Below are 72089 nucleotides of genomic sequence, written 5' to 3'. Positions count from 1 at the left end.
AGGCGAAGGGAAGGACATTTTAATTGTCAGAGCAAAACAATCTAGTTTTTAAAATAATTTTAATGACATAAATTCAGGTAAGTGGCAAAAACAAGGTGCCATCCCTCTGCACTCTCACCTTGCCCTGTCATAATGCACCTTCCATACTTCCTGTGTGTTCACCGGATTTGCTTAGAAAATCGTTTCTTGCACAGATGTACAATTCGAGATTAGCAGCCCGATATCTGTCAGCCCATCTCCCCACAATTTGGTGCCCTGAAATCACTCGACAATTGGCAGTGAGATCCAACGTCGTTGATGCGTTTGCTTTAGCTCAGAGCAAGACTCCGATTCCACACAGTTGGGATAAATTGTGTGTGTGTGTTTTTTTAAGAGAGTTATCAGTACCCGAGGCATCCAAATTGAGTCTCTCGCGGGAATGCATCTATCTGAGTTAGCTTTGCAAATGAAGTAAGCGCCCTCTGGATTATAAGGACTCGCTGACATTTTTGCTTTAGCATGTGCAAATATTAAATTACTACTGCGAAATGTATCCTAGTTTTCTCGATTATGAATCCCAACCCCAACCGAAAAAAAACTCACATGCAGTTTATGGAGAATGTAATCATCTAAAGGTTAGGATGCTGAGCAGAATCTAAATATTAGCTGCTGGGCCCGAGCTCGAGGCTCCTTTCCATTATTGTTCATATTCACTAATTTTCCTTGAACGCATTGGACCAAGGCATTCAGAAGCAACAAGTAAAAGCAAATTGAACCCAGCACTACATTTAAACATTTGGAAACACGTACTTCTGCAGCGCGGGAGTGTTAAAGTTGCTGCCTTACCCACTCAATTACTTGGTGCTTCCGAATACAAAAACAGTTCACTTGCTCAAAAGTTTCAAATTCAAACCGTTTCTTCATTTGTTTGACCTTCAATATTTCCTCTGTAAGTCCTAACTCCACTGACTTTTTTTTTAATCTAACGGGCATTTTATTTTTGCATTGTCACATTCAATATGACCAGATGTTTTTAACGAACGCTGCGATGATTTGACCACAGAAATCAAAGGCAGCTCCCACACTGACTGTAAATGCAGGGATTGGCTTTGGCCAGGAAAGGTCGTCAGTTGGTGAATGGGCCAGTCTCAATCATTAACAGTAGCCCCTAAATCTAACGCTGGTCAAAGAGAAAACAAAGTAAAGGAAATAGTGGACTTCATAACTTAAAATCACATTTTTTTTAATGTTTGCCACCTCGGTTAGCTCAATTGGCATCTATTTGCAATGCACACAGGAAAATTCTAAATATTCACAGTACAGACAACTGTGGCAGCTTGTCACATATGTGCGTTTAACTACCAGAGTGCAATCCTTTAAATATTAGAGCTCAAGGTCTAAATAGCAGATTTTTTTTTCTTCTGGAGTGTGGGAATGAAATAGTGCCGGATAAATAAAGCCAATTGGTTTCAACTAATTAAAGCAGGTTCTCACGTCTCGACACCATCGCTACAAACGCGAAGTACTGTAGACAATATATTGCAAGTAGTTGGAAATAATTGGAATTTTGGGCGAGAGCTTTTGTTCTTCGCCAGCAGTGCTGGAAAATTGAATGTTGATTTGGGACATGTTGAACATGTTGGGAAGTCGATAGAAATGCATATGGTTTGTCAGAAGAGGTAAATAAAATACATTATTGGCCATATAGTTTGAAATAAGACGGCTCAGTATTAATTGGTGTCAAGACAGTTCAGGATATTAATTGGTAACAAGACATGTAGATAATCTGCACTAACAGTGAGGCAGAAAGGTGTGGGGTAAACTGCAACTGGACACTGCCTTACATGGGGGTAGCGAGGTGTGCTTTCAAAAGATAGCAAATTACGTGGATAAGGAGCACTTTAAGAACTGGAAAGTTCTGCGTCAGATGACCGTGTTATCCACTTCATATTCTCATTAACTGAATCTAATTCACAAAATAAGTGAACGCCATCTTCAGTTAGGAGTTACACTCGGCATGGAACCTGTCCGGACAGGCATGGAACTGGTCAGAAAACAAAAAAAAATGCTGGGGATCACAGCGGGTCAAGCAGCACCCTTGCAGAGAGATCAGGCTGTGAGATCCAGCATTTTTTTTCAGATCCCAGCACCTGCAGTAATTTGCTCCTACATTGAACTGGTCAGTCCTGGCGGGAGATTTGAGAGTAAATTGGTGGCGTTGCTTTATCGTTACCATTTTAGCTTTTAGCTGCCTCTATAGAAGACTCAAGCATGAAATTTAAGTGTCTGCACAATAAGAGTTTGGAATGAAAGCTCAACTCTATTCAAAGGCCTCGAATTGATTAAAGACTGATTCTTAACTAGCAGTAGCCGCTGAGCAACGTCTGACTGATAATAGGGTACAAAAAAAGCACAAAAACTTATGAATCAATAATGCACACCTTGTCATTTTCAGCTGAAATACTACGTGAGAATCCAACATCAACCCACAGTAACACAGCTCCTTATAGGCTGCCTCTGCGCACCGTATGTATAGATTGGTGGGACTCTAGAATGAAACAAAAGCAGCTTTTGGAAAATATAATTGCCTTTAGATTGTAACTGTTCCAAGAGCAATAAGCAACATTCCCAGAGTCGAATGAAAGCAAACGCATTTTGCAGCAAAGCCGCCGCCACAGAAACGCGGTCCCTTGACTGAAAAGGGCACATTGAACAACTTCAAAGAGTGGGGAATAACTGCTTCCTACATGGAAAATGGACTTTGAGACCCGCTGAAACTCCACAAATTCACTTACATGGTGCTCTGACAAACAGCTATTTCATTCTATTGCTCTGCATTACGCGAATGGGCCCTGGTATCAAAAGGAAACCCGTATCACTTGTTTTAACTTCGATTTAACAATTCTTACCTGGAAAGATGCACTAAGAAATTTGCCCCTTTTTTTTCAATCAGCTACTTTTGTTTCATTCCAGATGTCATGAAAACACCCTCATTTTTGCTTTCGATCGGTCCGACTCAGCATTATTTTAGAGGAAATGGACCGTGGCCCCCGTGTTAACGAGCGAAGCCATTTACCTTCTCTGGCTGAGAGGTGTTTGAAGGGCATTGGTGCGTGAATGTCTCCTCCGTGCATGGTAATCCCGGGCCCTGCCGACTGGGAGAGGCCGCTGCTCTGGGACTGCCAGTGATGTCCACTCATGTAGCCGGCTCCAGGGCCACTGTATACTCCATAACCCGGCACTTGGTTGGACGAAGGGTAAGGGCCCACAGCGCATGCAGGAACAAAACTGCTCACAGCTGGCAAGCCAGACGGAGGCTGGAATACAACAAACACGGAGTTTGTTTTCACTGTTTAGTTGCTATCAGAGCGAGAGGCACACAGAGAGAATAGGAAGACATCACTCATTATGTGAAAACATGTGGGGAGGGGAGAAGGGGTGGGTGTAGGTCAGTACCTGAGGGTATTTCAGATCCGGGTCTATCGCCTGCTTCTCAATCCCGTTGACACTTTGAGCTGATGAGAAAGCAGCTCGATTGACGTTGTTCCAGTCTTCCATCTTGGTCTGATAGACGGAAGTCTCCGTTCCACCGTGAACGGCTAAAATGCGCGTTAAAAAAAACAAGAACAAATTAAAAACTATCATTGCGCGTGAACACCCTGTCACATTTCGCGTACCCTGTACCAGACAGATCCGAATTGTATTTTCAGTCCTTGGTGCAGTGGAAATGTCGCTGTAACATTGACTTGGATGTCTCTCCAAATGCATTTTAACCACAATCTTCCTCTCTCCCAGTCTTTAATAGCATAATTCATGTCATGCATGCGTGTTCATGCATAAAACTATGCTTTTTTTTAAAAAAAAAGACAATTTATCTGTACGACTTGTGTTGTTTAGATTGTCAGAAGCCGTTCAAATGCAGTGGGTTGGTATAAATGAAGGCAGACCTATTATATATCAGTCTGCTCAGCAAAACAGCAAATCCTGTACAGGGCTGGCTCTGCAGCACTGTCAACATTGAAGAGTATTATCTCGGACGAGTTCCACAATCTATCAACATTCAACGTTGCTTCTAGACTTTTATTTTAATGCACATTTTTTCTCGTCTTCCACGGGAGAGAAAAAAAACACTAACAAGGGATTGCAATGAGTTTAAACTTCAGCTAAAAAAAAGGTTCTTGTTTTTGTTTGGGAAGACAAGTCAGGAGGAAGGTTCATTGAGGCAGGGACACGGGGCTCAGATAAAGTGGGAAGTATAGGCCGCAAGGGCGCTTCCTACACAGAGAGGGTCAGATGAGGAAACAGAGGGGGGGGGGAAGCTTTGTTGTTTAATGTTAGTCGGAGGAATGTCACCCACCATTATACTCGGAGAAGTGGCTCAATTTAATTTTAAGCTATTGACAGGTTACAGGAGAGGCCTAGAGGATGGATTTACTGGGAATAAATATCAGACGCTGTGTTGTGGCCTGTTCCTCTTGGCCAGTCGTCCTGTGATAACAAGATTCATCCATTAATGTGCTTTGGCAAATATCTGCTGTAATCATAGATCTGTCATTTGCTGCTTTTTATTACAATTGTAGGTTTATTGGTGCATTTTCGAATAACAGAAGAGAAGCAAGGTCACAAATCAATCCTGGATATGCTATCAAAATGTTTACGTTTTGTGTGTGTGTGTGTCCATTTGTAATTTTTTAAACACAATGCGGCCCCAATCTTTCTTTGTTTCTGCCCGGTTTCAGGCCGTTGGAAACCAAGAGAGAGGGGCGGGGGTGGGGGGGTGTTGGAAGCAGCACTCACCTGCCTGCTCGACGATGCTTCTGAGCCCGAGGATGTTGGTGACGGAGTGAGCGGACGGCCAGGTCCTGTGGATGCCAACGTGGCCGGGCACCGGGACGCCGGCGGAGCTGCCCACCTTGGTAGCGGCCGGGGACATGTGCCCGGGGTAGGAGTACTGATAGAGAGGGTTGTAAGGCAGAGCGGCCTGGGGGGTGAGTTGCTTGTGGGCTTCGTAGTGACCGGAGGCTGAGGACAAGTTGCCGATCTTGTTGCGAAGGATCCTGCTGATGGAACTGACCGAGGGGACGTTGTACTTGTCACAGACCGCGTCCGCCAGCAGCCGGTCCCGGATCTCCCAGGCGAAGATGCCCGGGTCCCCCTGCTTGTATTCCCTGATGTACTTCACCACGGTCGGGGTGGTGACCCTGGGCTTGCTGCCTCCTATCGCTCCCGGCAGGATGGAGCCCGTCTCGTTGTACCGGGCCAGGATCTTGCTCACGCAGCCGTGGGAGACCCGCAGCTGGCGGCTGATATCACACGGCCGAATGCCCAGCTGAGCCAGTTCCACTATCCGCAGGCGGATGGCGTTGGGCAGGGGTCGCCCGTTCACGAAGACGCCCCCCAGCTGGTTGACCTCTCCGTACGTCTGATCTGCCGGGGGCAGGAAGGTAGGAACGGGAAGAGACAACACATTTAGTCATATTTAACTCAACAGCCTGCGGCGCGGAGAGTTCCTCCGGCAAGTTTTGAAGCAAATGATAAAACCCCAGCTTGCGACGCAAGTCCACGCGGGTGGGGGCTTATAATTAACTATAAAGTGGTGCACTTTGGGCTCTAGTATTTCCATATTATCAACACCCATCCAATTATGTCAGATTTCCCCTCTTCCCTTACTATGAGCATTTACAACGCTGCAAAAACACACACACTACCTTATTTTTCAGAAACAAGTCCTATCCGTTTGTAATTCAGATTGTTGCCATTAATCTCAGCTCTCCCCTCTCCCCCTTTCAATATTTAGCCAATATCGCAACCTTTGTAATCAAATAAACGGGCTAGTTTTGCCCTTTCTCCCCACTTCCCATGTGTAAAAACGTCCCCCCACCCCCGAAGTCGAATCATTTAGCGGCGAGAATTCTCTCGCCCCAGTCCTGATCCTTCGCGTGTACAGAGCAAGTTCCCTGCTCTGTTATCAAACTCGCGCCACTGAACCATGCGAATAGGAGTTCGCTGCTTACCCATCGCCCAACGAAGCGAGAAGTATTCCGCAATCTTTCCTTTTTTGAGTTTGCAGGTGGGGGTGGGGGGGGGGGTGGAGGGGAAGGAAGGGTGACAGAGAGAGAGAGAGAAAATAACAATCCTCCTTTTGCAATGGCTGATAGCTTTTTTTCCCCCCTTTTCTTGGTATCGTCTGACCTGGGAAATGGAGTTGAGCTAAGAGGCTGTAGCCGTGCTCTCTCTCTCTCTCTCTCACACACACACACACACACACACAGACGGATAGACACAAACACACAAAAAACACACGCACAATGCTTTTCCGTCAATGGAGCAGTCGAGTGGAGAGGGAACAATATTCAGACGGGGTTGCAAGCTAGACACAAGGTGATCTTCACCCGATTAGGGCAAATTTGTATATCCTAGAGGCTGTAGTTAGTCCAGATCAATTTTACGCGTTTTTCCACGTCAGTCTGGATGGTCACGCTGCGCAGTTCTCATTAGCCTGTCGCTGGCTCTCTCCTCTCCCCATTGGTTGGCCTGCAACAGAAATGATTCATTCCGCTCTCAGACTTTCCGCCTTTTTGGCAACTCCTCAATGTCAGGAGGGAGGGCAGCAGTTACTGCATTGCTAGAAATTGCGATTGCAATTCACGACAGCATAAAACACCCGGGTATATCGATGCTGACAGTAGCGCAGCCCCCAATCACCACCCTGTTCGAAGAAATAACATTTTTTTGCCAGCTAATACAGGCTTTTGTTTAAGTACACGCAAAAGTCTTACTCAGTTCCCCCCATCCTCCCGAAACACTTACCTCACTTCGATTGGGTCCACTCTAACTCCCATCGAAAATTTAGTCTGAACGTTGGAAAGTTACACATTATAAACCCTGAAGTTAGCAGGAACGTTCAGCGACTTTTTAATGATGTAATACTTAAACAAAGTATGAAAGCTGTATAATTACACAAATATGGAAATACGTATCATGGTAATCAGTCTGCTTTGGCTGTCGGATGCTAGAGTTGGCATTATATGATCTAAGTACATATCCATCAATTAAACCGTGAGCCACCGCTTGTGAAAGTAGCATTGAACTGTACGATTACTTCGCTGGGTCCACTTTTGCCTGTCATTTATATAAATAATTTGGATGAGAATTTGTAGGAGGGCATGGTAAGTACTTTTGCAGATGGCACCAAAATTGACGGTACAGTGGACAGCGAAGAAGATTGCAAAGAGGTCTTGATCAATTGGGCCAATGGGCTGAGGAGTGGCAGATGAAGTTTAATTTGGGTAAATGGGAGGTATTGCATTTTGATAACACAAACAAGGACATGACTTTAATGATAGGGCCCTGGGTAGTATTTGTAGAGCACTAGGGGTTCAGGTACGTAGTTCTTTGAAAATTGCATTTCAAGTGGACAGGAGGGTTAAGAAGACATTTAGCATGCTTGTCTTCATTGTTCAGACCTTTGAGTACAGAAGTTGGGACACCATGTTGTGTGATTATGCAGGACGTTGCTGAGGACACTTCAGGAGTACTGTGTGCAATTCTGGCCACTCTGATGTAGGAAAGGTATTATTAAACTAAGGAGAAAGTGAGGACTGCAGATGCTGGAGATCAGAGCTGAAAATGTGTTGCTGGAAAAGCGCACCAGGTCAAGCAGCATCCAAGGAGCAGGAGAATCTTAGCCCGCTTGGCACACTTTCCTCATTCTTGAAGAAGGGTTCATGCCCGAAACGTCGATTCTCCTGCTCCTTGGATGCTGTCTGACCTGCTGCACTTTTCCAGCAACACATTTTCAGCTATTACTAAACTAAGAAGAGTTCAGGAAAGATTTAGCAGGATGTTGACGGGGGTGGACGTTTTGAGATATAAAAATAAACTGGTAAGTCTGGGACTGTTTTCCGCTGCAGCGTAAGAGGCTGAGAGGTGACATTTTTGAGGTTTATAAAATACTGAAGTGTATAGATAAGGAGAGTCTTTTCCCTCGGGTGGAGGAATGCAAAACTAAGGGGGCATTTTTTGAGGTGATCGGGAAAGATTTAAAAAGGACATGAGCGGCAATATTTTGGTACGGACCTTGATTCGTGTGTGGGATAAACTGTCAGCGGAAGTGATGGATGCAGGTACAGTTGCAACGTTTAAAAGACATTTGTATAAATTCACAATAGAAAAAGGTTTGGAGGGATATGGGCCAAGTACAGGCGGGTGGGACGAGTCTAGTTTGGTAAGGTTGAACCGACAGGTCTGTTTCTGCGCTGTATGATTCCGTGTTTGTTCATGGCTCTAAAAAGAGGCAGAATCAGTTCAATATTATTTTGCAGGACGAGAAGAAAAATTAGTATCATCAAAGTTGGATTTCGAAGAGTTCCACTTTGCGGATTGCATCTATTTATAATAAAATGATTGATCGCATTTTACTTCAAACTTAAAACAAAAACTTCCATGGTGATTCTTTTATTTTCTTCTATTTTGAGAAATGTATACATTGATCTGAGCATTGTTTCCCCCAAAGCACGACATTAATGGGCTTTAGGGAGAACCTACACTTTCTATTCAGGGACAAAATGAAACATTTAAACGATATTGGCCGAGATGTGCATTGTCACCACCACTGGCCCCACTCCTAAGCTTCCTGTAACATGGCAATCAGGCTTCACAAGGAGTCTGTGAAACAAGGGAGTCTGTGAAATTATCCGAAATTAACTGTGGAATTTGACCAGAAGATCAACTGCCCGGCAGTAATGAAATAATTTCAACAGCGTCCATGCAAAACAATGCTTCAGTCACCAATGCATTGCTTTTCCCAAAGGAAAAGCTGGAAGATTTTTGGAGGTTACAAGGTGAGACTGTTCCCATTACATGCTTGCAATTACGATATAATCAGGTTACAAACAATGCAATATTCTTCAGAATACATCCATCTGCATGTTAACTATTTTACAATTACTATTCTTACAACAACCGGCTGGGGAATGGTTGGGGTGGAATATCCACGGTATAGTTTCATAGAGGGGGAAAGGATTGGTGCAGGTTGTCTTCCTTCCTCGTATACACTGTCATCAATGGAGAATTGCAGTGAGGGTCTGACCGAAAGTTTCACACTGAATTCTTACAAGGAATTTCACCAGTTTTCAAAGTATTCCGGGTGCAAATACTTTCTGTCTCTCTCTCTCTCTCTTTCTCTCCTCTTCCTCCTCCTCTCTCTCTCTCTCTCTCACACACACACAATCTCTTCTATTTTTCTTCTATTTTGAGAAATGTATATATTGATCTGAGCATTGTTTCCCCCAAAGCACGATATTAATGGGCTTTAGGGAGAACTAACAGTCGAAACTTTCTATTCAGGGACAAAATCTCTCTCTCTCTCTCCTCTCTCTATCCTAATCACTGAAAGCACTTTTTGAGGGCAACTTTAGTCGCTTAAGTGATAACGATATCGGCAGCAAAGCGCAATCTGCCGACCGTATGTCTGCCTGGGGGGCGCACCTCGTTAATCTGCTCATCCTTTACACAGTTGAAATAATAATATATTCGTTGTCCCACAGGTCACACGAAAACTGTCAGTGCTCCTTGGAAGCTACAGTTTATGACTTCAGGGCGTGCCTCCCTTGTTTCTCCTGTAGAGAACACACATGTGAGAGATCAGCTCGGGTCAAACTTGCAACCTCCCCCAACCAAACAAGCCCCTTTCCTAATCAAAGGAGTTTGGAGGAATTGGGGGCAGGGAAGAGGGTGGGAAGTGACCAGATAAATAAGAAGAGACAGGGGGTGCTGGTGATGGGGTGCAGGGAAGCCATGGAGTAGTGGAGTTTTTGGGAAAAATAACAAAATTTAGCAGCAATTAGCCCCGGCTCCCATTCGAAATCCCATAGCTTTGAACAATAGGGATTAGCACCTTCTCCCTCCATCCTCACTCCGCCTTCCAGTTAAATAACACACGTAAATCGATTTGAACATAAATCTCCATTGCTAACACCAAGGATCAGAAATCGCTCGGACAGCAAGCGCAGAGATTAATCGTTTGACTGTCCCAAATGATTCGGGACAGTCTGTGTCAGTGGATCACTAAAGATCACTCACCAACACTAAACAGTGACAGCAAACCACTTCCCCCTTTAACATGAGTTCAATGACATCGGGCTGTTAAGCAATTAGAATGAATGATTTGGAGATGCCGGTGTTGGACTACCACCCGATGAAGGAGCTTCCAATTAAACCTGTTGGACTCTAACCTGGTGTTTTGTGATTTTTAAATTAGAATGAAAGCCGCTTAGTTATTAGCAACGGGCCAATCGATTTGTGATCCATTCCAAGGTGACACACCTGCCTTTTCTCGGTGAGAAAATCACACCAAGTATATTTGCCGCAGGGATTCGTTTTAGTGTCTGGGCACAAATTAAAATGAGCGGCTAAGGTTAATTCAATGAACGTGGATCGAAGCCTTGAATAACTGTTGGGGGGGAAAAGTGACTCCTTCGTTCCCAAATTGCAAACAGCCTTCCAAAGACTGGTACCCGAAAAGCTTGCAACAGGGGTATATTTGGGGGTATTATGTATTGGCTGCTGTCAGTTCAGTAAAATCGCACGCATATATTCTGTCCGCTGTTTATGTGTATTGCTGGGGTTTTGTTTTATTAACAGGAACCGTCAGGCTCGTTTGAAGAGTCAAAATAAATCAGAGCTCTATTTGATGTCTGCTCACCTCTCGGGGACTGCTGTGTTAAAGCAAAAATGCATAGACGTGTGAACAAGCCAAAACAAAAATAAGGTACAGTCCTCAACCGCCCGTGTCCGGTACAATTTCTTAGTCAACTTTAAATCGAGAAGAATAAAGTGTACCAGGAAGGAACATGGGCAAACCTCCCCCCTACCCTGGGTTCTATCAATTAGATTCTGGATGCACTGTACCTAATCTATGTTGACCCAGTGCAGTCCTATAACCAACAGCTACCTTTCCTAAATAATCTCTCCAAGGTGGTGTTCAAAGTTCCAATTGATCCAACCTCAACTGCTCTTTCTTTTGGAATAAATTCAACGTTTCTTTTTTTTTGAATGAGTTGGAAAAGGTAGGTGTTTTTGTAAAATAAAAGGAGGAAGTGATGTGCTAGCCCAAGTTGAGCTCGGCAGGTTTCACGGATTTTTGCAATTTTTCATGAGCTAAGAAAAAGCTGACACATCAAAAACTGCAGGATTGCAAACTGGTTCACTGGAAGGTGACCCACAAAAGGTGACATCGAAATAAAAACAAAACTTGCCTTTGTGTAGCACCTGTTATAAACCAACAAAGTGTTTGTGAAGTGTAGTTATTGTTGCCATTAAGACAAAACCCGGATGACATCAATATTCTGATATTGTGTATGTAAGAGGGTGGTTGATTCAGGGATAAGTATTGACCAGGGATATATCCCCTCCTCTTCAGCTTTTACATCCACAGGAACAGTTAAAACTTCGAATCCCTGCAGTGTGGAAGCAGGTTATTCGCCCTAACTGAGTCCACACTGACCCTCCAAAGAGCATCCCACCCAGATCCAGCCCACTATCCTATCCCTGCAACCCTGCATTTCCCATGAGTAATCCACCTAGCCTGCACACCCCTGGACACTATGGGTAATGTTGCAAGACCTGTTGCACTCTAACCTGCGCATCTTTGGACTGTCAGAGGAAACCGGGGCACCCAGAGGAAACCCACGCAGGCAAGGGGGGACTGTGCAAACTCCACACACATAGTTGCCCGAGGATGGAATTAAACCCATGGTCCCTGGCGATGCGAGGCTAGCCACTGAGCCACCGTGACGCCCTATTTGGTTCAATATTTCACCCGAAACAGGGCACATCTGATATTACAGCGCTTCCCATCTTCAATCAGATATACCTCAAGTACTGCACTGGACGGTCGATCATAATATTTCTCTGCTTCAGCCCAGGACTGGGAATTCTATCTGGAGCTCTGTGACTGGAAAGTAACAGGTGTAAAGGTTTTAAAGGGAAATCTTAAAGTCTTTACTATACTGTGCAGATAGGTCGAGTATTTTAATAAGCCGGGAGCGAATAAGTGGATATGCACTATCTGAACCAGGGTGGAGGGCACTGAATGGCCCTCCCTTGTTTCTGTTAATCTTTCTTCCTGAAGCACAAAGGTTGTGGAGTTTAGAGAGTGAATCCTAAAAAAAAGTTACGACAGGGAGAAAGCTGTAGGGAATGGCGTTAGGTTTAGACACACTGGAGACTAAAAGGGTAAACGGGTCGATACTCCATTCATTAGAGGTTAGAGGAATGAGAGGTGATTTAATTGAAACCTACAGGATGCTTAAAGGGCCTGATTGGATCAATGCTGAGAGGATTCTGTCCCCATGGGAGAGTCCGGGACCAAAGGGCATAGTCTCAGAATAAAGGGGCGCAAATTTAAGACTGAGATGAGGAGGAATATCTTCTCTCCAAGGGTTGTCAGTCTTTGGAACTCATTGCTACAGGGAGCTGCGGGGGCAGAGTCCATGTATATGTTGAAAGCTGAGAGAGATCGATTCTTGATCAGGAGGGGACTCAATGGTGATGGGAAAAGGGCAGGAAAATGGAATGCCGAATCGGTCATGATCCTGTTGAATGGTGGAGTTGATTCAAGGAGCCGAATTCCTACTCCAATTGTTCCAATTGCTTATGGAGACCAGGAGTGGGAGTTTGCAGCAATCACAGGACAGTACAGACCAGGAGGAGGTCACGCAGATGGGGAGGGTCGAGTTTATCATGGAATTTGGAAACAAGGATAATTGTTCAAAAATCGAATTTCTAGATAACACTCAATCAGAAAATGAAAACAACAGAAGCACCCAAAAGTCAGCTATGCAGCCGGGAGACAGCGTATTATAAAAGAAAATGCAATTCAAGTGAAAATCCCAAACTCTGTCTGACCCCGCGAGACCCCTTACCTCATTATGAGTTTGAATAGAAGGGTGTCTCCCCCTGGTGGAGATCGCGGGCAGGGTGGTGTTTGGATGGGGGTGTGTTTCGAGGGGGGGGGGGAGCGCAGTTATTGTCGAGGACTGGGAATGAGCGGCGAGGTCTTAAGTAACGCTGGCTGTTCGATGACAAATGCATTGCTGGGGGGGGGGGGGGGGGGAAGTCTGCACTGCGAAAAAAATAAGCCCCGTTTTGCAAAAATGCCGCCGACCCACGGGCTTCCCTGAGTGAGAGGAAGCCGCTTTCCCATCAAGGTAAGGTTGCCGCGTCTGTGTACGGATCAGTTCAGAAAACACGAACGTGCCGTGACTGAGTGCGGAACAAAACCTCCGAATGCTCCTGCTCTTGGCTACAAGTTGCAACGCATTCAGAAGTTTTAAAAAAAAAGTTCAGTTTTACGTTTCGTGAGAGTTAAATGTTCTTTAAAGCTGTCGGAGCAGCATTCGACGTGCTGCAAGGAAGCGAGCTCACTGTAGCTCGTGAAAAACAGCATTAAGCTTGCAAAGTTATTGTTAAATAAGTCAGTGCAAAGCATTGAAAGTGCAGGGACTGAATGCTTGTTGGTCTTACTATAACATCAACCATCATTTCTTTTTGCATTGACTACAAGAGATGTATCGAGCAAGGTCACTGTTAGTGTAAGACGTTGCATGCGAGGGGATTAAAAACAACCCAACTGTATGCAACCGGCGGGCGCTAGTGTTCAGCTTTTGCTGTATATTGTATGTGTGTCAGAACTACACTGTGCATGGCTTGCCTTGTATTGCAGTCTGTAACATAATAACTTATTCCTAATGAAGGGCTTTTGCCCCGAAACGTCGATTTTCCTGCTCCTCGGATGCTGCCTGACCTGCTGTGCTTTTCCAGCACCACTCTGACCTAAACATAGTAACTCAGTCCAGAGTGTGGTGCTGGAAAAGCACAGCAGGTCAGGAAGCATCCGAAAAGCAGGAGAAGCGAACTTTCGGGCAAGAGTCTTTCATCAGGGATTATACCCCGGTATTGAGACATCGAGAGGCGAGATTACAAATCTGAACCAAAATTGACCGACTTACTTTACTGATTCCCCCCCATTAAATTCCAATCCTGAAACTGATCTCCTTGTCCCGGTCGAAGGAATGAAACCAAAATAACTCGCGCATGGCACTGAATGTTGTCAGGATTACTTTAAGGCAATTTTCACTGAGATGGGCCGCGTTTCCCATTGCAGTTGGAGTGAGATTGTGAGTTCGAAATTGATTGTCACGAACAGAAATAGCTGGGGGAACTCTCAATAGACAGTAAGCAGAGTAAACATTTCGGGTCCACTCACGCTCCTTTCGAACTTATTTCTGGCAACACGCACTTGCAAACAGGATCCAATCTCTTTCAGTGGATAATGCATGGGTTTTTTATGGGTCCCATAATGCTTATTTAAAGAGACCATTTTGGATGAACGAACGGTTAATGCGTGTATATTTCTGAGCCTTGTTTCCCTTTTAATCGACTAAAGCGAACAATTCCCCGGGTTATAGTAATGCCATTAAAAAGGGCTCGTGTCGTGTTTCGGAGGTGTAAACTAATACAACTGAACGGCCACATTTTAAAATAAAGCCATTAATATCATTAAATATTACTGCGGAACCAATTTTCTGCAGTTTCTAGCTATCCCAACGCGCTTTAAGTTGTGATTACGGTAAAAGAAAAATAAAACGCATTTTGAAAATGCATGATTCACACGATTTCTGTTAATTGTCAGAAATGTTTTAGGGCAGTAATATTTTGGATTTCATATCTTAAACCAAAACTCTTATTTTGGTTTCGAGGGTCCAGAAAGGACCAGAATATTGACAAATACATTCTAAATGGCAACAATGTGATTTAATTCCCCCCAGAAAATGTCCAGTAACTTTAAAATAAACCGTGTTTCTGGGAGCGTTGAGTAGAAAATACTTCTACACCTTCTGATATTTGTAAACGAGTGAGTTCCCAGGCAGTTGGAAAATACACAATTATGCACATTAAAGGAACTAAATCATTGCACGCTGAGATGGGGATTGCGATTGTGAAGGCTTTTTGTCTCTCTCACACACATACACACGCACACACACACTGCTGTTGGCAAGTGTTAATTCCTGTCTTCACCCTGTCTGCATTAGGAACTGTCATGAAAGGGCGTTGGGACGTGTATGTTAACCAGTGATTAATGCACCCCGGGTTTAGTTTCAGCACAGGGCCACATTGAGTACATAAACTGCAGCCGGCACTGCATCAATCACTCGCCAAGGCTGAGTCTAGATGGCTTGCTGTGTCCTCGGTTCTCCGGGCAGACTAGCGCAAGCAGGGACTGACCGGATCAAACTGCAGTCAGCCTATTTAAATTCGCAAAGGCGGATTTAGCAATTCGTCTTCTACCCTGTCCGCAAGTGTATTTGAATTTAATTCACTCTCCCCTTCTCCCAACGCCGTGCTGGCGGAGGAAATCTGTAAGCAGCAAAACCAATGTCACAAAACAGGCCCGTCTGACACGATAAATCTTCTCATTGTCTCTCGGTTGAACCAAGAATGGACACGGGTCTCTCGGATCATTTCCACAAGAACTATTTCCCTCAGCCAGATTTCTTCAGCATCGATATATTTTTCAGGGATTGAAGACAGCGGATGCGTCTCTCGAAACACGTTTAAGATAATCTTTTGCAATAATTTCCCCAGCGGGATTGGCAGTTCTTTAGAAAGAATCTAAAATGAGGTGCAGATATTTTTGAAAAAAAAGTAAAATAAGACAAAATCTGAAACACGTCTCGAATTTTGAGGTCAGCTGTGAATTTTGGGGAACTTCTATTTAATATTGTGCAAAGTAATAATGTGATGTGGCTGTTCCAGTATTTCCAACGGTGCTCGCTGTTACTGGAATCCTTTCCACTTGATTCCAGACCCACTCTTAACTAATGCATCAAATGTAGACAATTTGAAAACACAATTTCAAAATAATTTGCAATCACCGGGTCTGCCACTTTAAATACCTTCGATTATATGCTTCACATTATGCTTGGCATGAGTCGGAGAAATGGTTGAAACTATAGCTGTATTGCAGTAAAAGCTATTTGCCCAGGCGGCTTGAGTGACTATTGTAGTTGCAGGGATTGTTTGTAGAGGCTTGCCCAGATTAGGATAAATAGCTATCCTTAAAAGCCCCCCTAAGTACTACCTCACGGAACTGTCTCCACGTCTAATCACTTCCTTCACCGCTTGCAGAGTATCCAAGCAGCTGTCCAGCAACAACAGTATCGCTTCGTTATCTCAGACTCGGATGGGAATAATGCTTGTCCAGTCACACGAACCATTTGTCCCCGCGATGGTTCGATTCTTTCCTCTCCTGTGTGCAGAGTAACATTCTCTGACATATATGGTTTTCATTTTCCTTTCACGCTCCCTCTGCATTAACTGCTTCTGCCGTGTTCCTTTTGTGAGAGAGTAGAAAGAAGGCCGTGCCGCCGGTTTTGATTTACTGTGTCAGTTTGTGATCTCATTGCCCAGTATGGAAAATATTAGAGTGGGTCCAGATTGCGTGCAATAGTCAGATCAAGAAGCAACATGGGGTAAAAATAAAACGGGTCTTTATAAAATTATAGAAGCGAGTGATACAATAACTGACTGTATGCACCTTCTGCTTTCTGGCAATTGTATTTTGAACAGAATTGATGTTTGTTTAACTCGTTACTGTGTCGTCTCAGTGTTTCTTTTTCCAGGCAATGTTGATTATTTCATTCTCTCTTTTGTTATGGGGGTAAATCCGCGTTAGAAAACGGTTTAGAATGAATGCAGCTTTAGACATGCCATTAACAGGTGAGCATGTATGCATGGGTTCCACTGAACTTCGCTTTCTTAAACCGTGGAAATGAAAAGAAAAATCTCTTAAACAGTGGCTTTAAATCCCTTCAAGCAGTGCATCTGCAAGTGAAATGCGGGCCTTTCTTTGTATTTGGCGAACGTTAGTATGGTTGGCCGTCCCGTTTTGTCTGCAGAATTTTAATTCCCATGATCTTCCTCAATCCGATGATATGAGCATTCCCCCGCGTGCCTGGCGTTTGTTCAAGGGGAAATATAATGAAGTCTACAGCGATGATTAAGTACATGACATCCCATTAGAAGCGGCAGGCAGTTGAGAGGTTTCCTTTCGCTTTCTGAGCACGGAAAGCTTTCCACTTCACCCAACTGGCCTCTTCACATTTTACATATTTCGAGGGCAAGGGCCCTCCACAATAACATGGTCACTTCTCCCGTGGCACCTTGTCTGACGCCACTTGTACAGCAGGCACGGTCGGAGACACAGCAGCTGACAGCAGCGGCTCAAATCCGTATAGTTGCTGTTCTGGCCTGTGAGTATTGAAAAGCATGGCTGTTCCACTGAGCCACCAGTTTGAATCTCAGCAAGACTTTGGGAATAAGTGCACCGCAGCCTAGGTTGTGGGTCACAGAGCTCGGTAATCTTGTACCCTGCCACAATCATTTCAAAAGAGTTGAATTTAATTAGCTATTATTCTTTTTTTAAAATTAATCTGATCCGTTTGAGTGTGGAAAACAGCCTATAACTGTTATGATAGCATTTTAGTTATATTTTCAGAATGCTATGTCAAAATCATTTATTCACAGACACAATGTTGCAGAAAACAAAATGATTTTCACGGAAAAAAAAGAGATGTTTCTTATTACTGGCAACACAGTATAAAGAACATAATATTTCCTCCACAAATAACTGACGACTTCATATCTTGAAGTTTTCAACAAATTGGAATGAATTTTCATTTTTCTTAATAGTGGCATCCTCCTGGTGTTTTACGTACAGTGAAGAAAGAGGCTATTCAGCCATCAACTCTGCACTAACTCTCCAAAGAGCATTCCACTCTCCCCAGCTCTGCATGGGGTGTTTACAATCGCCAGCCCACCTAACCTTCACATCTCTGGACTGTGGGGGCAACCCACACAGACAATAGACAATTGGTGCATGAGTAGGCCATTCTGCCCTTTGAGCCTGCACCACCATTCAATATGATCATGGCTGATCATCCTTAATCAGTATCCTGTTCCTGCTTTATCTCCATAACCCTTGATTCCACTATCCTTGAGAGCTCTATCCAACTTTTTCTTAAATGAATCCAGAGTCTGGGCCTCCACTGCCCTCTGGGGCAGAGCATTCCACACAGCCACCACTCTCTGGGTGAAGAAGTTTCTCCTCATCTCTGTCCTAAATGGTCTACTCCATATTTTTAAGCTGTGTCCTCTGGTTCGGCACTCACCCATCAACAGAAGTATGTTTCCTGCCTCCAGAGTGTCTAATCCTTTAGTAATCTTATATGTCTCAATCAGATCCCCTCTCAGTCTTCTAAACTCAAGGGTATACAAGCCTAGTCGCTCCAGTCTTTCAGTGTAAGATAGTCCCGCCATTCCAGGAATTGACCTTGTGAACCTACGCTGCACTCCCTCAATAGCCAGAATGTCTTTCCTCAAATTTGGAGACCAGAACTGCACACAATACTCCAGGTGTGGTCTCACCAGGGCCCTGTACAGCTGCAGAAGAACCTCTTTGCTTCTATACTCAATCCCTCTTGTTATGAAGGCCAGCGTGCTATTAGCCTTCTTCACTAGCTGCTGTACTTGCATGCTTGCCTTCATTGACTGGTATACAAGAACACCCAGATCTCTTTGTCCTGCCCCTTTACCTAACTTGATTCCATTTAGGTAGTAATCTGCCTTCCTGTTCTTGCCTCCAAAGTGGATAACCATACATTTATCCACATTAAACTGCATCTGCCATGCATCTGACCACTCACCTAACCTGTCCAGGTCACCCTGTAATCTCCTAACATCCTCCTCATATTTCACCCTGCCACCCAGCTTAGTATCATCAGCAAATTTGCTAATGTCATTACTAATACCATCTTCTATATCATTAACATAGATTTTAAAAAGCTGCGGTCCCAGCACTGATCCCTGTGGTACCCCACTGGTCACTGCCTGCCAGTCTGAAATGGAGCCATTTATCATTACTCTTTGTTTCCTGTCAGCCAACCAACTTTCAATCCAAGTTAGTACTTTGTCCCCAATACATGCGCCTAATTTTGCTCACTAACCTCCTATGTGGGACTTTATCAAAAGCTTTCTGAAAGTCCAGGTACACTACATCTACTGGATCTCCCTCGTCCATCTTCAGAGTTACATCCTCAAACAATTCCAGAAGATTAGTCAAGCATGACTTCCCCTTCATAAATCCATGCTGAGTCTGACCTACCCTGTTACTACTATCCAGATGTGTCGTAATTTCATCCTTTATAATAGACTCCAGCATCTTTCCCCACCACTGATGTCAGACTAACTGGTCTATAATTTCGTGCTTTCTCTCTCCCACCTTTCTTAAAAAATGGTACAACATTAGCCACCCTCCAATCCGCAGGAACTGATCCCGAATCTATTGAACTCTGGAAAGTAATCACCAACGTATTCACGATTTCTCGAGCCACCTCCTTCAGTAACCTGGGATGTAGACCATCAGGCCCCGGGGACTTATCAACCTTCAGACCTAACAGTCTCTCCAACACCTATTCCTGGCAAATATAAATTCCCTTCAGTTCAGGTCCTTCAGCCACTGTTACCTCAGGGAGATTGCTTGTGTCTTCCCCAGTGAACACAGATCTGAAGTACCAATTCAATTCTTCTGCCATTTCTTTGTTCCCCATAATATATTCCCCTGTTTCTGTCTTCAAGGGCCCAATTTTAGTCTTAACCATTTTTTTTGCCTTTCACATACCTAAAAAAGCTTTTACTATCCTCCTTTATATTTTTGGCCAGTTTACCTTCGTACCTCATTTTTTCTCTGCATATTTCCTTCTTAGTATTCCTCTGTTGTTCTTTAAAAGCTTCTCAGTCCTCCGTTTTCCCACTTATCTTTGCTATGTTATACTTTTTCTCTTTTAACTTTATATGTTTCTTAACTTCCCTCGTCAGCCACGGCTACCTATGCCTCCTCCTAGGATCTTTCTTCCTTTTTGGAATGAGCTGCATTATACACAGAAATATCTGCCATTGTTCCTCCACTGTCATCCCTGCTAAGGTATTGCACTTTGGCCAGCTCCTCCCTCATAGCTCCATAGTTCCCTTTATTCAACTGAAATATTGCCACTTCCAATTGTACCCTCTCCCTCTCAAATTGCGGACTGAAGCTTATCATATTTTGTTCACTACATCCCAATGGCTCCTTCATTTCGAGGTCCCTGATCAATTCTGGTTTTATGCACAATACCAGATCCAGAATTGCCTTCTCCCTGGTAGGCTCCAGCACCAGCTGTTCTAAGAATCCATCTCGGAGGCACTCCACAAAGTCCCTTCCTTGAGGTCCAATACTATCCTGATTCTCCCGGTCTATATGCATGTTGAAATCCACCAGAACAACTGTAGTAACATTTTTTGCGACAGGCCAATTTCAGCTCCTGATTCAACTTACATCCGACATCCAGATTACTGTTTGGGGGCCTGTAGATAACTCCCAAGGGGGTCTATTTATCCTTAGAATTTCTCAGCTCTATCCATACTGACTCCACATCCCATGATTCTAGGTCCCCCCGCGCAAGTGACTGAATATCATCCCTTACCATCATGGCCACCCTACCCCCTCTGCCCATCAGACACAAGGAGATCTTGCAAAACTGCACACAGACTGGAATTGAAGCCAGGGCCCTGGCACCATGAGGCAGCAATGTTAATCATTGTGCCAACATGCACCTCCAGTGTAGCTCTCATTCAAAAATGTCTCTGTAAATTGTCTTCTGTCATGCCTCTTTAAGGGGCAGGGACACATCTCCAGGAACTTTTGTTCATTCTTTCACAGGACTTGTACATCGTGGCAAGACTATTTCCCTCATCCCTAATCGCCCTTGAGTGAGTCACCTTGCTGAACTCTAAAATCCATGTTTTGAGGGTAGAGCCATTGTGCTTTTGTCGGGGGGGGGGGGGGGGGGGGGGGGGGGGGGGTGGAGGGTCCTTTCCAGGATTTTGACCCAGAAACAATGAAGGAACAGTGACATAGTTCCAAATCAGAATGGTATGTGGTTTGGATGGAACATTCCAAGTGGCGTCACTCACATATGTTTGTTGTCCTGTTGTGCCCTTGTGGAGAGGTGTAACAAGAACACAAAGTCTGGCTTCTCAATCCAAAAGGCTTTGAAAGAAAACATTGAGCATTTTCACAGACTACAATTGTGTAACTAAATTAAATGCATTTCTTGCAATTTCAGTCAAGGAAGGTCAAGTGGTACACTAGATAACATCCTTGCCTCTGAGACAGAGGGTCCAGATTTGAGTCCCATCGCAAGGCTTGCCAGTGATGGAAGGTGTGTTCATAAAATGGTCAAGCACATTAATTATTGACATGTAAAACCTTCCAATGTAGCAGTGACATGCAATAAGAATGGAGAGTCTCCTGGTCAACCATACTTGATGCAGAATAGTGTCCCTCAGGCTGTAGCCTCTGGTAACCGGTTGATAACCTATTCCAAGAAGTATGTCTAAAACAGACTTACATATGTGTTTTATCTGCCTCGTGCATCATTACCTGCAGAAAGCTTGTAAGTTTTTGTTTTACATCTTCTTACATATTGCAAACCTCAATGGCTCAGGTTAATGGAACCATTAAGTTGTTCATTGAATTTTGTTTTTATGAACACAGGTTGAGCAGGTTGATTAGCTTATCGCGCTAAATGCCCAACTTTTATTTATTATGAAGCAAATTACTCTTTGCCAAATGGTCTACTATCTACAAGTTCAGTGTTGCTTTGGATTTGATTTGTAAATATAACATTTGAGCTAACTAGGTACAAAACTGACGCTGAAGTTTATCTAAAAACTTCCGTAAAGTCTGAAATATGAAGTTTAAGGCAAGGCTTGTTTTGTTCTGCTCTGTTCCACATAATGAAGGAATTGAATCATTATGCATTAACTTCATAACCAGAAGACCTGTTGAACAGCAAACTATATTTAGTTATACAAGTGAATAATCCCATGCAGAGATTCTAGATCTGAGTATTGTGTGCCCTTGATTAAATAATCTTTGACATAATTTAGGATATCTGCACAGGACACCTTAATACACCCTCTACCACTAGCTCCCCCCCCCCCCCAAAACACACACACACACACACACCACCACCACCACCACTTCCTGGACGTCTCTGTCTCCATTTCCAGTGACCAACTCAAGACAGGCATCTACTACAAACCCACTAACTCCCACTGCTACCAAACCCACTATACCTCCTCCCATACCCCCTCCTATAAAAACACTATCCCTTACTCCCAATTCTTCTGCCTCAGCTGTATCTGCTCAAGGAGGAGCAATTCCAATCCAGGACATCCCAGATGACCACATTTTCCCTTCCCATATGATCAACAATGCCCTCCAGCACATCCCATCCATTTCCAGCACCTCTGCCCTTGAACCCCACCTCTCCAATTGCAACAAGAATGCAATTCCCGTGGCCATCACCTTACACCCCACAAATCTCTTGATACAGCATATTATCATCAGCCATTTCCATCACTTACAAACAGACCCCATTAATAGAGATACGTTTCCCGCCCCACCCCTATTAGCATTCCGCAGAGACCATTCCTTCCAAGATTCCCTTGTTAGGTCCACACCCTCCAACAACCCACCCTCCACTCCTGGCACCTTCCCTTGCTGCTGCAAAAGGTGTAAAACTTGTACCCACAATTCCCCCCTCATCTCTATACAAGGCCCCAAAGAATCCTTCTACATATGGCAGAGATTTTCCTGCACATCCAAACACCTTACTTACTGTGTCTGTTGCTCTTGATGTAGTCTCCTCTACATTGGGTAGATAGAATGCCAATTCTTGAAACGTTTCAGGGAACATCTCTGGGATACACTCATCAAACAACCCCACCACCTTGTGGCCGACCACTTCAACTCCATCGCCAAATCCAAGCCACCTGATGACTGGGGAAGAACATCTCATCTTCCACCACAGGACCCTCCAAACACACGGCATTAATGTCGACTTTACCAGTTTCCTTACCTTCCCTCATCCCACCTCATCCTTTTTCAAACCCTCCAACTCAGCACTGCCTTCTTGAACTGTCCTACCTATCCATCGTCCATCCCACCTATCCAATTCACCTTCCCCTCCAAGCTATCACTATTACCCACCACCTGCATCCACCTATCGCCTTCCCAGCTACCTTCCCCCCACCTCCACCCCCACCCTTTGCAACCCGCCACCCACATTCCTAATGAAGGGCTTCTGCCCAAAATATCGACTCTCCTGCTCCTTGAATGCTGCCTGACTTTTCCAGCATTATACTCTTTGACTCTGATTTCCAGCATCTGCAGTCCTCACTTTCTCTCTGTGATAGAATAGTGTTCTGCTGGCCTTTGCCTGGTCCTAAAACAATAATCTTGGGGGTAGTGGGTGCAGAGTGCTGATGGAGAAAAGGTGTTGATAGTTCAGATAAAGTGATCAGATGAGAATCATCTAATCTGAACTATCAACATTTTTCTCCACCAGCATCCTCACTCACTACCCTTATACCTGCCCTCCGTCTCCCATTTCAATGCTATTCCCTCCACACTTCACTTCCACTCTGATGAAGAGTCATTTAGCAAACGTCAGTTTGCTCTCTCTCCATGGATGCTGTCTGACCTGCTGTGATCTCCATCATCAGTTGTTTTCAGTACAGATTCCAGTATCTGCAGTAATTTATTCCCATCATAATCTTGGGTCTATTCCAAACATTAGTAAATGCACTCTGCTCCCTTTAACATATGTACGGCATAATGATATCTCTCTGTCATGCATGGCGTTTTGCTCATGAACCTGAGTGCCTGAATCCAGCAGGCTACATTTGACCAACACTACTTGTGAAGTGGAGTGTCAGTTGTTGCTATGGAGAGCACAGTTCTCGGTCTTATCCTTTGCATTTTAAATGAATCGTGAAACAGCAATGACATGTTTGTACAAGTTATAAAGCAACTGGAGTTGGAGTGAAGGTGCTTATGTGGATAACAGAAGCACCCAGGCTGAAATCTCACATGTTGCTCTGCTGCTTTATTTTTGATAATCTGTGACAGAGTTCCATCAGAGGAACGCTATTGTCGAATTTTATTGGGGCATTGCTTTGAACTCGCTTTGTGTTGGTGCAAAGCAGTATGGATTCAAACAGCTAAATTACAACCACAACAAATATAAGATGTGAGAATATACCCGGCAGCCCATCCTGAAAATATTACAGGTTTGTTTTTGGTGCTTTTGAACAAAGCCCAGAAATTATAGAGAGAGAAGCAGAGACAGATTAGAAAGCCAAAGGGAGGATGTGAAGAAAGACTGGCAGGTGAAATAATGTAAATAATAAAGGATTTTAGTAAGACACAAAATTGAACCAATATAATAAAAAAGGGGAGGGCTGACTGGGGATGATTCAGAAAACTATTACATGGAAGACAAAGGAACAACAAATGTACTAAATTAGTATTATCTCCAGGCTTTCACAGGAGAGTGTTGGAATGAATGGTTGCAAAGTAGGAATTGGTGGTGTATTTAAATGAGATAGCACATGGGTGGCAGGGTGGCTCAGTGGTTAGCACTGCAGCCTCACAATGTCAGAGACCTGGCTTCAATTCCTGCCTTGGGTGACTACCTGTGTGGAGCTTGTACATTCTCCCCATGTCGGCGTGGGTTTTCTCTGGGTGAATTGGCCATGCTAAGTTGTGATAGTGTTCGGTGATGCATTAGTTAGGTGCATTAGTCAGGAGAAATGCAGGGCAATAGGTTTGGGCAGGATGCTGTCCCGAGGGTCGGTGTGGACTTGTGGGGTTGAATGGCCTGTTTCCACACTGTAGGGATTCTATGAAGTGTGTGAAAAGTGCACATTTGTTCTTTCATTCATCCTACAATGATACTGGGAGAATAACAAAAGCACTGCTGATCGCAGTCTTGGAATCTCTACAATGCAGAAAGAGGCCATGCATCCCACTGAGTCTGCACTGACCCAGTTCCCCACCCATGCCTGTAACTTCATGCAGGGTTTTACCATGGCCAACCCAACTAACCTGGATACTACAGAGCAATATTTAGCATGGTCAATCCACCTAACCTACACATCTTTGGACTGTGGGAGGAAACCAGAACACCCAAAGGAAACTCACATACTGTGCAAACACCACACAGACAGTTACCTAGGACTGGAAGCAGACCCAGGACTCCGGCACTGTAAGGCAACAGTACTAACCACTGAGCCATCTTGCAAAATGTTATGGATATGAAAGATGTGATGTAGCAGTGCAGGTTTGTTAATGTAATCCATCAACTCAGAATTTATCAAGAACAAAGCAGGCCAGTTGAATGACACCCCATCCACCAATTTCAACATTCACATTTCCACCACTGACCCATTGTGATTAGCATCTACAAAATACACTGTAGCAACTCATCCAGGTTAGTCTGAAAGCACCTTCCAAACCCTTGACCTCTACCATATAAAGAATAAGGTCAACAATGCACCACTGTCAGCAAATACCCCGCTAAGCCCCATACTACCTTCATTCAGAACTATATAATCACATCACTGTCATTTCTGGGTCAAAATCTTGGAAATTGCTTCTGAACAGCACTGTGAGTGTACCAATCCACTCAATAATTGCATCAGTTCAATAATGAAACTTAATATCACATTCTAAGGGTGATAAGGGATGGGCAATAAATGTTTATCCAGAATGTTGTCTTAGCCAAACATTCCAGCATTTCATGAACAAACACAACAAGATAAATAGAAATAGAGAGACAATTCAGCTAATGAGTGGTTTATAAGCTCTAGAAAATAATGAAAATAAAATTAATGCTCAATTAGAAAAAAATGTTTGTGGGTTTAGTAAGGACACCTGGGACAGATCTGTCCCAGACATTTCTGACTAATTAAATGGAGTTCTTTCAGGAAAAAGTGGAGTACAGCAGAGTTTGAGTATGTGGGTTTCCAAGAGGAATATCATAAGACCCTGCAAAGCTATCCAGTTGCTAAAATTAAAATACACAGTATTAAAGAGAATGTGACAATACGTATATAAAGCATGGGCGGTATAGTGACTCAGTGGTTAGCACTGCTGCCTCACAGCACCAGAGTCCCGGGTTCAATTCCAGCCTTGGGCTACTGTCTGCATGGAGTTTGCATGTTCTCACCATGTCTGCATGAGTTTACTCCAATTGCTCCAATTCCTTCCCACAGTCCAGAAAAGATATGCAGGTTAGGTGAATTGGCCCTGCTAAATTGCCCATAGTGTTCAGGGATGTGTCGGTTAGATACATTAGTCAGGGGAAATGCAGAGCAATAGGGTAGGAGAATGGGTCTGCGTGGGATACTCTTCGGAGGGTTGGTGTGGACTTGTTGGGACAAATGGCCTGTTTCCACACTGTTGGGATTCTATGAAAGTAGATTAATGGACAGGAAAAATTGAGGACATGAATCATTCTTGGATCAGAGCAAAACGAAAACAATAATACCTTCTATAGCTTTGGGTTGGATGCTTTACTCTTCTCATTGTTTAAAAATAATAACAATTTGGGTCTGGGGCTGGCACATTGTCAAAATATGGCAGTTCCACAGCTGTAAAGGTGTAATTATGCATGTAGTTCTAGGAAGATGTGAGTGAGTTAATAGGTTGAGGAGGTGTATATTATGTCAATTTACGATAGAGAAATATATGTTGATTTATTGTAGGAGGAAGACTGATCACACATACATCAAATAACAGATTTTAAAAGGACTAGAGAAGCAGAGAGACTCCAGGCACACAAATATTTAAAAGTGGGAGGTTGAGCAATTAAAAATAAATTCAGACAAACGTGAGAAAGAGGATTACCAGGAAAAGAGTAGGCCAATATTTGCATGGAAACAAAAAAACATAGGTGAGGTCATAAATTAATATTTCTCATTTATATTCAAAAAAATAAACAGGTGGGCAGAAGTATAAAGTGAAAAATTTGCAATGGAGTTGCTGCAGATACAATTGACTAAACAGTGCAGTAGGAAAACACCAAATTCAGAGTGAGATGTAGCCGTCATCATAAATTAGGAATTCTAGCTGAAAATTAAAATCTATAGATATCTGCAGGAACTACTCTTTGCAGTATAACTGAAAGTTCATAGTTAATACAGGCTAAACACATGATGGTAAAATTACTGTAAACTTTTTCCTGCATGTTGTGGCTTGTGTTATCAATTAGTCTGAATGAATATTAAGTAAATAAAAGTTAAACCTGCAGCACCATAGTTCATATGTTAAGGACTTGCAGCTCCATTTTAAGATTTACGAGATCAGAAAGATACTTATAGCAGTGCTCTTTATCTCACTGTTTGGGTTCTATTTTGTTTGCTTTCAAGTTCAGCAAAACTTCCCTAATCTTGGGCCAATCAGTTGTATGCTGTGACACTGAAAATTGTGAGTAATAGAGACTGAGACACTATAAATGGTTTCATTAATGCATTTATACAACCCAAGTTAATATCGAACACCCATTCAGATTGAAATTTTAATTGTGCTCATATTTTTACTTCCTGTTTCATTTGATCTTCTTTCTTATTCTTCATGTTATATTTTAAACTTTTTTTTTGCCCGAGTTAAACCAGTTTAAACTTAGAACAACCATCGTGTGCAGTTACATACGACCTGGATGCTAATTTTTGAGTTGAGATCTGGGATGATATGGCCAAATCATGTCCACATGGCTTTTGCAAAATTTTTTTTTGTAGAAGAAGAATCTCAGCTCTGACAACATATTCTATAGCCAGATGTCATACATTTAAAATAATTAATATAAGCACTGCAGGGGAAAAAAGGAAAGCTTTCTCACACTGAATGTTGTTGATATTTGTAATGTTCAGCCTGAAAGGAAGCAAATTTCATAGCAACTTTTTAAAGTCAATTAAATATATGCTATAGGAGCACTTGGTTGCAAGGTTATGTGGGAATAGTTGAATTACACGCCTAAATTACAAAGATAGAAGTTTTGGCCTCCTTCCGTGCTATAAGATTATATGCCCTTCACAGCCAATGAATTATTTTTGATCATCACTGCATTTTTTATTCACTCATGGGACATGGTCATTGCTGACTCACCAACATTTGTTGCCCTTTCCTAGTTGCCCTTGAGAAGGGTTGGCTGCCTTCTTGAACCAGTGCAGTCCATCTACTGTATAGGTTGACCTGCAATATTGTCACAGAGGGATTTCCAGGATTTTGACCCAGTGATTTTGAAGGAGAGTGATATATTTCCAAGTCAGGATGGTAAATGGCTTGGAGGGGAACTTGCAGGTAGTGGTGCTCCCAAGTACTTGCTCCCTTGTCCTTCTAGGTGGAATTGGTCATGTGTTTGGAAGGTGCTGGCTAAGGAATTTCTGCAGTGCACTTTGTAAATAGTACACAGTGCTGCTACTGAGCATCAGTGGAGGAGGGAGTGGATGCTTATGGATAGGGTGCCAATCAAGCGGGTTGCTTTGTCCTGGATGCTGTTGAGCTTCATCAGTGTTGTTGGAGCTGAACTTATCCAGACAAGTGGGAAATATTTCATCACACTCGTGACTTTGCCTTATATGTCGGTAGTGGACTCTGGAGAGTGAGGAGGTGAGTTACTCACAGCAGTATTCCCAGTCTCTGAAATGCTCTTGCAGCCAATGTTTATGTGATGAGTCTAGTTGAATTTCTGGTCAGTGGGGTATTTAGTATGATAACAGCATTGAATGTCAAGGGTTGTGGTTACATTGTCTTATTAGAGTTGATCATTGTCTGGCATTTGTGTGGTGCGGATGTTACTTGTCAATTCTCAGTCCAAGCCTAGATACTATTTGGATCTTGTTGCATTTGAACATTGACTACTTTAGTAACTGAGGATTTGCAAATGGTCCTGAGTATACTGCAATCATCAGTGAACGTCCCCATATTTGATGGAGGGAAATTTAATTGATGAAGATGGTTGAGCCCAGGACATGACCCTGAGGAACTCCTGCAGAGATGTCCTGGAGTTGAGATAACTGACTTCCAACAAACAACAGCTGGTATTTTCTAGGCAACGGCAGCAAACAGTTTTGATACAGGATATCCCGTAGGCAACAGTGAGATTAATGACTAAATAACCAATGTTTTGGGATGTTGCAAAGGCCAGGACACTCGTAACAATTCTCTGCTCTTTAAGTAATGCCATGAGACATTTTCTTCCTCTGAATTAAAAGAGAAAGTAACACTTTGGGATTTCATTTCTTGTTTGAATGACTGCACGTTACCATAATGCAATATCCTCTCACATTGAACCATTGTCCTAGATTATGGGCTTAGCTCCTAGAGTGAGAGGCTTAAATCCATGCTCTCTTAACTGAAGGTTGCAGGGAGGAGAAATAAAAAGGTGAAGCTGTCCAAAGAGGGCCAACTGTGAGCATGGTGCTTTGATAGCATCTCGTCTATATTCTGTGGAATCAAAAAGTACATGTTCAATTTGAGTTATCTCAAAACTGTTAAATTTTAACTAATTAAAAGTTATCAGAGCAGATGGAACACTTACTATAGAACGGACAAGAACACATAGCTGAGGTCACTTCAGAGAGAGAAATAAGTGGAGGACTCATCAAAGATTGTTGAACTTTTAACTTAATCCTTTATTTTCCAAGTCTAAACTATGAAAGGCTTTAATGTAAACTATTAACTATTTCCTAATTTTTCTTCTTTTCTATGAAGTACTGCTTAATTTTTTAACTCTCAGTTCTCTTACTACTTTGTACTTAAGCATTTTTTTGTACCTAGGCACCTTGGCACCCAAGATGATGCCTTGTGTGGTGACATTATACACTTATTACTATATTCCTGTACTTGAATACATGTGATAATAAAATCTAAAATCTAAATCTAAGAAGACCAGTACCATTTCAACATCAATAACATTTCATTCCTCCTCAGCTTGTGTTGAACAAATGTTTTAGAATAATCTGAAATTTAAGCCATGAATGGGGTGGCATAGTAGCTCAATGGTGAGCATTGTAACCTCAGTGCAGGGACCCAGATTCAATTCCACCCATTGGGCGATTATCTTCTCCTTGTGTCTGAGTGGGTTTCCTTCAGGTGTGCCAGTATCTTCCCACAGTCCAAAGATGTGCAGGTTAAGTAGATGGGCTGTGCTAACTTATCTGTAGTGTCCAGTGATATTTAGGTTAGGTGGATTAGGCATAGGGAATGCAGGGTAAGGTAAGGGGGATGAGTCTGGGTGAGAGTCAGTGCAGACTCAATGGACCAAATGGCCTGCTTCCACACTGTAGGGATCCTCTGATGCATGCAAATAAGTTTTTTGATAATGCTAACTCAGTGTGTTAAAAAATATTCCTGGTCTCTTGAATAATCAGTCATCATATTTTTTTTAAATGCTGAGGTCAGATGATTATATCTATTTTATTAATGTTTGGGGGATGTGGGTGTTGCTGGCAGGACCAGCATTTGTTGCCTTTCCCTAATTTCCCTTGAGAAACATTTCATATCAGCTTGAATAGAAAGGACTAGGTTTATAATAAACTACAGTCACGTTTGAAAATTGATATTGCAGATTTTTTTGTGACTAAGATCATGCAAATATCAATTGCACATAATTCTGCATTAATAATAAAAAGTACTTCTGATTGCCAGTCATGTGCTCATAATAACATATGACTGTGTGCAACAATCCTTGCTTACACTGCTAATTTTCTTGCTAATGCTGTTTTTGTAATATCCAGCTTACTCCTAAACCAGCCAGACTGGTTTGGTTTAATATGGCTAAGACCTGCTGTTTGATTTTCTGTCCATTCTTAAACCAGTTGATTTATTCTAAACATTTCACAAATCACGGAACAGGGAAAAAAAATCATTCGGCATAACAACCTACTCCTTCACATGAAGGAATTCCTTCACATCTCCCTCAAATTATGTAAACTTGCTCAATTTGCTTGATCCGACCCATTTAATCCCTGGTGAAAAATGTCCACAAATGTGTTCCTAAGAGCAAAACTAAGCACAATATCAGAATATCAGTTCTTGTATTTTGATTCCCGATTAACCACTATCATGTTCTATGTAGTATTAATAATGTCTGTCAGTATTTTGTGGTAATCAGTCCATTCATAAATAGATACTATGTTGGCTTTACAAAAATGATCTCAATTGATACAGCATTAGCATGCCTTTTGTGCTTAATTATGCCTTATTGCCACTAATCAATGAAAAGGACAAATCCTTACCTCTTACTTCTTTCAAGTTCTTTCTGCTTATTTGTTTTTTTTACTTAACTTTCTTGTTCTGTACACACACTAAAAGTTACATGATCTACTCCCATGCATTTTATTCAGCCTTCTCAAGATTGTGAAGATGAAGTTTTGATCTTTCCAAGTCAGAGAATTGTCTGATTTTTCACTACCAGCCATGTTTAGACATTAAATGATAATCAGCTTTATAAAAAAGAAACTAATATTGTTCGTATAATGTCATATTTCTGTAGGTGTTTCGCTTCTAACTAAATGTTTAGCTGCTCATATATCTAAATGTCTATGATGTTACCTATAGACTTTAAATTTCTGAGAAGTCTGAGAGTATTCTAAGCACTATTGCTTTATACTGGCACAGTATTTTTGTCATTGGAGGATTTTAATAGCTTTATTAAACAAACAAGCAATTCAGTTTTTTAATGTTCCAATCCTGTCATAAATTTAAAGTATTATAAATAAATTCACTTTACGTAGACAGTGTTGCATTGTAATGAAAAGGCCACGCGATACCATTTTTGTATTTACAGATTCAAACAAGCAGCAGAATCTAAACATGTTGCTTTGTTAAAAGAAAATCAACAGAAATCTTTCCAAGTGTTGGTTATAAAGGTGTTGCCCTGTGATCCAGTTCCTTCTATCTTAGGAGATCACAGTTAAAGATCTCTGCTGATCTGCAAACTGGACCTCTCCTCACTTCCTGTAGTCTGCAAAGCATCACAGACCATCCCCTCCCACCTCCTTTTCCGAAATCCAAATTTTGTTGCTTCACATTTGAATGTCTCACAACAGTCAAATGATTATGGTTCCAACTTACACAGTATCCTGTCTAACAGAGGAACCTTTATCTATAGCCATATACAAGGAGAAAGTGAGGACTGCAGATGCTGGAGATCAGAGCTGAAAATGTGTTGCTGGAAAAGCGCAGCAGGTCAAGCAGCATCCAAAGAGCAGGAGAATCGATGTTTCGGGCATGAGCCCTTCTTCAGGAACTATAGCCATATACACCAAGCACACAATATAGAGAAAACTGACCAGAAGAATTGGAGGAGAGTTGCTGAGAATTTTCACTACACAACAATTTAATATTAATGGAATGCACTAAATGGGTGTTGGAAAAGTAATTTAACTGTACCTTTCAAAAGGAAAATGGATACATAGCTGCAATAATTCAAATTTATACAAATGGCTTAACATTGTGAAATATCCCAAACAGTTTATCAGATATGTTTGAGGTTTTCAAAATCACGGGGAATGTAGGAAGTGTGGATAGGGAGAAAATGTTCCCACTCCTAAATGGATCATGAACCAGAAAGCACAGTTTTGAAGAAAAATGAATTCACACAGCGAGTGTTTAAGAGTACAAACATGTTGCCCAACACTCAACTGAAGCACTCAGGAAGACACTAGATGATCATTTGAATACAGAGAATGAGCGAGACTATGAGGTAAAGATATGAGATTGCCAGAAGTTAAAATGCCCAGAGCACTGGTGCAGGCATGTTGGGCCCAAATGGCTTCCTTCTGCACTTCAAATGTTCTGAGAATCTGAAGACAAGATACTGAGTCATGACAGGAGGTATCAGGACAAGTAACCAAGAGCTTGACTAAAAAAGGCCAAGGAGGGGAAACAGATGGAGACATTTAGAGAGAACATTCTGGATTCCACCCTAAACAGCTTTAGGCATGGCCATAATGAAAATTATGGAAATCATGGACACACAAGGGGCCAGGTTTGGAGGGACGAAGATACCTTAGAGGGTGCACGGCTCGAGACAAAGAGGGACAAGGCCATGGAAGAACCTGAATAGGGTGCTGAAATCAATGTGTTGCTGGGTGGAAAATCAATGAGCAAAGTAGTGATGGGTGAATCAGACTTGGTGTGAGTTATAGACTACAGTGTGTTAGATAAACTTAAGTTTCCTAAAGATAAAGGATTGTCCAGAGGTAGGAGAAAGTGAGGTCTGCAGATGCTGGAGATCAGAGCTGAAAATGTGTTGCTGGTTAAAGCGCAGCAGGTCAGGCAGCATCCAAGGAACAGGAAATTCGACGTTTCGGGCATAAGCCCTCGAATTTCCTGTTCCTTGGATGCTGCCTGACCTGCTGCGCTTTAACCAGCAACACATTTTCAGCATAGTCCAGAGGTACCAGACACATGGCTGAGGGTTTCAGTGGAAAATAGCCAAGACCCAGGTGGAGATGTCTACATTTTGGAGGTGGAAAATAGCATTTTGGTGATCCAGAGGAAATGGGATTGGAAGCTTATCTCGGGCTCAGATTAGACCCAAAGTGGTGCAAATCTGGTTCAGGTTGAGACAGTAACAAGGATGAAGGAGGGAATTTGTGTTGAACAAACAAGTGGGAACCAGAGACATTGAGAAGGAGGCCATTCACATCATTAAGTTCATGCCGCCTGTCTACAGAGAAATCTAATCAATCTTGTTCCCCCACTGTATACCCCATATTTTTATATGTCCCTGTTTACCTCATGTCTCTCCAATTTTGAACAGTTGATTGCCCACTTCCACTACCCTCATGGGCAACAGATTTCAGGTCATTACCACTCGCTGCGTTAAAAAGGATCCCCTATCCCTCCTGCTTCTCTTGCCAAAAAAAACCTTAAATCTGAGTCTCCTGGTCCTTATGTCATCAACTAATAGAATTAGCTTTACTGTGCCTTTACCATATGACCTTTCACAATCTTGATTACTCTGACAGATCAACCTCAATCTCTTGTTCCAAAAAGAACAAATCCAATCTAGTGTTGTAACTAAAATCCCTGGAACAATTCTGATTTCATCTACATCATCTACATCCTCTTAAGGTCCGTCATGTCTTTCCAAAAGAATGGTAATCAGAACTCGACGTAAATCACCATTTGCACCCTCCAACCGTGGAACTTTATCCAGGTTCAACATAATTTCTTTGGTTTTATTTTGTATTCAGTGCATCTGTTTGTGAAGACCAAGATCCAGTCTTCATAGTGTTTCATTGGAGGACATTGCTCGTCATCCAAAAAAGGATGTCAAGATTAGCAAAACAGCAAATTTGGAATGTAGGAAGGTGATGGTGAGGTACTGCTGAATGTCATTAGCATACACAAGGAACTTAGGCATTATATTTTTGGATAATATTGTTGGGAGGCAGCACGTGGATGAGAAATAGAACACAACAAAGCTTAGATCTTTAGGAGACATAGCTGTAATTTTATAGAAGCATGAAGATAAGCCATAAAAGGTCATCCTTCAGATATTACTGGATTCATATCCAGAAATGGAATCCACTGAGGAGAGTTGCTACAATAAAACATAAATTTCCACCCTGTATATTTGAAAATCAAAGACTCTGGAGCTTTGTACAAAAAGTATAAACATGGTGGATGAATGGTCTTCTCTCATTCAATATGATTCTATGACTTGCAAACAATAGAAATAATGTTTTAAAAATTAATCCATCCACAAAACATTTGTGATTTTTTTTCTAAGAAGTTGCTTTAAGCTCACGATTTTCAGTTGTAATCATGTGGTCAATAATTGTAGTTCATAATGTAGGTGTCAATTGATTATATTGATCAAATTATGATGTTCAACTATTCTTAGATATGGAATTTATATGACAATTATTCATTTTTTATAGTGATGGTTTTATTCCAGAAAATTAGTGAAGGATAGACCTTAAACCAATCTTTGTACTTTGTTATATTTATTGATAGCAACACACATTACAGGTATACACCTTTTAATCTAACCATGCACTTTTAGTCTGGGTTGAGTTATAGAAGACTCAGAGGGCAGTTGCATTAATGCCGACTCTCTGCATATAACAAAATAATATAATTTATCATTAATAAATAAATGACCATTGCTATAATAGATCCTAACAGGCTTATATACAACTAAATATGTTGCTTGTCCACTGAAAGGTGAAAAACTAAATTATTTATGGTTAAACCAGATGAAATTTGGGAATGCCAACATCATCATGCTACAATTTTGATGTCATGTTCACAGCCATTTTTCAGCTTTAACACAAAGACTACTTTCTCATTCCCACATTTCTGATGGATAGCATCAAGGCAACTTCCAAGATTACATAGAGGCAGCTGAATGAAATCCCATGACTGAAGGGGTACTGCCAGGACATAGTCAATGATACTTTACACTGATTATGATAATTGTAGACGTTTCAGCATTTACTTTAGAATTGCATTTATTTGTTCCAAACATCTGCTGGCAACCCTGGCATCTAACTATGGATAGCCTATTTGATGCTGACATGATGAAGCACATATTTGCTTTAAACAAATGCGATTTTTTTTATTTTTCAAAAATGTCAAGAGAAAGAAAACCTATTTAGAACCACACCATCAAAATGTTTTGTACAATAATTGCTCGTCTTAAAATGATCAAGATATTGTTTAAATTAGATAGATTTAACAGTGCAGCGGAAAGGCAGCATTCATAGAACACAGAACAGTACAGCACAGAACAGGCCCTTCAGCCCACAATGTTGTGCCGACCATTGATCCTCATGTATGCACCCTCAAATCTCTGTGACAATTTCACTTCTGCACAGTGTATTCAATATTTTTCAATCGTCAGAGATCTAGCCTATTTTATTCTGCATCATTGTCACGTTTGTGAGCATAGCTTAAGTTCCCAGCGGTTGCTCTTTTCGTGTTGGGAAAATGGACAGCATCAGTTTATCATCGTCAAGGAGGCGCAGTAGAGCAAAATCTGGCATTTTATTTTACGTAAATCCACCTTCACACTGAATTGGTGCGAAGTTACAAATAATACGAAATAGCCCTTCAGAATTAGACTCAGACAATTTGAGATCTAAAAACAAAATGAATTCGCGCAGTAAAGAAACGCACTTTTCAGAAACGGAATAATTCACTCCGTTCTGCAAACAGTTAAGTGTCCCTTGCTTCCGAAGTACTGTGTTGATTACACGGCTCTTTCAGCTTTGCTAGTCATCCTCTGAAATGTTTCTAGACATTTCTGGCCTTTTTGTTTCTAAATAAACACATTTATACCACATCTGATTCGATGTGCTGCAATTTAACACTTCTTAATAAATTCAACCAAATTATAACAAATGTGTTAAACCTCCCTCAGAGCCTTAGGCATTAAAACTGAGAAAGAGAGAGAAAACCTCGACTCCAATTCTAGAGTTTAAATTACTAAGGGTAACAGCAGGGATTCTAACTTTATTGCAATTGGCTTTAAGACTATGTACTGCACTTAACTATCTTGCCTTGCAAGTTCTCTCTTAGCTTGCCAATGGAATTCTAATAAAAAGAGAAGGCAAGCCCCATGACAATAAATGACTTTATTTACTTGAATAGTTTGTGAGAGATGCGTTTAACAAAGTTTATATGCTCACCACTCTAACACTGCAGGATCAAAATGTGGAGAGAGAAGTGGCTCCTTAACCATGAAGGGGAGGGTGACAGTGGCATCTGCAAGATTTTGAACAGACTTTATTAATTAATTGAACTCCGTTGAAATTTTGGAACTGATTCGAACCAAATTAAATCAATTCCTTCATTAGACAGATAAGCTGCTAGTCCAGAGTATACGTCTTTGATTTTTTTTGATGACTGGATATATTGATGACCAGTTAATTGTGTTACAACTGATGTGTTAATGAGTTAACCAATGAAAAAAACATGTAAGCAAATCGCTGTGCGATCAGTCTGGATGCAACTGAAGTTTTACTATGTGCTCATTGAGAATTTGTTACATTCTTCCAGTCAAGCCTTGAAATAAAGTTTTATCAATGTATTGCTCCCAAGAAAACTGTGCCACCAAATTAAACGATAGCATGGCTTTGTAAAATATGTGTAATTGTGGATGTGCATGTTCATAAAGTAGAGGAGAATTAGGGAAATACTTCAGGAAAAAAAAGTATGTAGTTATTTTTTTAAAAAATGCAGCATTTGCACTGTGAGTTTTTAGACAATTAATGTAAGAAGACCACAGCATGATACGACACCTAAAAATATTCATTGTCAACTCTGCATTCCTATTCATATGAGAATGGAGGTTCTGAAATTGCACTGGCATCTGAACACTGAAGCCTTATCATGCATTTCAAATTGTTCTGTTAGTAAACCTATAACATTTGTTGAACTTTCAGTCACTTATTTCACATAAGCTGAAAATTAAGACAAACTATGCTGTCAGACAGAAGGACATGCTTCATTGTTTTAATTAGCAACAATGGAAAAATTCTAAATTTACATGTTCAGTTTTTGTGCAAGCATACACAAAATGAACGGTACACTGAAATGAAAAATGACACATCAAAACGTCAAGTAAGAGGATGCAGATAATTATATTTACTGAAAGTCTAAAATCTGTTCTTAAAATAAGTTGCCCCTTGCAAATTTTTTTTGTCATTCCCTGTTGATTTACATAAACTAAACAAAATTCAGTCTGAAATTTTAACATTGCTACTACAGAAATTGCATATAACAGAGAAGGTGTTCTATGTCAGACAAATTCAATTTGAAATACCAAATGTGACTTCGCAATTTTTTAATTTGCTTTGCTTAAATATTGCTATAATGGCAAGAGGTTTGCTTTGCAAAAGTTTATGAGAGTAATCTGAAATTAAGCAAATCTATTCTGAATATTAATAAAATAATTTAATTAAACTCATTAAAATTTCATTAAAATCAATTATGTGTTCTCAGAAAATATGAAGCACTAAAGCCTAAAGCAGAAAAAAATCTCCTTACAATGGATTCTCTGTGAATGTAGTGCAGAGTAAGAATCCTCTTTTTAATGCATTTGTGCATTTCCTTTATGGAATTATTTTACTTGCTGGTTCAATTATATTATCATAGTTGCTATTTTAATGTTTTGTAGTTGCTATTAGACATCTGAAAGCTGATAGTTAGCTTTGCAAATATTGATGTGCGTTATAGCTAATAAAGATACCTATTTCACATACATTCACATAATATATATATATAGATATAAGTGCTTAAATGTGTTCACAAAGTAGTGCCATGATTCCCTTGTTTTTTAAAAAAACACAAATTTAAGAAATAAACTATTTGATTGTTAGAACAGCAACAAACGTGTAAACCAGTGTTAGTTCATCTTGTAAGATGGTCTGAAGTTCTAGCATCATTCATACATGATCAGTTTCACTTCTATATACAGTAGTAAAGTTTGGTGAATTGAACAGAAATCAGTGTACACAATCTTTGTAATATTCTTCACAGACTGGAATCATAACTACTGCAATTACTTCACTGTCGGAACAGCGTTTTTCTCCAGCAAGTGTTGACATTAGGAAATAACCAGTGTCAATGTTGCAGAATAATACTCTGTGCCAACCATAAACTTCTGAACGGATATATTAATCACCTCACCCGCAAAATGGAGTCACTTCAGTTGCTGGAAACAATTACTGAATGAATGTTTACATGAATGAAACATTTCTCAGCCTCACCATTCTCTTTTTAAGATCTAATTTTAATAAATTATTATGAACTGCCAAATTAGTGCAAAGGTTGTTAAGGCTTTTATTAACTGTTTGCCGAACATTATGTTTAAAATTAATTGTTCGGTTAATTTGCAACATCAATTGTTTCAAAAAAATCCAAGTCAAGAAAATGCCAGTTTTCTCAATGGTTCTTAATTCTATTTTTCTGCTGCTGGATTTATATTTTAAAATTTCCTATCCTCTAATTACAGAGCTTATCTAGGTAGATACAAACTGTGATTTTGACTGAATTATAATTAAAGTTAGAACATCAGGCAAGGTGGCATCCTTTGATAAAAAGTAGAATATTCATCATCTTGAAGTCATAACATGAATCTGACAAAACAGATGGAGACCAATTAGTCCATTGTATTTGTGTGGACTCTTTTATCCAGCGAGTTCCACTCCCCTGCCCTTTTTCCACAATTCCTGCAAACCTTTCCTTTTTAAATATTATCAAACTTTCTTTTGGGGAAGCAGTGAAGCCATGGTAGTATCGCTGGACTGGTAATCCAGAACTCCCAGTTCAATGTTCTGAAGACACCGGTTCAAATCCCACTATGGCAAATGGTAAAACTTGAATTGAATTCAGTACGATAAAAAGCTAGACTAATGTAACCACTATTGGTACAAAAAAAGATTGATTCATGAATGTCCTTTAAGGAAAGAAATCTGCCATCCTTACCTAGCCTGGCCAACATGCGACTGCAGATCTATGAAAACGTGGTTGACTCTTAACTGCCCTCTGGGTAATTAGGGATGGGTAATAAATGCTGACTGAGCCACCACTGCCCACATCCAATGAACAAATAAATACATACATTTCTGTCAAAGGCTCACCCTACCAGTCAAAATATTCCACTGCCAAGGAAAGACCTGCTGACCAATTGAATGTTTATAAGTAAAATGTCTTAAGGGCAATGCTAACATCAAAACTTGAGTGGGTTAGGGAGAGAGTGCAGGAACTAAATTGGAGGGAAAATAAAGCAAAACGTACCCCATGGTGCACCACCTCACTCTAAAGGCATCGAGAGCATTGCTGGACACAGTATGTTCCCTCTCCAATGATGCATTGAAGTTTTCATAGAATCCCCACAGAGTGGAAACAGGGTCTTCAGCACAACAAGTCCACACCAATCCTTAGAAGAGTATCCCACACACACCCATTCTACATTCACCCCTCACTAACACATCCCTGAATGATATGGGCAATTTAGCATGGTCAATTCACCTGACCTGCACATCTTTGGATATTGGGAGGAAACCGGAGCACCCAGGGCGAACTCACGTAGACACAGGGAGAATGTACAAATTCCACACAGGTAGTCACCCAAGGTGGGATTTGAACCCGGGTCTCTGACACTATGAGGCAGCAATGCTAACCACTGAGCCTCCGTGCTACCCCAACCTAATCAGAACTACAGAGAACAGTCAGGCAGTGGGCAGCAATGACCCCTCCCATCATCCCCATCCCACTTCCACAACCCAATGCCTGGACATGTTTATAGGCAGCCAGGGGCAGACACATAAGGAGATCTGCCCACACCCCTCCATATCAAGTCACCAAAGATTAGAAGCATAGGGCTGAAGTGCAACCAAAACACAACAAGAGATTCTTCACATAACTAAAAAAGGGAGTGGAAATACCCACAATCAATGTACACTTAGTCCATGGACTCCACAGCGCCGCTGTATAAACAGCTAGGCTAGAAGTCCATGAACCGTCACAAGCTGCTCTTATGTAGGATTGATGCCTGCAATACCCTCCACCCCAGCTCCCTGATGGAATGTGGGAGGACTTTTATGTCAAATTGTAGAATGAATACAACAAGTTATTATGGGACCAGAAATGCTTGGAGCGGAGGTCTAACAGAAAAGGAAAATACAGCAAATGTTGTAAATCTGAAAGAAAAACAGGAAGTGTTGGAAGTAGCCAACAGTTCAGGCAGTATCTATGGAGAGAAAGGAAGAGTTGACGTCTCAGGTCAATGACCTTTTTGTTAGAGCATTGCCTCTAATGTCAAAGGGGAAGGCATTATAACAGGTGTCCAAGTATTTGTTTGACTCTAAGTATCATCTTAAATTTCCAGCAAAAGATGTAGCAGTAATACAATAACACATTTAGCTAAGTTCCAAAAAGTGACAAAGAGACAAAGTGACAACGAATGACACTCTATCACATAATCTCAGTATTAAGCACATATTTCTAAACACAAGTTTTTTTTGTTCACTTTTCTCAACTTCCCTAGGCCACACTCTTTTCAATCTTGATCATGCAATATCGACATTGGACCTTTGTCTTGTTTTTTTATTATAGTTTGAAGGGCCATTTCAAACATTAACTCCTCTGGGCCTTTGTAATCTTGTCCCAGATACTTACTGTTCCCCATGATTAATAGCAGACAGGAAAAAGTAATATAATGCACATACTTTTACTCTCTCTGGTATTTCAAGTGTCAATAATTTTTCACTTGGAAGCATTTATACAATACATTTAAAACAAAGTAACATTGAATATGCATGCCTTCATATTCAAAGTATTACGAAATTGGGAAAGGAATGTCCTGAATGACATTCAATTTATCAAATAATTCCACGGTGGAGCCCTGTTAAAAACAAACTTGCTTTTATAATTAGCTTTAAAGTAATCTGTTAAAACCAATTCTTAACGCAGTATCCCTAATTTGCATTGTTAATGTTGATTCTATAATAACTTGATGTCGTCATCAGAAATCCACTGGACTACAGACTTTCTAAAGCCAAAGTATAGACTTTGGCCTGATTACTTGATGGACAAAGGAGGACCTCGCATTTATCTAAATTAAACTCCTCTGCCCATTGGCTCATCTGATCAAGATCCCATTGTAATCCGAGGTAACCTTCTTCACTGTCCACTGCACCTCCAATTTTGGTGTCATCTACAAACTTACTAACTATTCCTCTTAAGCTCACATCCAAATCATTTATATAAATGATGAAAAGTATTGGACCCAACACTGATCCTAGTGGCACACCACTGGTTACAGGCCTCTAATCTGAAAAACAACCCTCCACCACCACCCTGTCTTCCAACTTTAAGCCAGTTCTGTATCCAAATGGCTAGTTCTCCCTGTATTCCATGAGATCTATATCAGAAATCTAATTCCTGATGAAGGGCTTATGCCCAAAACATCGAATTTCCTGTTCCTTGGATGCTGCCTGGCCTGCTGCGCTTTTCCAGCAACATATTTTCAGCTTCCATGAGATCTAACCTTGCTAACCAGTCTCCCATGGTGAACCTTGTCGAATGCCTTACTGAAGTCCATATAGATCACATCTATCCCTCTGCCCTCATCAATCCTCTTTGTAACGTCTTCAAAAAACTCAATCAAGTTTGTGAGACATGATTTCCCACACACAAAACCATGTTGCCTATCCCTAATAAGTCCTTGCCTTTCCAAATATATGCCCATCCTGTCCTTCAGGATTCTCTCTAACAACTTGCCCACCACCGACGTCAGGCTCACTGGTCTATAATTCCCTGGCTTGTCCTTACCGCCTTTTTAAAATAGTGGCATTATGTTAGCCAACCTCCAGTCTTCTGGCACCTCACCTGTGACTATCAATGATACAAATGTCTCAGCAAGAGGCCCAGCAACCACTTCTCTAGCTTCCCACAGAGTTCTAGGATACATCTGATCAGGTCCTAGGGATTTATCTACTTTTATGCCTTTCAAGACATCCAACACTTCCTCCTCTGTAATATGGATATTTTTGAAAATGTCTCCATCTATCTCCTCACATTCTATACCTTCCATGTTTTTTTACACAGTAAAGATTGATGCAAAATATTCGTTTAGCATTTCCCCCCATCTCCTGCGGCTCCACACAAAAGCAGCCCTACTGATCTTTGAGAGGCCCTATTCTCTCCTTAGTTACTCTTTTGTCCTTAATGTATTTGAAAAAACCTTTTGGATTGTCCTTAACTCTACTTACCAAAGCTATCTCATGTCCCCTTTTTGATCTCCTGATTTCCCTATTAAGTCTACTCCTACTGCCTTTATACTCTTCTAAGGATTCATTTGATCTATCCTGTCAATACCTGACATTTGCTTCCTTCTTTTTCTTAACTAAACCCTCAATTTCTTTAGTCATCCTAGTTTTAAAATAGTGATGAAAAAGGATAGACCAGATCTCAAAGTTGGATGGATGAGGGTGGCTGTGGAAGGTTACTGGTTGGGACGTGAGAGTAAGAAACAGAGTGCTTGGAAGCCTACATCGTGGCGGATAGATGTGTACAGGGACTGGATGTCCATGGTGAAGATGAGGCATTGGGGGCCAGCGAAACAAAAATCTTGGAGGAGGTGAAGTGCGTGGGTGGTGTTCCGAATGTAGGTGGGGAGTTCCACTTGGCTGGCTGCACCTGGCTGAACTGGTCCTCACCCTTAACACCTTCTCCTTCCATTCCTTCCACTTCCTCCAAACCAAAGGGGTAGCCATGGGCACCTGCATGGGACCCAGCTATGCCTGCCTTTTTGTCGGGTACATTGAACAGTCCATCCACCGGTGCCACCCCCATCTGTTCTTCTGCTGCATCAATGACTGTATCGGTGCTACCTTGTGCTCCCACGAGGAGGTTGAGAAGTTCATCAACTTCACTAACACCTTTCAACCCGACCTCAAATGCACCTGGACCATCTCGGACACCTCCCACCCCTTCCTGGACCTCACCACCTCCATCTCTGGCAACCAACTCAATATGAACATCTACTACAAGCCCACTGACTACCATGGATACCTCGACTACACCTCTTCCCATCCTACCTCCTGTAAAAGTGCCACCCCTCATTCCCAATTCCTCCACCTCTGCCGCATCTGTTCCCAGAATGACAAATTCCACTATCTCAGTCCCAAGCCTCCAACTTGGCACCACTTTCCTGACCTATCCATTACATTTCCCATCTATCTGCTCCACTGTCCTCTCTGACCTATCACTTTCTCCCTCACCTACATCTACCTATCACATTCTCAGCTTCCTCTTCCCCAACGCAATCCCCCTCCCATTTATCTCTCAGCTCCCTGGCCCACAAGCCTCATTGCTGATGAAGGGCTTATGCCTGAAACGTCGATTCTCCTGCTCCTCAGATGCTGCATGACCTGCTGTGCTTTTGCAGCACCACACTCTCAATAATGATCTCCAACATCTGCAATCCTCACTTTCTCCGGGTATGTGAATCGGAAAAGTTTGGAGGGATATGGGCTGGGGTGCTGGCAGGTGGGACTAGATTGAGTTGGGATATCTGGTCTGCATGGACGAATTGGACTGAAGGGTCTGCTTCCACGCTGTATATCTGTAAGACTCTATGAGTCTAATAGAATTATGGTCACTGGACCCCCACTGACACCTCAGTCACCTGCCCTGCCTTATTTTCCAAAAATAGGTCAAGTTTTGCACCTTCTCTAGTAGCTACATCCACTTACTGAATCAGGAAAATTTCTTGTACACACTTAACAAATTCCTCTCCATCTAAACCCTTCATACTATGACAGTCCCAGTCTATGTTTGGCAAGTTAAAAATCCCCGACCATAACTACCCTATTTTTCTTATAGATAACAGAGATCTCCTTACAAAGATGTTTCTCAATTTCACACTGACTATTGGGGGTCTATAATATAATCCCAATAAGGTGATCATCCCTTTCTTATTTCTCAGTTCCATCCATATAACTTCCCTGGATGTATTTCCGGGAATATCCTCCCTCAGCACAGCTGTAATGTTCTCCCTTATCAAAAACACCACTCCCCCTCCTCTCTTGCCTCCCATTCTATTCTTCCTGTCGTGTTTGCATCCTGGAACATTCAGCTGCCAGTCCTGTCCATCCCTAAGCCATGTTTCCGCAATTACTATGATATCCCAGTCCCATGTTCCTAACCATGCCCTGAGTTAATCTGCCTTCCCTGTTCGGCTCCTTGCATTGAAATAAATGCAATTTAATTTGTCAGTCCTACCTTGTTCTCTGCTTTGTCCCTACCTCCCCTGGCTGTTTGACTTTCTCAACTGTATCAGTCTCAGATTGATCTCTTTCCTCTCTATCTCCCTGGTCCCATTCCCCCACTTTATTAGCTTAAATCCTCCTGAGCAGCTCTAGCAAATCCCCCAGCCAGTATATTACTCCCCTTCCAATTCAGGTGCAATCCATCCTTCCTGTACAGGTCATTTCTACCCCAGAAGAGATTCCAATGATCCAAAAAGGTGAATCCTTCTCCCATGCACCAGCTCCTCAGCCATGCATTCATCTGCTCTATCCTCCTTATTCCAGCCCTCACTAGCTCGTAGCACTGGGAGTAATCCAGATATTACTTCTCTCGAGAACCTCCTTTTTAAATTCCTACCGCTCTATATCCTCCCTTCAGAATCTCATTCTTTTCCCTTCCTATGTCATTGGTTCCAACATGTACAATAACCTCCTGCTGACCCTCTCCCCCTTGAGAACATTCCGCACCCTTCCTGAGACATCCTTGATCCTGGCACCAGGGAGGCAACACACCATTCTGCTTTTTCGCTGCTGGCCACAGAAACGTCTGCCCATGTTTCGGATTAGAGAGATCCCGAACATAATCAATCTCTTGGAACCCAAAGATCTCTCATTGTATTAGAGCCAGTCTCAATACCAGAAACTTCTACCACCTTTCCTGCAGGTAACCCATCTATGTGACTGTATATGTGACTTTTCTCCCTTCCTATAGCTGCCATTGATTTCCCCCCCACCCCCGCTGTTGTAAATTCCTCATTGCCTCTAACTGTTGCTCCAATTGATCCATTCGATCTGATAGGATTCACAACCAAAGACACAATATTGCAGATATAATCTTCAGTAACACGTAAACTCTCCCTAAACTCCCACCTCCAACAAGAAGAGCATATCACTCTACTAAGGGCCATTTTTACTTCTTCCAATCTGCAGACGCAGAAAATAGCACTGTCTTAGTTTTGGTAAAGGAATTGAAACCGGCTGTTCAAATGGTCACCCAAAATCTTGTTAAATAACAGTTATCATTAAATGTGCCTGTAAGTGTTCATCAGTGAGGCAAGCAAAGATTTAGTGATTTTGATTCACAGTAAATGGTCTTTTTGGGGTAAGTGTTGACATTGATTTCATGCATTACTTTAAGGGACGTTCACCACTTAAAGGGATACTTACCCTTTAATGTTCACTTAATGCTGGAGGTGCCAGCTGGAACAGTCTCTGGAGGGTGGATTGTCACCATGGAGAAGGTAAATGGAGATCTATTCAGTTATCGGATCCTCCTGGTACCTCAAATATATGTGAATAATTGTATGTATAAGAGAGGTCATAGAGTCATAGAGATGTACAGCATGGAAACAGACCCTTTGGTCCAACCTGCCCATGCTGACCAGATATCCCAACCCAATCTAGTTCCACCTGCCAGCACCCGGCCCACATCCCTCCAAACCCTTCCTATTCATATACCCATCCAAATGCCTCTTAAATGTTGCAATTGTACCAGCCTCCACCACATCCCGTGGCAGCTCTTCACTCTTCTTGGATAGAGTCAAAGTCCAATGGTCTGTTTGTTTACGTGGTATGCAACTGCACAGAACCAAACTGCATTTGTGACAATGTATATGTACGAAGTTTTTTTTTAATGAATTAAATATGTTTTTGAAATAAAGAATCGATTTTCACCATGCAGATGGAAAACAGGATGCTTTCTGTTGTCAGAGACCAGCCTCCACCAGGAAACTACTTCAAGTTCAAACTTTTTGGAGGGACAGGATGGGTGTCTTAACTGATGAAGCCTTTATGTGGATAATTGACCTATTCAGGAGTGCAAGCAACTCCACACATTTCAGAGAAATGCATGATGGAGAAAATAGAGACAGGGCTTCCACATGCATGATTTTGTTGTTGTTTTCTCTCGAAATGTCCATCTCTGTTCGAGTGTAATTCGGGTCCTGAAAATCTGAGCGAGGAGTATAGCTAGGACTGTGGATAGGACTGTAAGTTAAAGACAACAGGTCAATGCATCATTGTCGAAAAATTTGGTGAGACCACACCTGAATAGTGTTTTAAATTTTGGTCTCGATCCTGAAGCAAGATGTACTTGGAGGTGGTACGGCAAATGCTGATGAGATTTGTCCCCACAATGAGGGAGTTGTCCCATGATTTACCCTCTGTAGTGAAGAATTGCAAAGATTCACAGCATTCTGAGGGAAGAAGATCCCCTTCATCCCTGTCTTAAATGTGCAACCTGTTGTTCTGAGATGATGCCCTCTGGAGTGAGACTGTTCCACACGAGGAAACAACCTTTCTGCATCTACCCTAACAAGTCCCCTAAGAATCTTGTATGTTTCAGTGAGGTTGCCTTTCAGTTTTTCTAAATTCTAGTGAGTACAGGCCCAACCTACGAAACCTGTCCTCATCAGACAATCTGTCCATACCTAAGATTAACTCAGTGAACCTTCTCCAAACTGCCTCCCATGTCAGCTCATTTTTCCTTAGACTCGAGCCCAAAATGATTCATAATATTCTAACTGTGTTCCAACTCGTGCCTTGTATCATTTTTGCAAAATCTCCTCACTTTATTACCCTTTTCCCTTTGAACGAAAGACCAACGTTACTTTTGCCTTTCCTGTTACTCACAGAACTTGAACATTAGCTTTTTGTGATTCCTGAGCAAGGATTTCCAAATCCCTCTCTTCTGTAGCTTTCTACAGTCTTTCTCCAATTATAATAATATTCAGTTCCTGTATTCTTCCTGCATAATCCCACATTTCCTCCACATAATACTCCATCTGTCATTTTTTTGCCCATTCACTTATCCTGTCGATAGCAGAACTCTTTGTCATCCCTACCACTTGCCTTCTCACTTATTTTTTTTGGCATCTGCAAACTCCTTTCAAATACCCATCTGACCAATCACAGTCACGCAAGTTTGATTTTGCAGCCAGAGTTCATAGGGACATAGAGTCAGAGAGGCACAGAGTTATACAGTACAGAAAAAGACCTTTTGTCTAATCAGTCCATATTGAACATAATCCGAAACTAAATTAGTCCCACCTGCCTGCTCCTGGTCCATATCCCTCCAAACTTTACCTATGCATATACTTATCCACATGTCTTTTAGCCAGTGTAATTGTACCCACATCCACCACTTCCTCAGGAAGTTCATTCCACACGTGAACTATCGTCTGTATAAAACACTTGCCCCTCATGTCTTTTTAAAAATCTCTCTCCTCTCACCTTAAAAATGTACCCCCTGGTCTTTAAATCCCCCCATCCAAGGGAAAAGGCAATACCATTGACGCTATCTATACCTCTCATTATTTTATAAACTTCTATAAAGTCACCTCTAAGACTCCTAGGCTCCAGTGAATAAAATACCTGCCTTTCTTTATAACTCAAGCCTCCCATACCTGGCAACATCCTGGTAAATCTCTTCTGAGCCCTTGCCGGCTTAATAATATCCTTCCTATAACTGGGCAACCAGAACTGGACACAGTATTCCGGAAGAAGCCTCACTAATGTCCTAGACACGGTCTAGATTTACAGGAAATCGTTGAAAACAGTTTTGCACCTGGTAAGACACTGGGCTGCAACCAGGCCAGGGGGAAATTATAGCATAGGAGCTAGCTCACTCAAAGGGTGAGATCACATATGAGCTCTGCAAAACCAACGCAGGTAAGGAATTCATTGGAGCAGCATTTCAGAAGGACGCTGATGTGTATTTACAGTGAAATGCTTGATACATTGGAATGCCTGCCAGGAATCCTGTGATCGACATCAAGGAGCATGGAGGATTATAGCACCAACTTGGCACAGGTACCTATGCACAGCTTGGAGCCCATTCTCTCCAGCGCAGAGGCCAACTCCACGCGCACAATTGTAAACCCAACCATGATGTAATGCCTGATGGCCAAGCTCTCAGCTGGAGCGCAGGCAGCAGCTTCCAACTGAGGTCTGACTGCTGTCAACGGAAGCTCAGTTGAAACAGAATTGGCAGAATCTGCTCACAGAGGGATGAGCAGGCAATCAGCAACCCCCTACACCAAGGCTAGACCTTCACCCCTAGAAATGAGGGCTGCAGTAGTGCAGCCTGTGTCAGTCTGAGCAGAGTGAGGTGAAATGAAGCACAGTGTAGGAAAGTGAAGGCAGACAAGGGGGAATTCTCATGAATGTTCTGAACATTGGTATTTAAATAGCTGTGTGCGACGGGGGTCTGAGCAGGGATGAAGAGAGTTATATGCATTCCTTAAAGAATCAAGTCAGATCATTGAAACACCTCTTGCATCATAGCCATGATTTGGATGTTGTGCTTCTGTCATGAATGGACTTTGCCACCTGTACCCATTGCCAGTCCATGTGATGCCCTACTGCTTTTATGAGGAAAAGAATATGCCTCATTCAATCCACTCCCAGGTCAAAATCCTCCAAGACAGTCTCAGCATTGCCTCAGTCATTCTACTGTCTGCAAAATATATTTGCCAGAATACCCAGCTGGGTTATTCTCCCCTTTTAGTGGAACTGATTGCCTTTAAATCCCAATATCCTGCACTATCATGACAGACAATGAGTAACAGAGCTATGCAGGCTGGAGTTAAATTAATGGATGAGGGGTGTGAATGGCTTTGAGTGCAGTCAGTTTTCTGAACCACCTCATCACTAGCCCTTTCTGCCTATATTAAAGCTGGCATTTAAAAACATACAAGCCATTCTCAAGGTTTGCACGATCAGTTTTCATGGGGAAGGTTGTTTTGATTTTCTTTGGTGTGGAGAGGTTGCTCTCACATAGCCCTGATCAATGGGTACGAAATAGATGATATGCCATGCCATGGCAATCTGTGAAATGGAGCATGCAGCCTTACATGAGGGATGTGGCAGCAGAACACTAGATCAGATTCCTCCTATTTGTGCTGGGAGCTACTCCGTCAAGCCACTGGCAGGTTATAGTCCAACAGATTTATTTGGAAGAGCAAGCTTTCGAAGCACTGCTTCTTTGTCAATTGGCTCGTGGGATAGGATCATAGGACACCAAATTTATCATAAACGATTAAAGTATCATACAACTGATGCAAATTGAACAAACCTAACCTCACTATGTTGAGAATGTAACTTTAAAAATGTTCTGGGTTTACCTATGAAGGAAGCAAAACTAACTAAAACATGAAAGACTTAAGCTAAATTTGTTTAATATCACATTCCATGACACTGCAATCATGCTGCTATAAATTCTGTGACTTATGATTCTGCTCCACAAACACCTGATGAAGGTGCAGTGCTCCGAAAGCCAGTGCTCCCAAATAAACCTGTTGGATTATAACCTCGTGTTGTGTCATTTTTAACTTTGTCTCCCCCAGCCCAACACCGGCACCTCCAAATCAATTTAGAACTTTAACTTTTGATCTGTTCTATCCTTTTCCATTTTAAAATTAGTAGAATTATGATCACTTGCCCAAAGTGCTCCCCCAAGTGATACCTCAGTCACTTGCTCTACCTGTATTGCTCCTTCTCCAGTATGTATCTGCATATTGAATGTGGAAACTTTCTTGTACACAGGAAATTCCTCCTCATACAAACCCTTTATACTGTTATTGTGACTTTGGACCATCATCCATCAACTTTTATTTAGAGATGAAACTTGAAAGCTTTGGAATGGCGCGGCCAGTGGTTAGCACTGCTGCCTCACAGCACCAAGGTCCCAGGTTTGAATGCAGCCTCAGGTGACTGTCTGTGTGGAGTTTGCACGTTCTCCCTGTGTCTGCGTGGGGTTCCTCCCAAAGTCCAAAGATGTGCAGGTCAGGCGAATTGGCCATGCTAAATTGACCATAATGTTAGGTGCATTTGTCAGAGGGAAATGGGTCTGGGTGGGTTACTCTTCGTAGGGTCGGTGTGGACTTGTTGGGTCAAAGGGCTTGTTTCCACTCTGTAGGGAATCTAATCTAAACAGAAAATTATAGAAATTCACAATTAGCGCCTGGACTAGAAAGAGAAGTTAATTGTTGGCAGAGTAATCCTTTCAAATTACTCTCTTTCTGGTGCAAGGCTACAAGCCAAAATGCCAAAATTTCTTTTACGGATACTGTTCAGATTCATTTTCAACGTATTTTGTTTCCATTGCAGATTTCCATCACTTGCTGTTTTCTTTGCTCATTTACCTATGAGCTTTTGGAGATCAATAAAAGGATCTGATCACTCTCAAGCTGAAAGAACCCCTCCATCCGGATCCAAAGCATTGTACAGGCTGCAATCAAGTAATTAAGATCAAGAGGTGGAATTGGTCTGGGTAGAAATAAGAAATAGCAAAGGGAAGAAGTACATGGTAGGGGTAATCTATAGGCCTGCAGTGGGGTACAGTATAAACCAGGAAATTTTGCAAGAAAAATATAGCAATAATCATGGGTGATTTTACCATGCACACAGATTGGAAGAATCAAATTGGCAAGGATAGCCTGGAGAAAGAGTTCATTGAATGCAATAGAAATTGTTTCTTGGAGCGGTATGTTGTGGAACTAACCAGGGAGCAGGCTGCTCTGGATTTGTTTTTGTGTAATGAGGAGAGATTGCTTGATGACATCATAGTTCAGGGTCATCGAGGGAGTAGTGACCACAGTGTGATGGAATCCAAAATTCAGTTTGGGGGTGAGAAAGTGGAGTCCCATGGCCTTGTTCTGCAATTAAACAAAGGAAATTATATAAGGATGAGGACAGATTTGGCCTGAGTAGATTGGAAAGGAAGGTGAAAGGGTAAGACAGCTGATGAGCAGTGGCAGATGTTTAAGGAGCTACTCAATTCCTCACAACTAAAATGTATCCCAGTGTGAAAGATGTTAAGGGAGGTTAAAAAAAACATACTTGGCTAAACAAGGAAGTCAACAACATTAAAGAGGCAAAAACTAAGGTATACCACAACGCAAAGACCAGTGGCAGGGTGGACAATTGGGAAACTTTCAAACATAAACAAAGGGATACTAAACAGTAATAAAAAGAGCCATGATAAATTATGGAAGAAACTAGCACAAAATATCCAAAAGGGTAGCAGAAGCTTTTGTAGGTGAATAAAAGGAAAGAGAGTTGCTCAGGTGAATGTTGGCCCCTTGGAAGATGAAACTGGACAGTTAATAATGGGGAACATTGAGATGGCAGAGATGCTGAATCAATACTTTGCCTCAGTTTTATTGGTGGGGGAACAACAGTGTTATTCCTGTTGGAACAGGCATGTCAGAGGCAATAGATAAGATAGAACTTAGAACAATTAACATCGATAAAGTCACGGTATGAAGCAAACTGTTAGGATTGAGAACAAACAAGTCCCCCGGTCCTAATGGCCTACATTCTAGAGTATTAAAGGAAGTAGCAGCTGGGATAGTAGATCTGTTGGTTACAATATTTCAAAATTCCCTGGAATGTTCCAGTGGATTGGAAAATGGCTCATATAACGCCCGTATTCAAAAAGGGAGGGAAATTACAGACCAGTTAGCTTAGCATCTGTTGTTGGGAGAAAGTGAGGGCTGCAGATGCTGGAGAGTCAGAGTTGAAAAGGGTGGCGCTGGAAAAGCACAGCAGGTCAGGCAGCCTCCCAGGAGCAGGAGAATTGATATTTTGTGCAATAAGCCATTCATCAGTCTGGTGAAGGGTCTATGCCCGAACCAGTGACTCTCCTGCTCCTCAATGCTGCCTGATCTGCTAGGCTTTTCCAGCACCACACTTTTTGACTCTAACATCTGTTGTTGGGAAAGTGTTAGAATCATTTATCAAGGAAGCAGTATCAGGACATTTGGAAAGTCAAAACACTATCCATCAGAGTCACCATGGTTTGATGAAGGCAAATCATATTTGACTAATTTGCTAGAGTTCTTGAAAGAAGTAATAAGCAAAAAGGATAATGGGAATGCTGTAGATGTAATTTGCCTGAACTTCCAGAAGGTGTTTGTTAAGGTGCCTCACAAAAGGGTAATTCACAAGGTTGGATTATATGGAAGTAGGGGTAATTTATTAGTTTGGATAGGTGACTGGCTGATGGACAGAAAACAGAGTCAGGATAAATGAGTTTTTTTCTGAATGGCAGAAGTAACTAGTGGGGTGCCACAGGGTCCAGTCCTTGGGCCCCAGCGATTTACAATCTACATTAACTACTTGGATACAGGGAGAGAAGGCTCTGTAGCCAAATTTGCAGTTGACACAAATATAGCCAGGATGGTAAATTGTATTCAGGAAATAAGAACCTTGCAAATGGATGTGGATAGGTTGGGAGAGTGGGCCAACATGTGGTAGATGGAGTTTAATGTGAATAATTGCAAGGTCATGCATTTGGATCAAAGCAAATGGGAAGGCAACTTAATTATCTTAATGGGGAGAGACTTTGGGGTGCTCTGGAGCAGACAGATCGAGGTGTATTCATTCATAAGTCCCAGAAAACTAGTGTGCAGGTACAGAAGATAATAAAAAAGGTGAATGGAATATAAATGTAAAGATGCATTGTTGTAACTATACAAGGTATTGGTGAGACCACACCTGGAGTATTGTGCACAGTTTTGGTCCCCTTTTTGGGGAAAGATGTAGTGGCATTGGAGGCCATTCAGAGGAGGTTCATTAGTTTGATCCCAGAGATAAAGGGTTTGTCGTAGGAAGAGAGATTGAACAGTTTAAGCTGAGACTCTCTGGAATTTGGAAGAATGAGGGGAGGTTAAATTGAGGTATTCAACACGATAAAATGTGTGAATAAAATAGACATGGAGTGGAATCATCCCCTTGTGGGGCATTCTAGGATGAGAGGTCATAATCTTAGGATAAGGGATAACAAATTTAAAAGAGAGTGGAAGAGAAACTACTTCTCCCAAAGGGTTGTGAATCTGTGGAGTTGGCTACCCCTAAGTGCGTTGATGCTGAGACAGTGAGTAAATTTAAGGAGGAGTTAGACAGATTTTTAATAGGTAATGGGTTGAAGGATAAAGGGGAGAAGGCAGGAAAATGTGGGTGAGGAGCATATCAGCCATGATCGAATGGCGGAGCAGACTCGATGGGCCGAACGGTCTAATTCTGCTCCTATATCTCATGAACTCATGAACTTATAAGTAAGGCTTCATGCAGTTGCATTTTACACATGTGCCAGTGTGTGCTATGCACTGGAAGAAATACAAAGAAACCTACTTCAAACTTGTACTGAAAATGCCTTGAAAAAACCGCATAGGCTGCTCCAAACTTGATCGTACATTGTGGGAAGCACAACAATATCAGGGACTCTCTGTCTGGCTGCATAAGGTTGGCCTTCTCTTTATCCCATATAAAGCCACGGATATTGGGGAGAATCCAAGAGGATCATCCTCTTGCGTGTGGCATTTAGCAGCCTGACAAGTCTAAATCCAAGCTGGGCAGCTAAGTCACAGTGCTGTGTTGCTCAGTGGATTGCCTTGAACCCTGCAGCAAATGTTTGTCAGTTCCATTCAATTCATTCACCCTGCAGTGAGCAGCCTGTTTCAGATGAATACCATGCAATGCTAAGCTGCCTTTTGCAATGCCATTTGTGAAGGATCCTTGTGACTGTAGTCCACTATTTTCAAGCAATATTGAACCCGACATTCATCCCCTGTTGGCTCACTCAGAGGAGTGTTTGTTGGCAAAATTAGCTTGGGCTGTTTCACCTTTTTGTCAAAGCCAATCCTACTCAAAACATTCACAGATCTTCAGAAAGCTTTGCTTCATTTGAGTCATATATTCAGACTCATAGAATCAATACAGTGTAGAAGCAGGCTAGTTAACCCATTGAGTCCACACCAACTCTCCAAAGAGTGCCCCACCCACACCCACCCTAATTTTTGACCCTGCTAATTTTTGTCCCATGGCTAATCCCTTAACCTACACACCATTAGACATTATGGGCAATTTTGCCCAGCCAATCCACCTAACCTGCGTGTCTTTGGACTGTGGGAGGATACCCACACAGACATGGGAGAATGCGCAAACTCCACACAGTTGCCCGAGGCTGGAATCAAACCCAGACCCCTGAGGTTGTGAAGTAGCAATGCTAACCACTGTGCTGCCATACCATCCAAATTCAGAAGAGCATCATGGGTTGATAGTTCTGAGTTAACAGTAATGCAGTCAAACTCTGTGTTTTGACTTTTTAGTGAACATCTGATTCTGTGAGCCATTTCATAGAGATAGGTCAACCTGTTTTTAACTAATAGTAACACTTCAATATATATAGCGCAACTATCTAAGAATATGGAAGTTCTCTCTATATCAGAGCTCTAGTGGATTCAGCACAGACTAGATATGCTTCCAGTGATTAAGAAATAGAATTCTGACCTCAAACAGGAACAAATGGGCCCTAGTGGGGGATAGTCAGTGATGGGTTGTTACTTGTGATCAGGCATGAAATCAGACATTCTTTCCAGAGAGAATGGAAAGGATATTAAAGGAGGGGCAACCAACCAGTAATTTTGTTTTCATTGGATTTCACAAGTCATCGTACTGATAGTGAGTAGATTTTCTGGCTGCTTGACACTGATAAATACTGGAAACTACACTTTCAAGATTCAGACAGGTGTAATGATGAAAGACACAATGATGTGACATCCCTTTGTAGCCAGGCGAAAGTGAGGACTGCAGAGGCTGGAGATTACAGTCAAGATTAGAGTGGTGCTGGAAAAGCACAGTAGGTCAGGCAGCATCCGAGGAGCAGGAAGATCGACATTTCAGGCAAAAGTCCTTCATCATGAATGAGGCTGGGAGCCTTGGGGGTGGAGAGATAAATGGGAGAAGGTGGGCCTGGGGAGAAGGTAGCTGAGAGTGCAATAGGTGCATAGAGGTGGGGGTGAAGGTGATAGGTCAGAGATGAGGGTGGAATGGAAAGGTGGGAACAACGATTGACATTTGGGACAGGTCATGAGGATGGTACTGAGTTGGAAGGTTGAAACTAGGGTAAGGTGGGGTAAGGGAAAATGAGGAAACTGGTGAAGGCCACATTAATGCCATGGGATTGAAGGGTCCCAAGGTGGAAGATGAGGCATTCTTCCTCCAGCCGTCATGTGGTGAGGGAGTGGTGGTGGAGGAGGCCCAGGACCTGCATGTCCTCGGCAGAGTGGGGTGGGGAGTTGAAATGTTTGGCCATGGGGCGGTGGGGTTGATTGGTGTGATCATCCGCCAACATTTCTGCCACCTCCAAATGGACCCCACCACCAGGGATATATTTCCCTCACCACCCCACCAATTTCCGCTGAGACTGTTCCCTCCAAGAACACCTAGTCAGGTCCACACCCCCCCAACAACCCACCCTCCCCTCCTGGCACCTTCCTCTGCCACCGCAGGAATTGCAAAACTGAGCCCACACCTCCCCCTTCACCTCCGTCCGCGGTCCCAAAGGAGCTTTCCACATCCATCAAAGTTTCACCTGCACTTCCACACATGTCATTTATTGTATCCATTGCTCCCAATGCAGTCTCCTCTACATTGGCGAGATCAGACGCCTTCTCGCAGAGCACTTCAGCTCCAGGACACCCATACCAATCAACTCCACCGCCCTGTGGCCGAACTTTCAACTCTCCCTCTCACTCTGCTGAGGACATACGGGTCCTCAGCCTCCTCCTCCATTTCTCCCTCACCACCTGACACGTGGAGGAAGAATGCCTCGTCTTCTGCCACGGGACCATTCAACCCCAGGGCATCAATATGGACTTCACCAGTTTTCTCATTTCCCCTCACCCCTCCTTACCCCAGTTCCAACCTTCCAGCTCAGCATCATCCTCATGATCTGTCCCACCTGTCAATCCTCCTTCCCACCGATCCGCTCCACCCTCCTCTCCGACCTATCACCTTCACCCCACCTCCATCCACCTATTCCACTCTCAGCTACCTTCTCCCCAGCCCCACACCCTCCCATTTATCTCTCCACCACCGAACCCCCATCCCCCACCCCACCTCCCAGACCGAGGCTCCCAGACTGACACCAATTTTCCTGCTCCTCGAATGCTGCCTGACCTGCTGTGCTTTTCCAACGCCACTCTAATTCTGATGCCTTTGTAACCCCCAGGACTGCATCCTACTGAGGTTCAAAGTGTTAATATTTTTTGGCCTTTGTCACCCAATAAAACTGATTATATCTCACAGGGCTGTTACCTTTTGATTTCATTGAATAACAGAAGGGGTTTGATTGGCTCAGTGCTCTAACCCTTCCTGCACAAACCATTTTGATGTTCCCATTTTACAGTCTTTTAATTCCAATTATGCAACTCATTTCTCTTGGGGTTTGCTTTGAACCCTTTTGCCCTAATTATTTCTTGCTAGGTACTCATACATGCAAAAAAACTTACACCTTGGAATTAAGAAGATGGAAAAAATTGATGGATTCAATGAAGTCATAAAAATGAGTGCTGTTTAACACTCATTAAAGCCGATAATCAATTACGTCTTTGATCCTTGTCTTTGTCCAATGGTGGCAGAGAGAGATTAAGAGCCTGTATGTCAGTCAAAGATTGATGAAGGCATTAATCTCAAAGAATGCACATGGCCTCATTAAAAACCTTTCCCTTCAGTCATAGTGGTCCTTTTGGGAATGGTGGCGACTTTCCCTGGACTGATGAACCTTCCTAATGAAGGGCTTTTGCCCGAAACGTCGATTCTCTTGCTCCTCGGATGTTGCCTGATCTGCTGTGCTTTTCCAACGCCACACTCTCGACTGATGAACATTCAAGCTGACATTCATGGGGAGCAAGTCCAGAGATGTAGGAAGTTGAGCTAAAATATGTTTTTTTTGTGAGTTTGCTTTGTATGATAAACATTGAATGGTGTTTGGAACTTGGACAAATCAGCAGCATAACTGGAATAAATACAAAGTTTAGACTTGCAAATCTCTACAATACAGATCTGGAAATTTATTGTGTTTGGGTTTTTCTAACTAGTGGTGAGTAAATTATTGTTAATCGACTGGTTTGAACAAGTTGTGACACACCTCTGTGGCTGGTGGGACTTGATCCCAAGCATTCCCAAGACCCTCCTCTGTATCATATTTAATTATACCAGGCTGGGTTTTGTGCTTACTTTTGTAGATTGATGCCCCAGCAGATGAACTAGATAAAAGGAGAGTAAGGCTTCCACAGGCTTTGCTGGGTTGAATTGGACTCCTTGTTCCAAGTTTGTTTTTGGAAAGGCAAGGACTGATCAGGGATTGTCAGCGTGGCTTCATGCATGGGAAATCATGTCACACTAACATGATTGAGCTTTTTGAAGAAGTGACAAAGAAGATTGATAAAGGCAGAGTAGTAAATATTGTCTATATTGAGTTCAGCAAAGCATTCACCAAGGTTCTGCGTGGTAGACTGGTTAGTACGATTAGATCACATGGGACCCAAAGGAAGCTAGCCAACTGAATACAAAATTGGCTTGAAGGTAGGAGACAGAGAGTGGTGATGGAGAGTTGCTTCTCAGACTGGAGGCCTGTGACCAGTGGTGTGCTACAAGGATGAGTGTAGGGTCCAATGCTTTTTGTCATTTATATAAGTGATTTGGATGTGAATTAAAGAGGCATGGTTAGTAAGTTTGCAGATGACACCAAAATAGGTGGTGCAGAGAACAGTGAATAAGATTATCTCAGAGTACAATGGGACCTTAATCAGATCGGCCAATGCGCCAAGGAGTGGCAATGGAGTTTATTTTGATAAATATAAGGCATTGCATTTTGGTAAGACAAACCAGGGCAGGACTTAAACAATTAATGATAGGACCCCGGGGAGTGTTGTCAACAAAGAGACCTAGGGGTGCAAGTGCATAGGTCCTTGAAAGTGGAGCCACAGGTTGACAGGGTAGTGAAGAAGGTAAAAAATGAGGTCTGCAGATGCTGGAGATCACAGTTGAAAATGTGTTGCTGGTTAAAGCACAGCAGGTTAGGCAGCATCCAAGGAATAGGAAATTCGACGTTTCGGGCATAAGTGAAGAAGGTGTTTGGCACTCTTACCTTCATTGGTCATAGCACTGAGTATATGAGCTGAGAAATCATGATGTGGTCGTACTGGACATTGATGAGGCCACTTTTGGAATACTGTGTATAATTGTGGTCACCCATGTATAGGAAGGAAGCTGTAAAACATGAGAGGGTTCAGAAAAGATTCACATGGATGTTTCTGGGACTGGAGGGCTTGAGTTACAGAAAGAGGCTGCTATGATTGGGGCCTTTTTCCCTGGAGTGTCGGAAGCTGAAGGGTGACCTTATAAAGGTTTATAAAATCATGAGGGGCATGTATAGGGTGAAGAGCCAAGGTCTTTTTCCTCATGTGGGGGAGTCTGAAACAAGAGGGCATAGGTTTAAGATGAGAGGGGAAAAGTTTCAAGTGGACCCGGGGGATAACTTCTTCATGCAAAGGGTTGTGCATGTATGGAGCGAGGTGCCAAAGGACATTTTGGTGGCTGGTACATTTACAACATTTATAAGACACCTGGATGGGCACCTGAATAGGAACAGTTCAGAGGGAGATGGACCAAATGCTGGCAAATGGGACTTTGTGAGAATGGGATGTCTGACCAGCATGGATGAGTTGGGCCGAAGGATCTGTTTCCATGCTGTATGTCTATGATTCTATAATGTTCTCATCTGTTGCGTGAAATAATGTAATGCATATGGGATAAGGTGGATTTGCATGTGGCAGACAACTGGACCACAGTTAGGTGAGAGGGGAAAATTTTCAAGTGCACCCAAAGGGTAACTTCCTCATGCAGAGGGTGGTATGTATATGCAATAAGCTGCCAAATGACCACAATTAGACCAGTTCAAATGGCACCGTAAACAATACAAGCAGAAGTAACTGTTTATAAATGACTTATGAGCGAAAAGATTGTGCTTGATCCTCTTCAACGCCATTGTAAGTTAATGTCACAGAGAATGAATGGAAAACTTCCAGCACGTATAATGGGCAAGGCCGTGCAATAAATTCCAAGGTATAAATCAATTTATAAAGAGTGGGTTTTTAATTGTTATTACACTTAACAAATATTGGAAGTCTACTGTCAGTGCAGCTATGATTCAGTAAAGTTCATCATATCCTTTGTCATTAAGGTCGCTGATGGTTTTTTGTATAATAAACTGGATGAGAGAGTTGCATTTCAGTTCACATCTATCTTGATTGCCTCAACTCAGTCACACCCTCCTGCCCCTGACCACTGATGAGATCTGGTGCTGGAAAAGCACAGCATGTCAGGCAGCATCCAAGGAGCAGGAGAATCGACGAATCAGGCATGAGCCTTTCATCAGGAGTTTCTCCCACTGAATAAATCAGCAGAACCTATTCTCAGAGCCACGATCACCTCCAGGGATAAAGTATGCAAGTAACTTCTCCCATCCTTGATGTGACTTTAAACGTCTGCAATTCAGTATTCAATTCATAGTCACAGCTTCTTATGCTGCAAATACTCAACACTTTCCATTCAGATTCCACTGGCATCCAGCAGCACCCACATCCTGCAATTGCAATATTTCACCTACCTTGTCATCTTTATTGCATTCTAATTAATTGAAGTTAAGTAATTCATTTATAATTAATAAATCCCAGTGCACCCAAGAAGACTTATTAATGCCCACAAGCTTCGCTAATACAAGTGAAACTTTGCAATTCGTAATAAATCGCCTGAGTTTTAAAAGATAAGATAAACAAGTAAAATATTCACCAAGCTTTCTGTGTAAGGTGGAAGCTGGTGTCTGCAGACAGTGACTAGAGGTTCTGTTTACACACAGTATAAGTTTGAATTTAAGCCCAGCACTGTCAAACGCTGTAAAATTACCCCCCTGTTCTGCACCAGCAACATGCTTCCACCTGAACAATGAAAGAACATGCACTATTTCAATATGAAGTTGGATCCAGAAAAACTCAAGGCCTTCATGCACCAGTGTAGCAATAAATGTGGATAATCATTTCCGAAAAAGGCTGGCCTGAGTGCGTGTCAATGTGCAAAGAACCCACACAAGGGAATACAATCAAACATGTACCTCTCAAAGAACATGCTGAAAAAAAAAGTCAGACTTCTGTATGTGGAGCTTACTATGTGCAATTAGTTGGGTTACTCTAGGATTCCTATAATACAACAAAGAATGCACATCATTTTATGTATTAGGATTCCTTAACGCAATGAAAGGGTTACATCTTTTATGTTTGATCAATCAGCATCAGAAGTGAACCAACATATTGGAATCCAGCTTTTCATAGAACTAAATTAGGGGCGTGTGCAAACAGTAACTTCACTTAATCACTGCAACCCAAAAATCTCATAGGCAAAACCTTAAAATAAATATATTAAGTTGTTTTAAGCTGCTTTCAAATATTGGAGCAGCTCCAGAAACATTGCACGATAAATGACAAACACTTGGGCTATCACAATATATGTGAGGAGAGGTGGTGGCGTAGTTGTAATACAACTGAACTGACAATATACTAAACCCAGTGGATCATGACACAAAATAGTTGAATATTAGACCATTACTGTTAATATGATAGAACTGGGAGTGGATGGTGAGGCCAAAGGAAGTAGGATATAATAATGAAGCAAGTTCAGAGACAATAAAATTAGGCTTTCATTTCCACATCATCCTCCACAGGCCACAGGCTTTTCCACAGCCATTGAAACCAGGATGGCACTGTGGGCCTGGTTCATGTCATACAGACTTGTAAGAAGTGCTCTCCACCCCTCTTCAGAAACAGAGCTCTCTAACGGCACCCCGGTAGCTCAGTGGTTAGTAATGCTGCCTCAGAGCGCCAAGGTTTGATTCCAGCCTCGGGTAACTGTCTGTGTGGAGTTTGCACATTCTCCCCATGTCTGCATGGGTTTCCTCCCACAGTCCAAAGATTAGATTAGATTAGATTACTTAGATTACTTACAGTGTGGAAACAGGCCCTTCGGCCCAACAAGTCCACACCGACCCGCCGAAGCGCAACCCACCCATACCCCTACATTTACCCCCTACCTAACACTACGGGCAATTTAGCATGGCCAATTCACCTGACCTGCACATCTTTGGACTGTGGGAGGAAACCGGAGCACCCGGAGGAAACCCACGCAGACACGGGGAGAACGTGCAAACTCCACACAGTCTGTCGCCTGAGTCGGGAAATGAACCCGGGTCTCAGGCGCTGTGAGGCAGCAGTGCTAACCACTGTGCCACTGTGCCGCCCACAAAGATGTGCAGGTCAGGTGCATTGGTCATGCTAAATTGCCAATAGTGTTGGGTGCATTAGTCAGAGGGAAATGGGTCTGGGCGGGTTACTCTTCGGAGGGTCGGTGTGGACTCGTTGGGTCAAATGGCTTGAATCCACACTGTAGGGAATCTAATCTAATCCTCCTTTTGGCACGGGATTCAGAATTGGTGAAATTCAGGGATCACTGAACTCAGCACAGACTGGAAATGAACAAAACGTTGTCTCACTGACTTATATATTCAACTGAGGAAAATGTTGTTCCTCTTCAATACCATCCTGAAATCATTTACCTGTACATCCAATTCAGCTGATGCCTTGGTTTAACATCCCATGTGAAAAGACAAATTACACCTCTTGCAGTACAGCATACACTCAGTCAAGCACTGGAGTTGGACTTGAGCCTAGGACAGTAAAGAATGTTACTGACAACACTTCTGGCATAATGTCATTGCCAAATCTTAATGTCAAATCAGCAGATTGTTTACAATATACAAAAATCCTGAATTGACAAGTCTTCCTGGTGCCCTAAAATTATTTCCCCATCAAAACATGGAAAAGAATTTCAGAAAAAGAGCACCTAAGCTTTGATAACAGCACCTGAACAAGGGTCACTGGACTGGAAATGTTCCCCCTGCTTTCTCTCCACAGATGCTGCTAGACCTGCTGAGTTTTTCTAACAATGTCTATTTTTGTTCCTGATAATATGCTGGCAAGCCTTTTGCATGTCAGGGGACCCCTGCAATGGTATAATTGTATACCATTACAATTAGTGCAATGGTATATATCAGTGTGGAATGGGGTATACATTGTGGAATATTAATTCTAGTTGGTGATTCCCCCCTCACCTTGACTTTAGAGGGGGTGAGTAGTTTGAAACTGTCAGGGAGGAGCTGGGACATGTGGGCTTCCAAACAAAGTCTATACCTCATCTGAGTTAAAATATCCTGCAGAACCTCAAGCCATGTGTTTACTGTAGAAAGTTGGATATTCATCAGATGTAGAATCTTACAGTCAGAGGTGAAAGTTTGCAACTCAGACCAACTATAATAGAACTAAAGAGTCATACAGCTTGGAAACAGACATCAGTCTAATTCACCCATGCTGACCAGGTTTCTCAAACTAAACCAGTCCATTTGCCTATATTTGGCCCATATATCCCTCTAAACCTTTTCTATTCATGTACCTGTCTAAATGTCTTCAAATGTTGTACTTATACCAGCATGGGGTAAAAAATGAGGTCTGCAGATGCTGGAGATCACAGTTGAAAATGTGTTGCTGGTTAAAGCACAGCAGGTCAGGCAGCATCCAAGGAATAGGAAATTTGACGTTTCGGGCATAAGCCCTTCCTGATGAAGGGCTTATGCCCAAAACGTCGAATTTCCTATTCCTTGGATGCTGCCTGACCTGCTGTGCTTTAACCAGCAACACATTTTCAACTTATACCAGCATCTACCATTTCCTCAGGCAGTTCATTCCACATGCAAACCACCCTCTATGATAAAGTTGCCCCTCGGGTCCCTTTTAAATCATTCTCCTCACTCCTTAAAATTATGCCCTCTAGTTTTGACCTCCCTTAGCCTAGGGAAAGACATTTGCAATTAACATTATCTATGCTTCTCATGATTTTATAGACCTCTGTAAGATCACCCTTCAATCCGCTACACTCCAGGAAAAAAAAGCCACAGCCTATCTAGCCTCGCCCCTCTAACTCAAATCCTCCAGGCCCAGTAACATCCTTGTAAATCTTTGCTGCACCTTTTCCAATTTAATAATAGCTTTCCTGTTGAAGGGTGACCAGAACTGTACAGTAGCCTCACCAATGTCATGTACAGCTGCAACATGATGTCCCAACACCTGTATGCAATGCTCTGACCAATGAAGGCAAACTTGCCAAACTTTAATGGAAACCCTGAATTGGTCTTTCCATCCCAGTTCAAATGTCAAATTTCTGGTGCAGCACTTATTACCCTTGTTGTGTGTAAAATTATTTCATAAGATATCTGACTGCACATTTGTGGGAGCGAAAATTAAGATTAATCAACCCTACAGGCATGTTGTGAGTTTGTTGCTGTTGAATGCATATCATACTCCAGTTCAATCTTTATAAAATAGAACATTGCTGATGCTGCAAATAATGTACAGAGCTTTACATTTGGGTGAGGATGTGAAACAAGGAATACAAATTTAGCTTCCTGCTGTACAATTCTCCACATTTCGCACTCCATCCATTCTCACCTATTTTACACTCCCTCTCGCCCTACTGCCAAAATGGGAAATTCCATTCTATGTTCCTTATGCAATATAAACAAATTAGTCGATAAAGTCAGAATAGTCAAATCATTTCATACGTGTGCTAACCTGTTGGTTATTTATATCAGCCTCTTCACTTTAGGTTATGTCCAAAGGCTTGAAATTGTTGATTTCAGCAAAATGTTCTATAACCAGTCCCTGCCCTACTCCTAGCCTCCCTCTCTAGCCCTCATGAACAGCAGCTACATAGTCAAAACTTCAAACCAAATCTTCAAGATGCAAACCATTCCAGCTGGGCTAAACTTTGAAGTTCCATCACTTTTGTTGGGTCAAAATGTCAAAACTCCCAACCTACCAGCATCACTGGACTCCCTGCACCACATGGGGCAACCCTGTTCAATGAGATGGGAAGCCACCTGCTGGAGGGCATTCAGGAGATAGGGCAATAAATGCTAGTCTTGTCAGACTGAATTCAAAGGGATATACTAATTGCTCAATTGATGCACTTTTTCGCTGAAAGAAAATTGAAGTGATTAATGGATAACCAATTTACTGTGGACAGCATTTCACACTAGTACCTGTATATCTATTCAAATAAGTCAAGTACACAATCATGTCATTTTAACAATGCGCAAAGTGCCAGTCTGTACCTCAAGGAACCACTCATAAAGAATTCTCTAATGGGTTAATCTTTTTCTGTGATTATTTTGAGCTTGCACCATCTCAATGATCAGTGCAAATAATTTGCCATTGACCAGGTCATAAACTTTGGACTCTGATAAAACACTTCATTCTCTCTATAGTTTGTAATTCTTCACTTTGCTAATAACTTAAATTAAATGGAACAAATTGTGCGTTTTTAGCGAAAATGTGTTTTCCATGAAATTCTTGCTTCATATGCCACTTAAGTGATTTTTTTTTCTAATAGAAACATCTAAGTGAATTGTTTCAGTGTTAATTAAACTGATGGAAAGGGGGCTTATGTGGTAGTGTCCCTATCTCTGAAAGTGTGTCACAACATCTCTGAACAGGTTGATTAGAAAATATCAAAAGTCATTGCAATTCTGCATTAGAATAGTGGCTCAGTGGTTAGCACTGCTGCCTCACAGCACCAGAGTCCCAGGTTCAATTCCAGCCTCGGGTGACTGTCTGTGTGGAGTTTGCATGTTCTCCCCGTGTCTGCGTGGGTTTCTGCCAGGACCTCCAGTTTCCTCCCACAATCCAAAGATGTGCAGGTCAAATGCACATTCATTCATTCATTCAAATGAATTGGCCATGCTAAATTGCCCAAAGTGTTAGGTGCATTAGTCAGAGGGGAATGGATCTGGGTGGGTTGCTCTTCAGAGGGTCGGTGTGGACTTGTTGCGCTTAAGGACCTGTTTCCACACTGTAGGGAATCTAATCTAATCTTCTGCTTGTCATCTCAGGCACATATGTTTCTTCCTAATTCATTTGTCAGGGAAGGGGTGGGGGGAAATGTCACTGGCTAGGCAACATTTATTGGCCATTCGAATTATTCAGGAGCCAACCACATTGCTGTGGTCCTGGAGTCACATGGAGGACCAGACTAGATGACAGATTCCCTCCCTAAAGCACATTAGTGAATGAGCTGGATATACAACACACCTCTTCATTTCAGAGTTTTAATTGAATTTTACCATGCAATTTGAACCCATATCCCCCAGAACATTGTCATTTGTCATTTCACATAGAATGTTAAACCAAGGCCTGAACTAAATCAGATACAAATGATTTCACAATGGTATTGATGAGCAGGAATGTTTTCTTCAGTTGGATATATCAATCAGCGAGACAACATTTTGCTCAATTCCTGGCAATACTGAATTCACTGACCTCTGATTTCACCAATTCTGGATCCATTGCAGAAAGGAGGAGATCTGTATTTCTCATGAAGGGTGCAGAGGACGTCCTACAAGCTTGTATGATATGAAGCAGGTGGACAGAACTCTCCTGGATGCTTGGCTGGCTGTGAAGTGCTTTAGAACAGCTTGGGAATTGTAAAAGACGATGTGGAAATGGAGGCTTAATTTTGCTTTCTGTGAACTTCATTGCTTCATTGCTTCATTAATGTGTCCTACTTCCTTCGCCCTCACCATCTATTCCCACCTCTGTCATATTAATGGTATTGATCTAATATTCAATCATTTCTGTTATGATCCACTTGGGAAAGTGCACTGATACTTGAGCTCCTCACCTCCTGCTGTAAAACATACAGAACCACAGCTGACTAGCTGACAAGAGAAGTCACATTTTATATACACAGTGTGAGGTTTTAAAGGTGTGTTCTCTTAAAAGCAAGATGCACGTACAACAGCCCCCACTTTCATCGAGAGTGCTATCAAGCAGTCCTTAATTAGCAATAATCTGCTCATTGATGCTCAGTTTGGGTTCACCAGGGTCACTCAGCTCCAGATCTCCCTTGAGTCTTGTTTCAAACATGGACAAAATAGTTGAATTTCAGAGGTGAAGTGAAAGCAATTGCCATTGACTTCAAGACCACATTTGACCAAGTGTGGCATCAAGGAGCCCTCACAAATCTAAACTCAATGGAAATCCAGGAATTCTCTCCTGGCACAAAGGAAGATGGTTTTGGTTGGCGGAGGTCAGTTATTTTAGCTTCAGGGCATCTTAACAGGGGTTTCTTGGGGTTTTGTCCTAAACCCAACCATCTTCGGTTGCTTCATCAAAGACCTTCCCACTTTCACAAGGTCAGAAGTGCAGAAATATGCAAATGATTGCACATTCTTCAGTATCATTAACAGCTCCTCAGATACGGAAGCAGTTCATGTTCAAGTGCAACAAGACCTAGACAATATCCAGGCCTGGGCTGACAGTAGCAAATAATGCTGGTACCACAGAAATGCGAGACAATGCACCATCCTCAACAAGAGACAATCTAACCACCAGCACTTGACATTCAACAGTGTTACTATCACTGAATCCTCCAATATCTGGGGAGCTACCATTGACCAGAAACTAAACTGGGCTATTTAATAAGTACTGCAGCCATAAAAATAGGACAGATGCTAGGAGTCCTGCAACCTGACTCCCCAAAAGCTGTCCACTAGCTATAAGGCACAAGCCAGGCATGTGATGGAATCCTCCTCACTTGCCTGGATGAACACAACTCCAGTAGCACTCAAGAAATTTGACACCATCCAACACAAAGCAGCTCATTTCATTGGCACCACATCCATAAACATCTGTTCCTTCCATCACCGTCACTCAGTAGCAGCTGTGTGTACAATCTACAAGATGCATTGCAGAAATTTACCAAGGCTCATTTAGACAGCACTTTGCAAACCCATCACTGTCTGGAACATCAAGGGTGGCAGATATAAGGGAACAATATCATGTACAAGACACTCACTGTCCTGACTTTGGAACTATGGACCGAATCTTTCATATTTTTGGCTAAGACTGAGATGTTTTGAGTTGTTTAGAGGCTTTTCACTGCAAAGTCTAGTGAGATTTTTTATTTTTTCTTGACCAAACATGCTGCATTAATTATCTACTCCACTAATATGGCATCCCTAACATCTAATTCTATTCCCCTCTTGCCACATGCTGGTTCCCAAACAATTGACCATTGAAGGGATATCCACCGAAAGACTAGTGTCCCTCGTCATCTTTGAAAGGCCATTGTACACTTGGGCAAGCGTTAGTCATCTGGCAAAGCCCCTCACTGGCAATGTCATGGTACAGTAGTCACAAAGCCATACTGCTCACCGGCACATAAACAGCATGGCTGACACTCCTTCAAACATATAGCCCTAGTCTCTCATCCTAGTCACTGTTTAACTACCGAGGCCACACAGTTTTCCTGTTCCTACATTAAGATCATCTCCAACGACACCTGGGCAGCATTGTATCTGTATCTATGCTCCATATCAGTCAGGGGACCGTCCAATAGGGTCATCAGCCAAGATCACAATGGGTAGCCTTTGTCCTCCACAAACCAGCCTTAACTCTGAAATGTACCAATTATCTGAGAGTGATCCAACGTGTAGGAGTGTTGGAGGCTGCTAGGGGAGTGGGCACACACCGCAGGGAAGTGGTAATGGTACTCACAGATCACCTGTCCATGAATGGAATGAATCCACTCCTGATGTCGAATTCTGCAGCATTGTGATACAGCCTTGTCAATGTCACCTGTGTACAGCTGATGGCACCCTGTATCCGGGAGAAGCCAGCTACGTTCCCAAATCTTACTGCCTGGGCCACAGCACTGACCACGTGACCAGGAATTGAAATCAACTGGCATGATCTTGCTCCGATGGCGTGGGTCATTGTCCTGGTGGGTTTGTTGGGCACACGACTGAGAGATCCCACACAGGTCTCCTATCGCTCCCTGAAAGGAGAGCATCACATAAAACAGCTGTCACCTTCACAGCCATTCAGAAGAGGATGACCTCCCACTTCTCAGCCTTAGCATCCAGCAGAGTTCTGTCACAGAGTGCTGAGAAGCCCAGAACCTGCATCTTGCAATCCCAGTAAATGGGGTGAGAACCAAAAAAGCTGTGGTCATCCTGTGGAGCCCATACATTCAGAGGAACTATGAAGCTGTGAACTCTCCCTGAGCTAAGTGCTGCTCATTCTCTACAGAGTACTATTGCGGCTCTTGGGCTAGCTGTTGGCCTCGGTTCTCCTGAATCCCATTTGCCGTCTGAAGGAAGCAGCCATGGCAACCAATATCTCACCTGTAGCTGGGGACATGACTCTCATTGGAAATTACCGTTGTGTGTGTGTGGGGGGGGTGCGGGGGTGGAATTACACAGAAACTGATAAAAATTTATCAGAACGAGACACAGTAAACAAAGGAAGGATGTTCCCAATGACTGGGGAGTCCGGAACTGGGGGTCACAGCGTAAGGATACAGGGTAGGCGATTTAGGGCTGAGATGAGGAAAGATTTCTCCGCCCACAGAGTGGTGAGCCTGTGAAATCCAAAAACAGAATGTCTTCAAGAAGGAGTTAAATGTAGTTCATAGGCCTAAAGGGATTAAAGAGTTTGGGGAGGAAGTGGGAACAGGGTGCTCAGTTGGATGATCAGCCATGATCATATTGAATGGTGGAGCGGGCTGGAAGGGCCAAATGGCCTACTCCTGTTCCATTTTCTATGTGCCCATGTTTCAGTTATCTCACTGATACTTATGGGACTTGTATTTAGGACTGAGTTGAGGAAGGACTTGTTCACCCTAGGCGCTGTGAATCTGTGGAGTTGCCTGCCCAGTGAAACAGTTGAGGCATCTCGTTAAATGTTTTTAAGGTGAAGATAGATTTTTGAACGGTAAAAGGAGCTAAGGGTATTGGTGAGTGGCTGGGTAAGAGGAGCTGAGTGCAGGAAAAGATCAGCCATGATCTTATTGAATAACAAAGCAGTCTCAACCACCCAGATGGCCCGATTCCTGCTCCTATTTCTTATGTTTGTACTGTGCGCAAATTAGCTGCCACATTCAAAATACTTTGCTGACTGTCAAGCACAAACTTTGTGAAAAATGGCATATCAATACAAGTCCTCGCTTTTCTGTCAGGGAGCAAATGTAAATGGGTCATGCCTAATTTGTTTGCACACTACTGGATGAAGCATTGAAGTACTATCACTTTCCATTATAAAACGCAGTAATATACAGTTTTAGGAAAAAAAATGACATTTTGTTCATGATGCTACCATCATCAGGTCATAATAGTGAATGCTTAACTCTGGTGTTTTTACATTTTTTAAACAGACAAATGTGATCATGCCTTCACTCTCAAATATTGTGCAACAAAAGCTGCACCTTTCAAATCAGCATTATTTTAACACTGCGGTGACCGAGACAAAATCTCAGCAAGTGTTTCTATCACGAAGCTTTTCTATTTTTAATCTGACATTCAAGACGTTGGTTCAGTTATTGGTAGCTGGAGTAGGAAGTAAAGAATTGATACTGCTTATCACAGTGGGAGAGTCATGTAGATGATTTCATATCAGTTGAAGTGGATAACACAGCAAATGATATTTTGCCACTAAAATTCAAAATGCTTTGTGCGAAGTAGCTTATTCTATGCGTTATGTTTTCTTTTTCTTTTGTCGGTTTGAATTGCTGCAGAATATGTGGCCTGATGCAAGCATGAACTTGCCTGAGTTGAAATGAAGTGGGGTGAGACCACCTCCACAGTACTTTGCTTTGACTTCACATTTTCAGCAGTACAAGTACAACCATTGCCTGGCATACATATAGTATGATCTCAGGCCTTTCACTGGACCACCTAGAAAATGCTTGCGGGTCCTTTTTGTTTCCCTCCTTTCGATTCACAAAGCACTACCTGAAGCAGATTGGTCGATGACTGTGAAAAGTTTTGACCTACGTGGTGCAGGATACATCTGCATTTGTGCATTTAGGTAAAGGCCGAGGGACAGAAGCTGTCAGCTTTACTTCAGTTTTGGCAAGTCCTGCTCATAAACTGGTCACTCCTGTTTAGTAACATTCCTATCTTATTGTGAACAAATGGTGCCCTTCAATATGTTTGAAATGTAACCACCTATTATGCTTGTATTTTCAAGATCAAACATACTCAAGAGTACACAATGATGCATGGACCCAACAACTAAAGCACCTCACAATTGTTGTAAAATACAGGCAGTAAATTTTCACCTTCTACTGTCTGATTTTAATATCTGAGTCCTTCTGAAGTGAAAGAACATGGCTGCAGTGATCACCTGACCACAGTTTAAGAAAAGTTTAGGAAACCAATGTGTAGTAAATTAAACTGATTGAAATGAGATGACCATTTACTCTAAATATATCAAAACCATCAGGCTGAGTCAGGAGTCAAGAAACTCATGTCCTCTACTTTAATTTGCATTTGTATGTGAAGTTGCACACATTGACAAAGTAAGGGTTGTCTGCAATGGTCCAAACTAGAGAGAAAGCAGATTCAAACTCAAGAATACACAGATGAACTTATCTGCTTCGTAGGCCATCACAAAGAGGGAAAGGAAATGGATTAGTAACAGCAATGATTAGAAGACTGCCTCCTTGTTCCCTTTTCAACATTTCAAAAGCTCATATCAAATCAGGAAAAGTCAAAATCCATTCACAGGAAACTCAAGGATAAATACAATCGTGCTACTATTGAGGAAATAAAACATCAATTAAACAGCTTGATCTCAGGTTCAACTATAATAACTCAAGGATTCTAAAAGCATTTTCAGCTGCATATTTATTATTTTCCTATTGTATTGGACATTCTTTCCTTTTTTAAAACTTTATACCTGTCTTCCAATATGTATTGGAAAAAGTAATTTAGTATTTGTCTCTGGGTTAGTAGATAATAAAATTCCTTTATTTTATGATCATGAAAATCCTCTAATTGGTATCTTGATTTTGACCAGTAACTATATCTTACTTGAAATGTGATATGGTTGTGTGCTAAAAAAGAAATAACATACTTATTTCGATCGACTGAGGGGAGCTGATTTACCCCCTCACTTGGTTGTAGCAATATATAAGGAATTTTATTTGAACCACTGAATAGAAAAGAGGAATCTGTTTGGTCTAACACACATGTTTGGTCATATTCTACCTATTTGAGGGTGGGAATCATATTACAAGTCTGATGCAAGTCTCATCATACTTGTAAACCAATTCAGCCGTGCTTGATTCGCGTCATTTTAGTGAATGCTTTAGCAACTATTCAATCACTCATCACAGCAGTATCTCGAACTGTTATCATAATTCTGCAAAGAACTTGAAGTGAACCATGAGCTGAAGGAAAGTTGTCCAAGTGCCAAGATTTTTACGCACTTGCTAGGCCATGTTCTATGATTCTTTCTTTGTTGCACTAGAGTATTTCAATTTAACCAAATATTAATTACCTTTTGGCAACCAGAATTGATGGATTGTTTCAA

The 72089-nt window shown here is 42.1% G+C and overlaps 1 protein-coding gene and 1 long non-coding RNA gene across 6 annotated transcripts in view; one reads left to right on the top strand and one right to left on the bottom strand.

Moving 5' to 3' along the window:
• Positions 1-6559, bottom strand: part of LOC132819875 (paired box protein Pax-1-like) — an 18036-nt gene extending 11477 nt beyond the window's left edge. For 2 of the 4 annotated variants that reach the window (XR_009645131.1, XM_060831800.1), the window contains exons 1-4: positions 5994-6559; positions 4777-5406; positions 3436-3578; positions 3056-3296 (exon numbers count right to left, since the gene is read on the bottom strand). Coding sequence is in view for 2 of the 4 variants with exons in the window: in XM_060831800.1 (XP_060687783.1) it covers positions 3056-3296; positions 3436-3578; positions 4777-5406; positions 5994-5997 (1018 nt within the window). In the remaining 2 variants the exon portion in view is untranslated. Of the gene's footprint in view, positions 1-2420; positions 2528-3055; positions 3297-3435; positions 3579-4776; positions 5407-5993 lie in introns of all 4 variants that reach the window. The other 2 variants (XR_009645132.1, XM_060831801.1) reach the window with 2 other exon arrangements.
• A 6536-nt stretch (positions 6560-13095) lies between these two features.
• Positions 13096-59699, top strand: LOC132819877 (uncharacterized). Of its 2 annotated transcripts, XR_009645134.1 has the most exons (4): positions 13096-13190; positions 48489-48576; positions 50875-51005; positions 57285-59699. It is a non-coding gene; the product is annotated as an uncharacterized LOC132819877 (long non-coding RNA). The 2 variants fall into 2 exon arrangements; XR_009645133.1 differs by lacking the exon at positions 48489-48576.
• The last annotated feature ends 12390 nt before the right edge of the window (positions 59700-72089 follow it).

This window comes from Hemiscyllium ocellatum, chromosome 10 (assembly GCF_020745735.1).
Source record: "Hemiscyllium ocellatum isolate sHemOce1 chromosome 10, sHemOce1.pat.X.cur, whole genome shotgun sequence".
Taxonomy (NCBI): Eukaryota; Metazoa; Chordata; class Chondrichthyes; order Orectolobiformes; family Hemiscylliidae; genus Hemiscyllium; species Hemiscyllium ocellatum.
The sequence above is the reverse complement of the archived record's forward strand: the minus strand, read 5'-3'. Positions and strand labels throughout refer to the sequence as shown.